General features: G+C 43.1%; 1 protein-coding gene across 1 annotated transcript; it reads right to left on the bottom strand.

Annotated features, from left to right (window-relative positions):
• Positions 1 to 23504: 23504 nt before the first annotated feature.
• RND3 (Rho family GTPase 3) lies at positions 23505 to 62148 on the bottom strand. The gene is made up of 5 exons (XM_082259981.1): positions 61836 to 62148; positions 59434 to 59521; positions 28058 to 28167; positions 26761 to 26895; positions 23505 to 24309 (listed from the first exon to the last, which is right to left on the bottom strand). Exons 1-5 carry the CDS (start codon positions 61983 to 61985, stop codon positions 24058 to 24060), a joined length of 735 nt encoding a protein of 244 aa, XP_082116107.1. The 5' UTR covers positions 61986 to 62148; the 3' UTR covers positions 23505 to 24057.
• Positions 62149 to 72089: the final 9941 nt, after the last annotated feature.

Here is a 72089-nt window from a genome sequence, read left to right as displayed (position 1 = left end):
TTAAAGCGCCCCCGTCTGCCCGTTCACAAATGTGAATGCGTGTGTTGGTCCCACATGTATATGTATACAGCGATTGCACCACACATGTGAGGTATCGCCGCGAACCTCAGAGTGAGATTAACAATTCTAGCTCCTGGCCTACTCTGTAACTCTAAACAGGTTCACCTGTTTCATTTTTTAAAGCATCACCTATGGAGGTTTTTTAGGTACCATAATTTGGCGCCATTCCACGGTTGGGCGCAATTAAAGCATGACATGTTTGGTATCTATTTACTCGGCATAACATCATCTTTTATATTTTGCCAAACAGTTGGGTATTATATTGTGGTTTTTCTGCTTTAAAATCCATTTGTGTATTTTTTCCCAAAAATATGTATTTGAAAAACCGCTGCACAAATACCGTACATAAAAATTTGCAACACCCACCATTTTATTCACTAGGGGCTCCGATTAAAAAAATATTTAATGTTGGGGGGGGTTCTAAGTAGTTTTGTAGCAGAAAATTATGTTTTACACATGTAGGAGAGGAACGTCAGAATTTAGCCCAGACTGTAAGTGGTTAAGGTGCTTCTTGGATATCGGGCGTGTGTTGCTAGGGTCTCATACATGTGGTATCCCTTTACTGGGGAGAAATAGCAGAATGTGTTTTGGGGTGTGATTCCAAGTATGCCCATGCTGTGTGTGAAAAATATCTTATTAAATTGACAACTTTGTGAATTTTTTTAATTTTCTTTCAGCATTTTCCAAAATCTTGGGACAAAAAAGAAGTCTTCAAAAGACTCCCCATTCCTCTTAAAAATACCTTGGGGAGTTCAATCTCTAAAATTTCCAGGGCCTCCAAAAAATGTGATAGGTAGTCAGGAAATGAAATGCGTAATTTATGCCTCTAGAAAGCCTGAAGGGCTTACTTGAATTTTGGGGCCCTATGTGTGCATAGGCTGTGAAAAAAAAAACCTCTCACACGTGTGGTATTGCCACACTCGGGAGAAGTAGCATAAAGTGTTTTGGGGTGTATTTCCTATATGTCTATGATGTTTGTTAGAAATGTCTTATTAACTGACAACTTTGTGTAAAAAAATAGGTTTTCATTTTCTTTCCTACATTTTCAAAAACTTGTGGCAAAAAATAAATTTTCAAAAGACTTGGTGTGTCTTTCAAAAAATACCTTTAATTGTTTGCTTTATAAAATTGAATAATTTTGTGGGTGTTTCAGCTGGCTTGGTGCTCCATGGCCTCCTAAAATGTGATAGGTAGTTAGGAAATACATGCATAATTTATGCCCATTGAATGCCTGAAGGTGCTCCTTGGATTTCGGACCCTTCTAGGCATCTAGACTGTGAAAACGTCTCACAAATGTGGTATCCTCATACTCAGGAAGGATAGCAGAATGTGTTTTTGGGTGTAATTGCAAGAATGCCTATGCTGTATATGAGAAATAGCTTGTTAAAATAACAACTTTGTGAAAACAAATGTTTTATTTAATTTATTTGTTTTTCAAAAAACAATGATGAAAAATTCCAACGTAAAAAAAAAAAAAAAAAAAACCTCACCATGCCTCTTACTAAAAACTGAAAATAGGCCTGGACTGGAAGGGGGTAAAAGTGTCTGAACTTAAAAATGGTTAAATTGTTGTTTCAGTTGCCAAGAAACCAGCGGTGGAAATCCACCAGCTCAGGCACTATCTCTATATACATCTAACATTACTGCAGAAAGTTGTATAGAAAAGCTGAGTTCTTGGGAATCTTCTAAGCTTAGAAACTGTAACTAATTAACTAATGTAGTGGCTTCAGAGCGCATTTAGTTTTACATTAAAACAAGGACATAGACTGACTCAGGAAAGACATGATATTCATCTAATCAGAGAACTGCTGAATACTCTAGCAATTTTTCTTGGCACGTGCTGCATCTGGGAAAGGACTGGTCACATCCACATAGGATTCTGGAGCCAGTTAGTCTACTTTAAAAACCAGAAGACAGAAGCCAGCAGAAATTGAACACTGGACTTCAGAGAGATGCAAAAGATACAAAAATGCAGCTTTGTATTCAATTCCAATGAATAAATATCTAAATTTGAACTAATATCAACCTTTTGTTGTCCCTGTACAGCAGAGATCAGACTGGGAAGGAGAAACAGCACAAGGTGCCAATCAGGTGTGCTAGCAATGAACATGTTAATAGTAGAAGAGAGCAGAGAGACAGATAAATAAGTTCATCGGTCTGCTGCTTTTCCTATCACTGTCCAATGACAGACTGAGGGAGGAGCAAGACTGGTAAATGTATATGTCTATTGCTTTTAAGTGAATGGTGCTTTTTTTATCAAACACATATATTTGCAAAAAAATACATTACCAATTGAAGACCAGGTCTATTCTGATACTTTGTGTTCACAAGTAAAAATCTGCATTTTGTTGCTAGAAAATTACTTAGAACCCCCATACATACATACATATACAGTGATCAGCATAAATGAGTACACCCCTTTTGAAAAGTAAGATTTTTAGAACATTTGGCTCCATTTCATGAAAGTAAGGTTAATAATATGACTTAGATTACAGAGTCTTCAGTTTTACTCAAATTAGTTGATGAAAAAAGGAATACACCCCCCACAACAAAAACTACTCCATCTAGTATTTTGTATGTCCTTCATGATTTGCAAGGACAGCACCAAGCCTTCTAGGCATGGAATAAAAAAATTGGTGACATATTGCAGCATCTATCTTTTTCCATTCTTCAAGAACAATCTCTTTTAGAGCCTGGATGCTGGATGGAGAGTGATGCTCAACTTGTCTCCTCAGAATTTCCCATAGGTGTTCGATTGGCTTCAGATCAGGAGACATACAGTACTTGGTCACTGAATCACTTACACCCTGTTGTTCTTCCGAAATGCAACAGTGGCCTTAGATGTGTGTTTTGGATCATTGTCATGTTGGAAAATGCACAACGACCAAGGGCACGGAGTGATGGTAGCATCTTCTCTTTTAATATAGAGCAGCACATCTGTGAATTCATGATACCATCAATGAAATGCAGCTTCCCGACACCAGCAGCACCCATGCAGCCCAACAGAAGGACACTGCCACCAGCCCACCACCATGTTTCACTGTAGGCACTATGCATTTTTCTTTGTACTCCTCCCCTTTGTGACGCCATACAGTTTTGAAGCCATCAGTTCCTAAAACATCTTGGTCTTATCACTCCAGAGTACTAGTCGTCTTCTTTTTGAGCATGGGCCCTGGCAAATTCAAGGTGGCCTTTTTTGTGCATGGGCTTTAGGAGAGGCTTCCTTCGTGGACAACACCCATGCATGCCATTCCTCTGCAGTGTACACCGTATTGTGTCACGGGAAACAATTACCAGTTTGGCTTTCTACTTATTTAGCTAACTGCTGTGAACTTGCATGCCAATTTTCTTCAACCCTTCTCATCAGAAGATGCTGCTGTCAAGGTATTAACTTACGTGTATGGCCTGGACATCTCTGTGAGATGGTTGCAGTTCCATCTTTGTTAAATTTTTGTATCACTTTTGCTACAGTATTCTGACTGATAAGTAAAGCTGATCTTCTTGTAGCCTTTACCTTTCTTGTGTAAAGAAATTATTTTCTTTCTCAGATCTTGTGACATTTCTCTTCCATGTGGTGCCATTGCTGACAGCATGAAATCGGAAGGGGTTTTCTTTGTTAAGGAATGCCCTTTTATAATCAACTGTCTGATGGACACTTGTAAAATGATTAATTAGACTAACCTTTAGTTGAATTCTTGTTAATTAGGATTTTGTTGTCTAAAATTTAGATTTTCCCCTAAGAGTTTCATTGGGATGTATTCATTTTTTCAACATGGTCTTGAATGAATTTGTTAGGAAAAATACTTTTTTTGTGTGTGCAAATTCACAAATCTTGGTTGCAATCAATGCATTTGTGGGAGTATTTTGTAGTATAGTGTCCCATAGAAAATGTTAATTTTGAAAGGAAAGTAAAGGTTTTCTGACAAATCTGTTGGGGTGTACTAATTTATGCGGAGCACTATATATATATATATATATATATATATATATATATAGCAGAGGCCCAAGAGAGTAAAATGGTGGTTATTGCAATTTTTTATGTCAGACGATATTTGCGCAGCAGAATTTTAAATGCAATTTTTTGGGGGAAAAAAATACATTTTAATAAAAAAATATATATATATATTTAACCCATTTTGTGGGTAAAATATAAAAATGATGTTACACTGTGTAAATAGATACCTAACATGTGATGCTTAAAAATTGAGCACACTCATAGAATGGTTATGAAATCTCCAAAGGCGACGCTTTAAATGTTTTTTTTTTATAGGTTACTAGTTTAGAGCTGCCAAGGTGGTCTAGCGCTAGAATTTTTGCTCTCGCTGTAACATTCGCAGCAATACCTCACATGTGTGGTGTGAACACCATACACATATGCATGTGCGACCTACATAGGTGCTCGATTCTGTGTGCAAGCACAAAGGGACAGGGGGCTTTAAAAAATAAATATATAATATTTAATATAAAATTTTAAAATTAATATTATTTATTTAAACATTTTTTTACACTGTTTTTTTATTTATACATTTTTTTTAATCACTTTTATTTCTATCACAAGAAATGTAAACATCCTTTGTTATATAAATAAGGCATGACAGGTCTATTTATGGAGACATCTAGCATTTATAAGAACCCAAGATCTTTCCTCTACCCTGGAAAGCATGAGTGTTTATACCTGCCCTAACTGGAAGTGAAGTAATCATGTCGTTTCTGGTCTCTTAAACCATAGAGATGGTCAGGGACCTTCTGGCCAATTCTATGATAACACGACAGCCCCGCCGGATTGGATACTAAGCTCCCGATCGCATAGGAGAGCCCGGAGAGGCGCCCGTAAAAGCAATCCAGGGTCTAATGAGGCACTAAGATTGCTTTTAGATGAAAGAGCATCACTGGCTAAAAAAAATAAAAAAATACTGGGGTTATGGCACACAGCTGCAGCCATAAACCCAGTATAACCACTTGAAGCATGTACGTGAGGTTGACAAGTAGTTAAAATAAACTATAATCCAAAAAAAATCAATAGTGTAATATGTTCTAAATAATAAAAAATTATCAAACTTGTCGTGACAAAATGCGTCAGTAAAATGACATCAGACGCACGTACGCCAAAGTGCACGTCCCGCCATTTTGGATACTGCCCGTTTGTATTTCTCTACTATTGAGAGCAATTTAATGGGAAATAAATTATTTAAAAGAGAACTCGCTGAAATGTTGCTTTTTATGTTTTACATGTGAAATTTAAATGCGGAAAATACTCTATTAGAACAAACTGGGAACATCCAGGGAGAACTTCATTGCACTGTTGTAGCCCCATGTTATATGGGTAGAAGCTTGGGTAAGGTATATTGAGCATGGATGAAGGGTCACATTGCATCGAGCATTTTTGGTTTGCATTTGTTTTGCAATTAGATGTAAGCACAATTTATTTGGAATATATTACACAATTTGTAATGTTCGGGTTATATATGGTGCACTGTGCAAGGAGCTGAAGAATGTGAGGATCTTATATTATAGAAGAAATTATAGAAGAAATTTTGAGTTGAAATGCAAATGAATTAAAGATTTAACATTTGGTAAGAGTATATGGACATTTGGGAGTGAAGAAACACAGCACGGCATTTGGTGTTGAGTGGCACATATTCATATATATATATATATATATATATATATATATATATATATATATAGGTGAGCACAAAAAGTTATTTGATTGTGGTGTTAGTTTGAAGATACTACACTATATAGTTTTCTTTTGTGTTTTGTTTTTTGGGTTTATTACGATAGAGCACATATGTCAAACACAAGGCCTGCGGGGTGAATCCGGTCCCCTAGGCTTGTCATGTGGCCCTTACACCCAGTTTTGCAGCCTGAATGTGGCAGAGCTTCATTCCCCCTCCTCCGGCTCTCACGCTCCTGCTGCCTGCTGTCACTTGTAAACATAGAAGCCTTCTGTGTTTTTCAAGGCATAGCTTTGCTCTCAATGGATCCCAGAACTAACAGATCCATGCATACACACATGGCGGGGACAGATCTCCAGAATGTGAGAGAGGAAAGAATCTCCCTGCAAGGGGAGGCAAAGCTGCATACATAGGGAGGTACTAGAGTCGTGCCAGGTAGGAAAGAGATGCAAGGAAGCTTTGGGGGGTTGGGATAGCACACTGTGTGAACTCTGCACTCTGTACATACTGCCCCCCTGAACCCTGCATTCTGTCCATAACACTCTTCTGAACACTGAACATAGCACACTCCTAAACTCTGCACATAGTGTAATCCTGAACTCCGCACTCATTCGTAGCACACTCCTAAATTCTGCACTCTGTATATAGTGTAATCCTAAACTTTGCACTCTGTACATAGCACACTCCTAAACTCTGCACTCTATACACAGTGTAATTCTGAACTCTGCACTTTGTACACTGAACAAAATTATAAACGCAACACTTTTGTTTTTGCCCCCATTTTTCATGAGCTGAACTCAAAGATCGAAGACTTTTTCTATGTACACAAAAGGCCTATTTCTCTCAAATATTGTTCACCAATCTGTCTAAATCTGTGTTAGTGAGCACTTCTCCTTTGCTGAGATAATCCATCCACCTCACAGGTGTGGCACACCAAGATGCTGATTAGACAGCATAATTATTGCACAGGTGTGCCTAATGTCCAGTTTTATCACACAGCACAATGCCACAGATGTCGCAAGTTTTGAGTGCCTATATCAGAGAGAGGGATTATACCCTAAAACACTGCTAAGGGACAACCCCCCCCCCATGCTGGCAGCACCAACCGGTCGCCAGGCACAAGCACCAAGCGATCCGCAGAAGAGAGTGAGCGAATCCTACCTGACTCACCACCCAGCAGAAAACAGGCACCTGCAGCCACCAGGATATTCTGCACTCCACGTGCGGTGATCAGGAAGTGAAAGGATCCAGGAGTCAGCACCAGGGGATGAGAAGGGTGTCTCACCACCGAAATCGCTGCCCACAGGGCTCCATTGTGATGGCCGCTGCTATTTTTAATGGCAAGCCACCCCAAAATGGCCGCCGGACTACACAAACATGGCTGCTGTGTATAGAAACACACAGGCTACAACAAAATGGCGGCCCCACGTGGCACCACAAGGTGTACAGGGACCCGGGAGGGAACCCAGGCCTCAAGGACAGATTCAGGCAGGATGGGGACCCTGGCAGGAAACCCCACAAGGTACAACCCTCTCCCACCAACCAAGGGGATCATCTGGTCGCCGGTGGCACACCCCCCTGGCCCCCATCGCCAGAATAGCGCCCTGCCCCCCCCCCCCCAGGAGGTGGATCAGACCACTTAAACAGCCCCAACATATGTGGAGGGGAGGGGGGAGTAGGATGAGGGACATATGACAAGGGGGATGCCTGACGGGAAGGAGGTGAACCCGGGGGTCCAACCATATCAGGGAGGGGCCCACGTCCACCCCAAAACCCTCCAGGGGGAGAGGAAGGACAGCTACTCACCATACCAGGAACCAGGTGGGCACCGCTCCAGTCAGAACCGCTCTCCATCGAAATGGGGGCTGTTGGCCAGGAGGAACACGGGCCGAGATCCGGCCGTATGCGACCTCGCGAGGCCTTTAACTCGCAGGCCACCAGTGGGGCTATGTGGTGGTCGACCGAGCGAGGAGCTGAGGTCTGTGCGTGCTTGCTGGCCAAACTGGGGTGACCACTGGATCTACATTATCAAACCCCTCGCCCAGTTTGGCAGTTGATTGTAGATCTCCCAGGAAAAATCCGGGAGAAAAAAAAAATTCTATCTTAAAAGAAAAAATTGCCAGGACCAGAGATCCCAGCAAGGAACTAGGTCCTCACTCCTGACTAAGCAGAAAAAACTGAGTTTCTATAGCAGAGAGAGGGTGTATATCCCCTGGGACTGTCCATGGGCATAGCCAGACTTTTTTTCTTCCTAGTGTCCTACTACTGTAGGGGGCAGTATAACCCAGCGGTTATGAAGATCTGAAGCTGTGTCTGTCAATGAACGAAAGAGAAAAAAACATTTTGGCTTTAGATATGCTTTAAGGAGCCAGGGGACACACTTCTATCAACACCGGGCTCCAGAACACATTCACTGCCAGCATTTTTAGGCACATTAGCTACCTGAATCTTGGAACCTGTCCATTCATGTTTTACCGTGTATACCAATCAAACTTTTTTTCATTTTTTTTTTGTATCTCAGCTCCGATGACTGGAACATATCCCACTGCTCCTGCCAATATTTCACATCAGAGTTCTCTGCTTCTCTTTTATTCCTAAACAAGGTTTGTCGTCCCTGTAAAACGCGATGTAGAGACGGCTCCGAATATAGTCAGGGTTACATCACACTTCCTCCACGTGCCAGAGATGACTGGATGAAGCGTTACATCACCCGGCACGGCGACTGAGACAAGACGATTTGTTCGATGAAGGGCATGCGGCATGAATATTCAATCTGATTCCTCATCGCTGACCCTGGGCTTGTGAGATGTGCGCAATGTTCTAGTACAACAAAGGCTTGTTTATTTAATATCTATAACCATAGAAAGGTTTGCTTACATTTCCTTTAACTCAGAGGTGTAGCAAGACAAGAAACTGTGAAGGGTTCCTCTGACTGCCGGAGCCCTTTCCATCAGTCCCGGGGTCTTTCCCACCTAAGCTTGGGGCCCTTTATAAGCCCAAGTTCACACCGCTGCAATTTATCATGCGACTTGTGACACATTCATTTCAATGGGTGCTGTTCTAATCAATGTGACAAGTTGCCGCAGCAAAAAAAAGGTTCCTGCACTACTTTTCTGTGATTTTGGTGTGATTTGAGTGCCATAGATTGCAATGTTAAAGCACAAAAATCACAAATAGGTTGCAAAGAAATCTCAAGCAAGTAGCACAATTTTGGGGTCGCAGCAACGCAAACCCTTTCACGTGTTCTGCAGCAGCCCCCTTCCTGCCTTCTTGGAGTTCCCCCATGGTGGTGGAACACCAAAGCCCAGTCGCTAATGCAACCTTTGTGACCCTGGTTGTTCCATTACTGCCTAAACTTATTAAAGTATAAGTTCGACTTTTCAGAAGAAATTAAGGGGTGAACACCCTATACCTCCCCGGTCCTTGTTGTACTTACCTCGATCCCGAACTGTCAGGGCCCACGCAGCCTGTGCAGCAGTATGCGGATTTGAAATCCCACTCTCCTTCCCCTTCTTTCACTGGTGCTTCAGAGAAACTCTGATTGGTCAGCACCGGCATAGATCATCGCTTCTAGAAGCGCTGCAGAAAGAGGGGGAAGAAATGCGGGGAACACAAATGAGGTCGCAGTGATCTCTGGCAGTCTCATGTAATGAGTCTCTGGACTATTACTTCCTCCTGAGATGCATCTCTAGTCTCCAACCATCTCTGGTAGCATGTCTGCGATCTCCAGCTATCTCATGCAGCATGTCTGCAGTTCCCAACCATCTCATGCAGCATGCCTGCAGTCTCCAACCATCTCATGTAGCATGCCTGCAGTCTCCAACCAACTCATGTAGCATGCCTGCAGTCTCCAACCATCTCATGTAGCACATCTGCAGTCTCCAACCATCTCATGTACCATGTATGCAGCCTCCAACTATCTCTTGTAGCACGCCTGCAGTCTCCAACCATCCCTTGTAGCACACCTGTAGTCTCCAACCATCTCTTGTACCATGTATGCAGTCTCCAACCATCTCTTGTACCATGTATGCAGTCTCCAGCCATCTCATGTAGCATGCCTGCAGTCTCCAACCATCTCATGTAGTGCGCCTGCAGTCTCCAACTATCTCATGTAGGATGCCTGCAGTCTTCAACCATCTCATGAAGCACGCCTGCAGTCTCCAACCATCTCATTTAGCACGCCTGCAGTCTCAAACCATCTCTTGTAGCATGTCTGCAGTCTCCAACCAACTCATGTAGCACGCCTGCAGTCTCCAACCATCTCATGTAGCACATCTGCAGTCTCCAACCATCTCATGTACCATGTATGCAGCCTCCAACTATCTCTTGTAGCACGCCTGCAGTCTCCAACCATCCCTTGTAGCACACCTGTAGTCTCCAACCATCTCTTGTACCATGTATGCAGTCTCCAACCATCTCTTGTACCATGTATGCAGTCTCCAACCATCTCATGTAGCATGCCTGCAGTCTCCAACTATCTCATGTAGGACGCCTGCAGTCTTCAACCATCTCATGAAGCACGCCTGCAGTCTCCAACCATCTCATTTAGCATGCCTGCAGTCTCCAACCATCTCATTTAGTACGCCTGCAGTCTCAAACCATCTCTTGTAGCATGTCTGCAGTCTCCAACTATCTCATGTAGGACGCCTGCAGTCTTCAACCATCTCATTTAGCATGCCTGCAGTCTCCAACCATCTCATTTAGTACGCCTGCAGTCTCAAACCATCTCATGTAGCTTGTCTGCAGTCTCCAACCATCTCTTGTACCATGCATAATACAGTCTAAAACCATCTCTTGTAGCACGCCTGTAGTCTCTAACCAAATCTGATAACATGCCTGTACTTTGACAATCTCTAGTTGACAGTCTCCAAGAACTTTCTGTAGCATTTCATCTACTGATTTATGAGGGTTTTTTGATGAGGGTATTGGTGCCCAGGAGGCCACCTTTATTAAGTTTACCAACACTGGAGTTGGAGATGGTTAAAAACCTTTTAGTTCTTTTTGCCGTGTCCCTTTGGCAAGAATTTTCTTTACTTTTCATCTCCAGATATAACAGAAAGGGAAATCCTTAGGTAGTTGTCACTGGAAACAAGTGTCCCTATTGGATAAGTGTCCCCTTCATTCCAGTTTCAACTCAAAATGGATTCTCTTCACTTTACATCTCTGTGACAATGGTCACCAGGACAAATAGGAAAAGTACAGCTCACCAGCAGAAATGCAGGCAGCAAAAAAACCTGAGCCCTCCCCTACTTTAATTAAAAAAAAAATGTGGTTTTAGATATGTGCCCCCATCTGGATGCACTAGGTGTAGTTCTAGTATAACGTTATTTGCCATAACAAATCCCTCGGCTCTCGTTGCTGAAAATAATCCTTTTCACATATCACAGCAATTATTCTGTATCTATTCATCATACTCCATGCTAATTATTCTTATAGGGTCCTAAATGCAACACAATTGTTCCATAGAACAACTGTTTCAACTGCACTTAATGGATGATCGATCAATGAACTTATTAACTGTTGCGTTGAACATTGTTTCTTGATTGAAGGATTGTTAGCGGAATATAAAAGTACCCCTATGGGGTATACAAAGTGATTGAGGAAAAGTGATTAAAAGACTGGATTCACAGAACTGGGAAATATACGCTAAGATCTCCAAAGATGGAATAGTCCTGCATAATCATGGTTTGGGCACACGCCTATTTTAAAAACAACATTGCTTTCATGTCTACCTTATAAGTTACAGATAATCCAGATGTGTTTGCCGCATTCTTTTCTCGCTTCCTATAGGGCAAGGTGTTGGGCCTTCCTGTGGAGGGACAAGCATCCCCAGATTAGTAGTGGACTCCCTGACTTACAGCAGTATTACTGGGCATCCCAACTCACCCAGGTGGTGGACTGAAAATTCATGGCCATTTAAGGGTTGGGTAAGCCTGGAAAATATGATTTTGTGAACCGACCTGGGCATTGCACCTAAATCCAGCTGCCTTTTCCCACTCTCTTGCTTCTACTTTGTACAAACTTTGATAGAGTCTGTTCTACCTACTTGGTTTCACCCAAACTCAGTCGTATCACAACCTGTCAGGAGTAAAGCCTCGTACACACGCAACGATTATCGGCCGACCGATCATCCGACTTTTGTCCAAGTTGTGTTTTGTTGGTTGGAATGTGCCTAGACTGCACACGAATTTTCTCGGCCAGCAAAATTCTACTTCAGAAGTGATGTCATGTGTTGGTTTGTTTTCTTTGTGTTTTTTCTTCACTGAGAATGCCCAGACTTGCTCATCAGATTTTTCCCTGTTGAAATCTGTACTGACTGCACGAAAATCGGCCGTTGTGTTGACGGCCAACAAAAATTTTATAGTCTGCACACCAGATTTTTTTCGGCCAAAAAGTCGGAGTTGGTTGTCGGAAGCATCATACTAACAAGCCGAAAATCTGCAGATCGGACGTTGGCCGGAAATTTCCTGCCAATATTCGACGCGTGTGTACGGGGCTTTACTCTGATTTTCCACCCAGAATATCTATCTTTCCTAGTCCAGAGTGGCCTTATCTGATTATGCTGGCTAAACCCTTTTTCCACAGAGGGAGTTTCTTGCACCAAGGAGAGCATTCAGAGGTTTCTAATACTGACACTTTTTGCTTCTAGCCTTATATTCAGCTGAAACACTTAGGTGGCCGGAGCCGTAAGGCGCATTTTGTGAGATCCCTGACTGTGTTCAAGTCACTGTGTATGGGGAAATCACCCCAGAACCACTTAAATATTAAAGTGTTGTTTTTTTTTTTTTTTTAATAACAAACATGTTATACTTACCTGCTCTGTGCAGTTGTTTTGCACAGAGCAGCCTGATTCTCTTCTCAGGTGCCGGCTGACATTCCTGGTCCCTCCCTCCTGCCAAGTTCCCTATAGTAAGCAGATTGCTATGGGGGCTCCCAAGTTGTGGCTCGGTGTGTCCATCCACACACACATGGGAGTGTGGCTCCGCCCCATCCCACTCTCTCATTGGCTCACTGGCTGTAATTGACAGTAGCGGGAGCTCTCGCTGCTGTCTCAGCCAATGGGGAGGAAGAGACCTGGGATAGCTGCTTCTCTTGTGCACATGGCTGGATCTAGATGGAGGGTTAGGTATTAGGGGGGCTGCTGCACACAGGCTTTTATTTACCTTCATGAATAGAATGCATTAAGAGAAAAAACTTTGAGACTTTACAACCACTTTAATCTTGACTATATATGCCTCCCAGTTCAGTGACATTTGGGCCATTTGAAATCACTGTGCCATCTGACCTTACCATGATGGAGGAAGACTGAGAAACTACAGTATAGACCAGGCCTGTCCAACCTGCGGCCCAGAGCCCCAGGCAATGTGGCCCACTGCCCCCTGACAAATTTTTTTTTTTGATGGGGGGGGGGGGGGGGGGGGGAAGAAGGAATTTGGGTCGGGGGCATGGCCACAGCGGCTTCCAACTAACTGTAGGCAGAGGCTGGGCTGCCTCGGAAGGGATCATCCTCTAGTTAGTGTTAAATTAGTGCTGGGGGGGGCGGCATCGCTGGAAGGGCGCAGCGGCGTTTTATTACTTATATACCTTAACTATAGTATACATTTTATATGCAGCCCTAGAAATTTCTCTACACTCAATTTGGCCCAGAGAAGCCAAAAGGTTGGACACCCATGGTATAGACTTAACACAAGGGCTCTCTGAATGTCTCCTGCAGGAGAATGGGTACAAGCTGAAGGCTCGTTGGTATTATACTCTATGTTCTCCATAAAAATGTTGCCTTTATTCTCTGATCGCTGCTGGTAGAGAGCAAGGTTCATCCTCCATATTTGGTGGTTCTGTTCAGGAATCCAAGGGTACTGGAAGAACGTTCACGCCACAACAGCAGTATCCATCCTCCCTTTACAATTTACACCGGCGCAATTCTTCCTTTATTTCTCCAAGATTCCAAAATGCCAATATTATAAATCTGTAGCTATGCACATAAGCGCTGCTAGACTTTGCATCCAAGGGCATAGGGGGTCCAACCACTCTCCCTCGATGCAAAAACGGACTAGATGAATTGATCACATTGCAGAGTCGGACAAGTTTATACACAAAGTAAAAGACATACAATGTATCCAAACTTACCCAAGGTTTGGTCGGGCTGGAAGCACTTTCTGGAGACTCTTCTATAGAGCATTTGCAAGGTCATTCTTGAGAAAATACCCATTTTGTTATGGAAACCAATTTGTCCTGGAAAGATGCCGTCCTCCCTCTTGGTACTCAGGCACTGTGCCTTTTTTGTGTGGACCCAAGAGGTCTGCTTGCCCTGGGAACCTACATACCCCTATTTACCCCTTCCTTAACAGTTACCTGGAATTGGTGGGGTTGACAGAGAGGACAGAGGTTGGGGGCTGTCTGTACCCCTACTCTTACCTTTTTTTTCCCTTCCCTATGCCCTTTTCTTCCCCTACTCTTTGCTCTTTTGGTTTCTGACTGGGCTCTTTACTATATCAGACTGTTTGCTTTATTATTGGCCCTACCCTGGTATGGTAAACTAATTGGGCCATGGCCTTGTCCCACCTAAAGCTGGCTATCCTGTCCCCCCCCAGGGTTTTCGGGTAGGATTTCAACCCAGAGTTGCTTAAAGCATGTGTAAACCCAACATTTCATATTCCCAATATGTGCCTGCTGTACCATGTACTTGTATGAAAAAGTATCCGGTTCTCTTTGTATTGCTTCCTTTGTGTGAAATCCCTAGTGTTCCTGCCAGTCTCTGCTTCCTATTAAAAACTGACCACACTAAGGAGGGGAAGTTATGTTTACGTTTTTTTTATTATTAGCACCCTTATGATGCGGTGGCTCCTTCTACCTTCCATCTTAATGAGTTTGTTGGGTGTCAGGGGGACTGGAGGATGGGCCTGTACTGGCCTTTACTTGGTGTGTTAGGTAAATTAGGTTAGACTCTATTACTTCTGATTATTCTGTTAATGTATAGTATAACAAACACTGTCCAGGCGGTCAAGAGAGATCTTAGGATTCTGATTGTGCTGTTCTTTGTGCCATTCTTTTTTTTATGGTCTCCTGTCAGGAACTGTAGCTGTTCTTTACTATGTACCTGGAGAAGAGTTTCAAATCAAAAGGTATTTGTGGGGAAAAAAACTATTTTGGAGCCAACACATTTGATTAATACCTACCCAAGGATTAACATTTGTCTATCCAGTTCTGATATTAACACAGCCCAGGTAGGGCAGGAGACCTGTTTTTTTTTCTCTTCTGCAATGAATTGATCTTCCCAGGTCTTGTCCCTCCCCCAGCTTGTTAATGGTCAGTAAAATGAGAAGCAGCAGACTGATGAGCTCATCTGCTTGTATCAGTTTGTTCCTTGTTAACACATGAGCACTGAAGCAAAACTGAATGGCCCCATGTGCTGCTTCTCCCATTCCCAGTCTGAGCTCTGCTGTTCAGTTGATTGCAAGAGGCTGATATAAAGTCAAATTCAGGTAAGTTACACAGCTTGCATTAAAAAAACCCACAAAAAAATTACTAAAAATGCTTGCTACAACACTAAAATAAAAAACACTAAAAACCTCACTATAAAAAAAAAAAACACATATACATAATCTCACAAAAGCGAGTACACCCCTCACATTTTTGTAAATATTTTAGGATATCTTTTCAATGTAAATTTGCTGTCCCCTCAAAATAAATCAACACACAGCCATTAATGTGTAAACCACTGGCAACAAAAGTGAGTACTCCCCTAAGTGACAATGTTCAAATTAGGCCCAATTAGCCATTTTCCCTCCCTAGTGTCATGGGACTTGTTAGTGTTACAAGGTCTCAGGTGTGAATGGGGTGCAGGTGTGTTAAATTTGGTGTGATCGCTCTCTCTCTCTCATACTGGTAAGTTCAACATGGCACCTCAAGGCAAAGAACTCTGAGGATCAGAAAAAAAAGAAAAAGAACTGTTGCTCTACATAAAGATGGCCTAGGCTATAAGAAGATTGCCAAGACCCTGAAACTGAGCTGCAGCACGGTGGCCAAGACCATACAGCGGTTTAACAGGACAAGTTCCACTCAGAACAGGCCTTGCCATGGTCGACCAAACAAGTTGAGTGCACATGCTCAGCGTCATATCCAGAGGTTGTCTTTGGGAAATAGATGTATGATTGCAGCCAGCAGGTTAAAGGGGTGTGTGTGTGTGGGGGGGGGGGGGGTCAGCCTGTCAGTGCTCAGAACATACGCCGCACACTGCATCAAGTTGGTCAGCATGGCTGTCGTCCCAGAAGGAAGCCTCTTCTAAAGATGCACAAGAAAGCCTGCAGTTTGCTGAAGGCAAGCAGACTAAAGACATGGATTACTGGAACCATGTTCTGTGGTCTGATGAGACCAAGATAAACTTATTTGGTTCAGATGGTGTCAAGTGTGTGGCAGCAACCAGGTGAGGAGTACAAAGACAAGTGTCTTGCCTACAGTCAAGCATGCTGATGGGAGTGTCATGGTCTGGGGCTGCATGAGTGCTCCTGGAAAAGAAAATTGCGATGCTTGGCACCTTGCTCCTGCGCTCAGAACCTGGTTCTCAAACCTCTGTCACGGGTCTCACATTTGGCATCCCCAAATGGCTAGACCTTGCTGCCCTCTACGACCGGGGTGGTCGACATGACACTGTAAACAAACAAAAAAAGAGGGCACACCAGCCTAGCGCATTATCCTCAGTAGGCTTTTATTAATAGATTTTAAAATGTCTACTCACAAACAAGTGATGTAAACCAGCATATCAAATCCAACTGACAATGTCCATAGTGTTGGGAGTCCACTGTCTTAGTCAAGGAAATCGTCTGACGAGTTTCAAGGTGTTACCTCTTCCTCAGAGCCTACTCCTGGCACTGGGGAGCTACAATTCATTGAGGGAACCATGAATGCCAACATGTACTGTGACATACTAAAGCAGAGCATGATTCCCCTCCCTTTGGAGACTGAGCCGCAGGGCAGTATTCCAACATAACGACCCCAAACACACCTCCAAGAAGACCACTGCCTTGCTAAAGAAGCTGAGAGAAAAGGTGATGGACTGGCCAAGCGTGTTTACAGACCTAAACCTTATTGAGCATCTGTGGGGCATCCTCAAAAACGGAAGGTTGAGAAACTCAAGGTCTCTAACATCCACCAGCTCCGTGATGTCGTCATGGAGTGGAAGAGGACTCCAGTGGCAACCTGTGACGCTCTGGTGAACTCCATGCCCAAGAGGGTTAAGGCAGCGCTGGAAAATGGTGACCACACAAAATATTGAAACATTGGGCCCAATTTGGACATTGTAACTTAGGGATGTACTCACTTTTGTTGCCAGAGGTTTAGGCATTAACGGCTGTGTGTTGAGTTATTTTGAGGGGACAGCAAATTTACACTGTTGTACAAGCTGTACACTCACTACTTTACATTGTAGCAAAGTGTCATTTCCTTAGACACATGAAGATAAAAAATATTTACAAAGTTGTGAGGGGTGTACTCACTTGTGAGAAATTATATATATATATATATATATATATATATAAATAAAAACACACACATCTACATATACAAACACACATATATACACACAAACTATTCAAAAGTTTGGGGTCACTTAGAAATGTCCTTATTTTTGAAAGAAAAGCAGTTTTTCTTTTAACATTAAATTAATCAGAAATACAGTCTAGACATTAAGGTGGTAAATGACTATTCTAGCTGGAAATGGCTGATTTTTAATGGAATATCTACATAGGTGTACAGAGGCACATTTCCAGCAACCATCACTCCTGTGTTCTAATGGTACATTGTGTTAGCTAATCGTGTTAAAAGGCTAATCGATTACAAAACCCTTGTGTAATTATGTTGGCACAGGTGAAAACTGTTGGGCCGATTAGAGAAGCTTTCAAACTGGCCTTCCTTTGAGCTAGTTGAGTATCTGGAGCATCAGCATTTTTAGGTTTGAACATACTCTCAAAATGGCCAGAAAAAAAGACAAACTTTCTTCTGAAAGTCGACAGTATTTTTGTTCTGAGAAATGAAGGCTTTTTCACACGAGAAACAGTGTACTACTCCCTTCAGATAACAGCACAACTGGGCTCTAACCTCTTGCACAACTAAGCAAGAGGACAAGTACATTAAGTAACATTTGGACAGAGGAAGATTGGAAAAAAAAAAAAGTGTTATGGACAGAGGAATCGAAATTTGAGGTGTTTGGATCACACAGAAGAACATTTGTGAGATGCAGAACAAGTGAACAGATGCTGGAGGAGTGCCTGATGCCATCTGTAAAGCATGATGGAGGTAATGTGATGGTCTGGGGCTGCTTTGGTGCTGGTAAAGTGGGAGATTGTACAAGGTAAAGGATTTTGAATAAGGAAGGCTATGACTCCATTTTGCAACGCCATGCCATACCCTGTGGACAGCGCTTAATTGGAGCCAATTTCCTCCTACAACAGAACAATGAGCCAAAGCACACCTCCAAACTATGCAAGAACTATTTAGGGATGAAGCAGTCAGCTGGTATTCTGTCTAATGGAGTGGCCAGTGCAGTCACCAGATCTCAACCCTTTTGAGCTGTTGTGGGAGCAGCTTGACTGTATGGTACGCAAGAAGGGCCCACCAAGCCAATCCAACTTGTGGGAGTTGCTTCAGGAAACATGGGGTGAAAGGTCTTCAAATTACCACAAACTGACAGCTGGAATGCCAAATTTAAAATAAAAATAATTTCCAACCTTGTCAATGTCTTTTTTTATTAATTTTGAAAGAAAAAAAAAAATAAAAACACATGCACATAAGTATTCACAGCCTTTGCTCAATACTTTGCTGGAACACCTTTTGCACCAATTACAGACTCAAGTCTTTTGAGTATGATGCTACAAGCTTGGTACACCTATTTTTGGGTAGTTTCTCCCATTCTTTGTAGGACCTCTCAAGCTTCATCAGGTTAAATAGGGAGCGTCGGTGCACAGCCATTTTCAGATCTCTAGATAGGTTCAAATATGGTTCAAGTCTGGGCCACTCAAAAGGAAATTCACATAGATGCCCAGTAGCCACTCCTTTGTTGTCTTGGCTGTGTGCCTAGGGTCGTTGACCTGTTGAAAGATAAACCTTCACCCCAGTCAGGTACAGAGTGCTCTGAAGCAGTCTGTCATCAAGGATGTCTCTGTACATTGCTACATTTATCTTTACCTCGCTCCCAACTAATCTCCCAGTTCCTGCCGCTAAAAAAACATCCCAACAGCATGATGCTGCCACCACCATGCTTCACTGTAGGGATGGTTTTGGCCAGGTGATGACCGGTGCCTGGTTTCCTACAGACATGAAGCTTGCCATTCAGGCCAAAATAGTTGAATCTTGGTTTCATCAGACCAGAGAATTGTGTTTCTCAAGGCCAGAGTCCTTCAGGTGCCTTTTGGCAAACTCCAGGCAGGCTGTCATGTGCATTTTACTGAGGAGTGGCTTCTGTCTGGCCACCCTACCATACAGGCCTGATTGGTGCTGCAGAGATGGTTGTTTTTCTGGAAGGTTCTCCTCTCTTCACAGAGAAACACTGGAGACGTCAGAGTGACCATCAGGTTCTTGGTCACCTCCCTGACTAATGGCCTTCTCCCCTGATCGCTCAGTTTGGCCAGTCGGCACACATTAGAAAGAGTCCTGGTGTTTCAAAACTTCTTCCATTTATGGATGATAAAGGCCACTGCTCACTGGGACCTTCAATGCTGCAGAAATCTTTCTGTACTCTTCCCCCAGATCTGTGCCTCCAAGCTATCCTGTCTGAGGTCTTCAGACAATTTCTTGGACTTAATGGCTTGGTTTATGCTCCGACATGCATTAACTGTGGGACCTTCTATAGACCGATGTGTGCCTTTCCAAATCATGTCCAATCAACTGCAGTCTCACGTATCACTAATTTACTATCGGATAAATCGGTCTGGATGTCTCACCACTTTCTCAAACTCAATCCATCCAAAACCGAGCTTATAATTTTTCCTCCACCACGTGCCCCTTCCCCTGATTTCTCCATCAAAAAATCGATGGCATTACTATTAGCCCATCCCCGCATGCCAAGGTCTTAGGTGTTGTCCTGGACTCTGAACTCTTTCAAACCCCACATCCAATAGCTGTCCAAATCTTGCCGCCTCAGCCTCCGCAACATCTCCAAAATACGCCCCTTTCTAACCAAAGACACAACAAAACTCCTAGTTCACTCCCTGGTCATTTCGCGCCTCGACTACTGCAATTCCCTTCTCATTGGCTAACCTCTACACGGGCTATACCCCCTTCAAGCCATCATGAATGCTGCCGCCAGACTCATCCACCTTACCAATCGCTCAGTGTCCGCTGCTCCTCTGTCAAGCCCTCCACTGGCTTCCGCTCACCCAATGAATTAAATTCAAAATACTTCCAACATCTTACAAAGCAATCCACAGCTTAGCCCCTAGCTACATCACTAGCCTCGTCTCAAAATACCAACCTAAATCGCTCTCTTCGTTCCTCTCAAAACCTCCTGCTCTCTAGCCCCCTCGTCACCTCCTCCCATGCTCGCCTCCAGGACTTTTCCAGAGCCTCTCCAATCCTATGGAACTCCTTACCCTTACCTGTCCGACTTATCTCCTACTCTATTAGCTTTTAGGCGATCTCTGAAAACCCTCCTTTTCAGAGAAGCCTATCCTACCCACACCTAACAAATGTACCTCCATTTTCTCCATCAACCCATCCCCCACGGTTCTTGCCTTTTGTTTCACTTGACCCTCCCTTCTAGATTGTAAGCTCTAACGAGCAGGGCCCTCTAGTTTTTGAACTGTATTGTAACTGTATTGTCTTCCCTCACATTGTAAAGCGCTGCGCAAACTGTTGGCGCTATATAAATCCTGTATAATAATAATAATAATAATAATAATAATTTACTACAGGTGGGCTTCAATCAAGTTGTAGAAACATTTTAAGGATGATCAGTGGAAACGGGATGAATCTGATCTCAGTTTTGAGTGTCATGGCAGAGGCTGTGAATACTTCTGTACATGTGATTGTTCTATAAATATTAAAAAAATTGAATTTAACTTTTTTCATGTCATTATGAGGCATGGTTTGTAGAATTGGGAGGAGAATAATTTAATCCATTTTGGAATAAGGCTGTAACATTACAAAAATTTGGAAAAAGTGAAGCGCTGGGAATACACATACATCTCTATAGCTATATCTATCCTTAAAAAAAAAAAAAAAAAAAAAAAAAAAACACACTTTAAAATAGTAATTTGTATCTTAGCTGCCTAGAAGAAGTCTTGAATGAAACACTCCCTTATGACCCATATATTTCCCCCGGTCATGGTACCGATATAGCAGTTGCCAAAATAAAAAAAACTCAAATTGAAACACAGGAGACAGAATAAACTTAATGAAGCCTTTATTATTCAAAAAGAAAAAACAAAAACATAATAAATATTGCAGAAACATTTACAAATCAAACGTACAAGGTGACAGACATTGAAAAAGTTATGTTGCCCAGCTGTCAGACACGTATAATTTAATTGCTTTGTTACAATATTTAAATATAACGTAAGCACTTGCTAGCTAGGTTGTTGTAATACTGCCCAAAGCACGTAGCTGCGTTATGGAGAGAGTACTGCTGTGGTTAATATCAGATCTGATAGCAGAGGACAGGGATGGGCTATATTTTTTTTTACACCCCCGACCTGTCCTCCGAGTTGGAAAGACAACTGGAAAGCCTGAGACTGCCTAATGCTCTTCTACGGATATGACACAGTGCTTGTCTACACATGAAACACAGGATTAACTGTCATAACACAGACTCGCGCTTCAAATAACGAAGCCATTAATGGAAAGAATGCTTGCATTCAACAAGCAAGAGTCAGCAAGATATGTACTAGCTGAATTTGTTCCTGTTTATATGACCAGACCTCCCAGCTACTGCTCACAAAATTTAAAAAATATTCATGCCACCATGTTTTCAACTACATTCTGCATATATAAAAAAAAAACCTATCAACTTTGGCTTAGCAGTAAACAATGCAAGAAAGAGGAGGAAAACTTTTGTATTATGAAGGTTCTAGTGTATTTTCTGAAATATAAAAACAGGTGTATGCAAGGAGAATTAAAAAGGAACAGTCCAGAATATGAAGGCTCTAGTGTATTTTTATTCCATGTAAGGCTGGGTTCACACACATCAAGCTGCAGTTTTGTTCACTGGTTCAGGTACAAATTTTTACTTGAATTTGTACCCAACCTGGACCCAAAATTGCACAGGACCCTTTTTAGAAATGGGCCGCAGCCACCCCAGACATGTGTCAACTGGCTTCATTGAAAGCCGGGCCTGATTGACATGTTATGCAAATAGGATGCAGTTAAAAAAACGCATCCAATTCGCATATATGTGAGCTGGGCCTAAAAACGCACCAAATTCGCATATATGAGCTGGGCCTAAAACTGGTATCTATAAAGCAGCTTAAACCGCGACCCTTCAGCACTATGACAGCTGCCATTGTAGCCTTGGTTTTAAAGAGGCAAACGCAAGCACATCTTTCCTGCTGGCCAAGTCACTGTGCTGGGGGAGGGGGGTAAGCTTTAATAGATCAGATGCATACTTCTAGTTCAAGGTCAGTGGCATTCTAAGTAAAAAAAGCAAAGAAACAACCCTGAATCATTCTCATTCACCTTTGGTGGGTCAGCAAGGGCGGCTCTTAATATCAACCCCAACAGGTCACTTGAACAACACAGAACTATGCAACTGGTGTAGGATATTATCCAAAGAACTATGCAACTGGTGCAGGATATTATCCAAAGTAAGGTAAAACAAACATGTTGTGTGGAACGATATTTGTAGCATACATTTCTGTCAAAAAAAAAAAAAATAAAAAAAAAAAAAACACGCCACACTTTGCTACATTGGTAACTCCTTTTGGTCAAAGCAGGCAAAAAAAGAAAAAAAATGCCAAATATTTAAATTTCAATACAAAAACGTGAATATTTTTGAATACCCATTTGTGAATTAGTAAATCTTTCTGAAAAGAAAGCATTTTCATTCTTGGTTATTTAACGTGTAATTTTATACTCCATCCAAATCCAGTTTGCATGACCACATAGCAGAACAGACGAAAGACAAGACGGGTATTAATACAAGTGTCAGCTGTACATTACGCACAAGGTAACCCAATAGGGGGACTGACCTTTAAACACACTAAAACCTTCATAAATATAGAAAAAAATATAGTAAAAAGAACAAAAACAGCAAAGTGGCTGTCCTTCCCTTGCCTCCTACTTTTAAGCATTATGACTACTAAAACGATAGGTCCTCCTCTACCCATTTTTTAAAGCAGAACGGTCACACATCATGGTTGACAAATGAAGGTTCTCATACAACTGTTAGATGAGGAGGATGTTTTTAGGCAGGAGAGGTTTAGATGAGGAGGATGTTTTCAGGCAGGAGAGGTTTGAATCATTAACTATTTTAAAAATTTGATGCAGCCAGGGAGATCTAATGCAGTTAAAATTAAACTCCAGCCCACACTGTCTCCAGACTTTGGGAACAAGTGGGGGAATGGTTAAAACCCCCGTTTTAAGTCTTGCCCACTCCAAAGTTTTGGTTGGACTTTAAATGACTAATCATTTTCCAGAGACCCTGGAGGGAGGGACATAACCCACCGACACAGATAAATGTGTAGCACCTTTTTATTTAAGTGTCATAGAATAAACTCCATCATATTTCAATAGCTGGTTCATTCCCAGTTTTAAATAACAGCTAAACATATCTTAAAAATAAACTATCACATTAAAAAGCTAGGTCATAAAAAAAAAAAAAAAAAAGTACCATGTACTATCTAGCCTACGCAGCTGTGCAAGAACGTTATACAATGGGAAAACCAAGAACTTCCCAAAATTTCCTTCTTTTGTAGAAGATCCCAACTGACCACCATGGTCGCGTTTAGAAGAGTCAAAGGATCACATTCCAGAGTGCAAACAGCATCACTAGAGTTAGCATTGAGTAAGCATGGTACTCTTATTTTGGCCAAGAATGTAAAGAGAAATAGGTGAAATTCAAGATCGATCATTTTCAAGAGATGAAGATATTTTGCCCATCCAGCTACATGTTCCAATCACATCTGGGGGTTGTTTAGCATGGCTTCCTTCCAGACAGCATCTGTGGAAATAACCCAACTTTTCCTCTCCACTATCAACATGCTGCATCCTTGAGTACCAATGGTAAAGAAAATCCTTAACAACTTGGCTTTACCCAACATCAAATTCCTCTGACCGCTCCCTTCATTGATCCTTCACTTAATCTTCATAGACACCTCCCCACAGCCAAGATGCCTCACATTATGCTGCAGCTTTTAGCTTTGTCCTTTCTCAAGTCTGTGGCCACTGCAGTCAGCTCTGGTCTGCTGGGCATGTGGGAAATTCTTTTTGTGGTTCTCTGGGTTTTATTCCGTTTGAGATTTTTGTTAGACTTGTTGACGCATGCCAGTGTGGCTACATGGAAAATGTCCCTCACACTGTTCTCCGACTGTAAGGCTGAGCATTCGATGTAAGTAGCTGCTCCAATTTGCTTGGCCATATTGGCACCCTAGAATAAAAAACGCAAAATTAGAAGAAGCACTGATGGGACATGGACATGCATCAATTAGGAGCTAAAATTCCATCTGTAGCTTAAACAAGGAAACCCGTCAAAGGAAGAAAATGTCTACTACCAATGTCTAAAGGTTCTGGGATACGTGGTCATAACATTCAACTGTATTTGTTTTGCAGAACTGAAGACGTTTTGTGGCTTATCCAAGCTACTTTATCAAGTTCTGAAGAACTGGCTTAGGGAAGCTAAAAAACAGTCACCCTTACTGAACCTGTCCAGTTAATGTGACCATCGACTACTAAAGATGAAGGCTACCAGTGGTGGCTTCTTTGACAACACTACTTGCCTGCTAGTCATGATGACCCCCTTGCTACAATAATTTGTCACTGTGCCAGACAAATTGGACTTTATATTCAAATGCATTTTCTCCCCCAGGTTAAACTCATCCATATGGCTGCAGCACCAATCCCTATTGTCCACTGCCATTTTAAGACCGAGAACCGATGTTCAAACACCATTGATTGCTCAGCTTTCAGCCTGCAGAGAGCTGAGAACTATTAAGTCAGCAGCTCTCTGCCCTTCTGATGCTCACTGGAACTCTGGGAGGGGCGAGAAGGGCTGGCTCAGGATCTCAGTGGATCACTGAGACGCTGATGTAGATGGCAGTCCAAGCATCAGGGTGGATCCCAACCATACAGCTGGAATCTTTCCAAGTCTGGACCGGCTAAGGCAGTGTTTCCCAACTCCAGTCCTCAGGGCACACCAACAGGCCAGATTTTAACTATTACCTTGGGGAGATGCAGACTAGAATACTGCAATCACTGAGCAGCAAATGATATCACCTGGGATGTATTTCAGTTTTCTTGCAAACCTGGCCTGTTAGTGTGCCCTGAGGACCGGAGTTGAAAAACACTGTGCTAAGGGATGTCAGCCAACAGAAGCCCACAGCAGAAGTACGGCTGAAGGAAATAGTCTTCGGCCGTACTTTTTTAAAGGGGGGTGGCCATACTCTCGCCACCCCCCTTTAAAAAAAGTACTAAAGCCAAGAAAGTCAGTGTATCAGCCATGCAACTAGCAAGTTCGGAGGAAAGGCAGCAAGGACAGCCCTCATTTCCCTGACCTGAGCCCTAAAGCAGATCAGCTCTGAGTGCAACTGAATCGATTGTTGCTTTACCCACTTCAGACAAAGTGACAAGGTCCCTGTCAACATCTGAGCTACAAATATTAGACTTCAAGCCATAATTTTAATATATTTGCTTGAAGTTCAACGGTGTACAAAACAGCGAAATGTGTATAGCTTCACCAAAAAAGTTAAAGTAATGATATAACACACGTTACATAACATGAACTGAGAAGCAGCGCCTGAGTCACTTGACTTGCTCGTGGCCGATTATTGAACGCAACTAAATGATAATTGCAGAGGGTAAAACCTCTCTGAAAACTACAAAAGCCTGTGATGGTAATCTAGACTTAAGCAAAATCTAGGAGGATTTCGATTCACATTGTGACAAATCCTAACCAGCGCATAAAGACCTGTAATTACTTCACATTGCATTAACTATAATTAGTTATCTTCTGGGAACACTGGAGAGCGATCACAAGGTACCCAGAGGAAAAAGCAGGAATTTTGATTTCTTGAATTTATACAGATTTGAATTCGAGCAAAATAGAGCGCCATGTGTAGACTTTAGGCAAGGCAGGAATCTTCCAGCCAGTTTCCCACTGCTAGCATATGGGGGGGGGGGGGGGGGGGAAGATACCTAGTTACACATTTACAGCCGATATCCTAGTCGACAATGTCAGAACTACCAGATAGGATGCAATCACCAGGGGCCCCGAACAGACAAACTCATCGATCCACCAAGGACTGACAATGCCCTTTTATTACAGCACCTCTATTTTTGTGCGCATCATTGTGCCAGCTCCTCTAATAGGGAGAACAAAAACCAGACTAGCAACACAGTCTTGCATATAGAAATACTCATTTTATCCCATAACCATTCACCATGAATCCCCCCCCCCCATTAGTTCAATCTGCCTTTAGCAGCATCCCCAGGGTTCCACCATCATTTCTACATTACCAGAAAAGCCTCAAGTCATGGCATCTGTATTCAGAACAGGTCCCTCTACTGACAGAGGTCGATGATCAGTAATAAAATTAAGGTCCCTGGCCATTTGGACCATGCAGTTGCCCAAATAACCGTGCCCTTTGCTCAAAAAAGTATGTTCTCTTGTAGGCCATCACTAATAGAATGTTTGCTAAAGAATTGTGACTTGTTACATTAATAACTGAAGATCATCTAATTTATGGATTTTTCAGAATGTACAGGAAGCAGTACTAGCGTCAACTGACCTCAAACATTCAAACAATGACATTGACCAGCTGTGAAGACTTAGGGGGAGGACAAAAAAAAAAAAAATGAAGTATAGTATTCCTGGCTAACATACCTGATCATAAGACACCGGCGTCTGCCTGTGGTTGGACAGTTCCACTAGGGTTGTGAGGTCCGTTCGTAAATCAGACTTGCAGCCAACCAGCAGCATTTTTGTATTGGGGCAGAACTCCTGAATTTCACCTTTCCACTGCAAAATAATGTTATGGGGTATCAGTACAATATATCAAATACAGAAAAAAATACCACACAGAACAAGAACTGGCATTGGTTGCCCTACTTCACCGAAAAAAAAAAAAAAAAAAAAAGGAAAAAGCTAGAAAATCCCTTACACAGCCCCCTCCCTCCTTGAACACTGCCAGAAGATAAGAGGGCTATTCACTGTCAGTGCTGGCCCAGCTTCCCTACCCTTCCCTTTACCAACCTACATAACCTTTTAAGCAATAGCCTGGAGAGGAAAGAAGGGGAATACTATACATCGTCACTGGTGTGCTAGTTCTGGGTCTGCTGACATCACATCCAAGACATTAGGGCCCAGCATGGTCTAAGGAATTGGAGGTCTATATAAATAAAGGAGGCAATTAACCTGTACAAAACAGCCCAATCTCATGAGACAATAGTTTTTTTTTTTTTTTAATGCTTGGCTGGTAACATGGTCTAAACCACAGGGATGTTTACACTTCTTGTCCTCAGTAAGCCATAGTGGTCAGTGCTTGAGGTGAGCACAGACACAGCATGGCTTTCACAATCTTTATACTAAAGCAGGGTGGGCAAAGACAAAAGTTTAAAAATGAGCAGCCCTCACAAATTCAAAATGTCAAGACAAAATTAAAGCCCGACTAACATTCAGTAAACTTGCTAAATTCCTTCCAAGTTGCTCTCAAGTGACCTCTGATCATCTCCTGCCTCTCAAATCTTGTATTCCATGCCAATCTAGCTGGATTGCTACACCTTCAAGAGCAAGGCCATCACTACCCATGTGCCAACTTCCAGGTTGAACGAGTCTGGGCGTCAATGAACCTGGAAGTGAGGCAGCAGCTATTGACACTGGAGACTTCTGTAGGGGACAGCGCTGGAGAGCGGAAGTATTGCAGCAAAAGTGGTTCTTTAAAATAATTAAGCGGAACCCAAATGTAAAAAACTTAGAACCAGGAGTAGGGCTTTAAAAAGATCAGCCTTGCCTTGTTTAGAGACTTCGTTTAGTTTTTTATACCAATGATATTTTCTTGTCTCAGAACATTTGAATTTCAGCTGAGTTTGGAACACAAAACCATCCTGAATGAGATGAAATAATCCGAGCGATGTACTCGGACTTGCAAACTAAGGGGATCCATTGACAGCTAGGAAGTTACCTTTTTAAGTACGCTATCCAGTGTTTCAGGACGGCTGATGTCAAAACATATCAAGACGGCATCAGAGTCCGGGTATGAGAGAGGGCGGACATTGTCATAATAAGGAGAACCTGAAAAGACAAAATATATTCATTACCACTCCTGTACATCTACATGTTAGTTGCCTTATTTCTTCTCACACACAGCTATTCTTAAAGTATTTCTAAGGCCATAACTGAGTTTTGGCTGAAGCAGGGAATGGTCCCCATTTCTCCCACCACCCCATCTGCATCTATGGAGGAGACGTTCCTTCACTTCTGGTCTCAAGACATAACAGGGCGTGAAAGATCACTCCCAAAAAAGGAAATCGCCCCCCCCCCCCCAAACCATGGTCACTAAAAATGACAAACTTCCCCTCTATCCTGGTTTCAACATTTGGATTTCCCAAGTTTGTCCTAATGACAATGGTCACCAGGGCAAAGCAATGAATTACCCCAGAAAATGGACACCGCAAGAAAAACCCATCAGAGCTTGCAACCCTTCCCTGCTATAAACAAAAAAGTAAAAAAAAAAAAAAAAGTGTAAGAAGGAATCCTGAAGGTTAATCTGACAGCCTAAAGATCAACATCCAGCAAGTAGTAACAGGAGCAATGCTGGAGGCAATGTACAGCACACACTTAGAACATTTTTTTAATCAAGTTATGGGTAAAGTTCCACTTTAAAGTAAAATCAGGACACCAAATGTACATTAACCTCCAAGACATACATCAAAAAGCTTTACCTATAAAAATCAAGACACATGATCTGGTTGCCCAATTGAAAAAGATGCAGCCTAGGTGGGATTGCTGCAAGGGATGCAAGCTGTTGAGATGGTTATGAAACTATTTTGCAAAACACCCACTAGTCGTGACATGGAGGTTCTGTGCTCCCACTAGTCGTGACATGGAGGTTCTGTGCTCCCACTAGTCGTGACATGGAGGTTCTGTGCTCCCAGACAACATCTACAAGTGGGGGTGGGCAAGTGATGTCAGTAGTGGGTTCTGCCATTTCGCTGCTCTGAGGGCACCAAAAGCGTCAGCGCTGCTACCATTTTATTGCTGTGCCACCAATACAGCCCTTAGAAAACCCTCACGTGTAGGCGGATATTAGATGGGCATTTCTACAAGCAATCCTTCCTTTGGTAACTGGTGGCAATCACCAGAGGCAGGATCATAAAGGGCCTGTCCGTTTGTCCCTACGGAATCTCTCCCTTGCCAAGTGAGGCAGCCTCTTCTGCAGCTATTCTGATACTGGTAACAGAGTCCCCTGTCATACATCAGACTGATTGCAACTAGGGATGCACCGATCCGACTTTTTTGGATCCGATACCGATATCTGGCGTTATAAAAATCGCCGATACTGGAACCAATCCGGAGCTACACACAAAGCAAGCGGCTGCAGTACAGAGCAAAGCCACTGCTTCATGTGTGTGGCTCCTCCATTCACAGGCGGAGTGCATCTGATATCACTCCGCCTGTGAGCCGGACCTATACAGGAAGTAGCGGCTCCCATCCCATACTACTACTGCACCTAGTAAGGGATGGCTGAGCCGTTACGCAGCAAAAACCGGATTGGTCAATGTTACCGATCCCCCGATCCATCAAAAATGGCCATATCGGCACCAATATCGGATCGGTGCATCTCTAATTGCAACAAGATATACTATCTTCTGATCCATAACAAATGGTGGCTGCACAGTCAAAACACCAAAAGGGTTTTCTTTTGAAAATTTAGCAAGGTTAGAAAATCTGGGGGGGAAAAAAAAAAAAAAAAATTACCTTTCCTCCAAGCCTGGAATAAAGGGGGTGATGGGATGGAACACAATGGGGGTTAGGTCTCCAGCAGAACCCCCATAGAGCGTTCCATCCCGGAGATGTGAGTTTTATGGGCAGACAAGCAACGCGATTGCCGCAGGAGAGTTTAGAGAAGATTCTGGTGATCTCACCCTGGAACATTCCACACATACTTCTCCCCTCTGTTTCAAATTACTTTAAACAAGGAGAATGTTCCAGATGATTTTAGGACCTACAACTGTTATTCTAAACTTTACACCGTGTTCCAAGCCTGGCCTTATATACACACTATATAGACTTTATATACACACAAACTTTCACAGTTGCCAAATTAATCAGAAATGACAAGCTTGCAGAGTTCAAACTTTCATAAAATGTCCAACAATATGCATCTCCTTACAGGGAAGGGCTGAACGTGCAACAATTTTTAGTTTATTACAGGTACTTCTATAGCGCTGTCAAATGACAGCGCTTTAAATCTATATTGTTCATTCACATCGGTCCCTGCCCTCAGGGAGCTTACAATCTCAAGTCCCTAAATCACATTCATACATACTAGGCAGGGCAATTTTTAAATGCAAAGCAAAAGGGGCAACTTTGGGCCCAGTCAATGTTGTGGGGCCTAAAGCAGTTGCCCCTTGAGCCTGCAAATAGTTAAGGGAATTCAGGTGGGCCCAAGCAATATTAAAGACAGCCCTGATACTAGGGCCAATGTAGACAGGAGCCAAATAACCTACCAGTCTTTGGAGTATGGGAGGAAACATGGATTTTTTGATTTACTGTAAAATACCTGATGTTCCTTTACGGACACAGCTCCTTCTCTTGACAGTTGGGGTTATACTGCCCCCTACAGGAGTAGGACACTAGGCAGGAAAAAAAAAAAAAAACATATACTTGAATACACCTATGGGAGCAGTCCCAGGTGGGGTATACTCCCACTCAGCTATAAGAATTCAGTTTTGTTACAAGCAGTGTCAGAAGAAAGCCAACTCCACAGGGGGGTGGGTGCTGTGTCCATCAATGAACATAAGAAACTGATTTTACGTCAAGTCACAAATCCCCGGAGCACCGAACACAATCTTTAGCAGGAAGGGGGGCCATGTCAGAAGCCCCCACCAGGTACAACCCCCTCCCAAATGTTGATCGTCTGGTAGTGCCCTTGGAAGTGGGTGTTTAGTAGTCCTTCTAGTGCTAGTTAACAATCCTGCTTCTCCAGATACCTTTACTCCTGACTAGGCAGATTAAAACTGACATCCTATGCAGGAAGAGAGGGTGTACCCTCCGAGACTGCCCATAGGCGTAGGAAGAAGGTTTTTCTGCCTAGTGTCCTACTCCTGTAGGGGGTAGTATAACCCTACCGATAGGAATCAGAGAACTGCGTCTGTCAAAGATTGATAGAGGGAAAAAAAAAAAAAAAAAACACCCAGTTCGATGTATACTTTGTAATTCTATATGTACAGGGGGTCCTCTATATTTTGGATGGCATACTCTGGCTCGGCTTCTGGCATTGCAGGGCTACACAAGTCTGTTTTGCTGTTGCTTCTCTCAATGCACATCTATCCATTGACCTCAGTGTACTTGTGCGGCTGATATTCTACCATGCAATTCAAATTTTTTAAGGTCATATTCCCTTTGATTAATAAGGTGTAGTAATGAAAGAATAGGATGGTGTCAAAACAGAAATACATTTTATATATATATATATATATATATATATATATATATATATATATATATATATATATACACACACATATACATAATTTTTTTTTTTATCCTCCTTATTGAAACAGTACCTATAGCCATCAAAAATGGCCGGATTCCTGTATAGAATGGACACGCAGTGATTCCACCTATCTATAGAGTTCTGCTACAATACACAATAGAGAAGCATGTGTGTCCTATAGAAGGACATTTAGTGAGCAGGCTCAGTGCAGCGACTACTCCAGCATCAGCCATACAGAAGACTCAGCCCTGACAAGCTCTAAAGTCAAACCATTTACTAGTAAATCAGGATAATTCCAGCTCCAATTTCAAACAGAGCAATGCAAACCTCCTGCCTCCGCTGTGTCAAGACACTTCTCTATTGCGCAACAGGCCCAGAAGGGAAACGTCATCTGGATCTGGATTGAGCTGTACAGAAACAATGAACCCCATGTGCCATTTTTCACAAGCCTCACCCAATAGGCAGGGACTCTTCGCTCGCATACCTGTCTGCTGAACTCACTGCAGATTCATCCTAGCTGACCATATATGTACAGGTTATACGGCTGCTCCCTGCACTCAGCCATGGCATAAGATGGTATGTGTGTCATGCTCTAATTACTGAGCGGGTCTACAGGCTCTTAAACCTGCATTTATCACTGCAGATATAGGCTGTTTATACCCATCACCTTGTTTCATGTGAAAAAACACCCAGGCTGGTCTGCGGTACATTCTAAGCACTGCTAATGTTAGGATATGGAAGTATCTAGTAAAAACCGGTTCCGTTTTTTGTTGGAGAACTACATTTTTTAACCGACTTACACAGCAAACCTCTGCTTTGTTGTTACATTTAATATAGGAGAGGGATCGTGCACATGGCCATAAAACATAATTTTGGCATATTTCCCCACCAGGGAGCCTACAGGTGCTGCATATAGCAAGCTATAGAATCAATGGCTATACATATGTATGCCTCAAGCAGCTTACAATCTAAAGTCCCCACTTGATGGGCTAAGGACCTGCTGGTAGGGTATTTTGGCTACTGAGTGCAAGGAAACCGGCGGTCCTGGAGGGAAACCCATGCAAGCTTGTTGGAACTGATGGCCCCAACATTGCAAGGCAGAAGTGTTAGCCCCCAAGCCACTGTACTCTTTCCCTTCCTTAAGCCCACAGTGACATGCAAAACACTAAACCCCTAAAGTATACAAAAAATGCACTTGGGTGTGTCCTATGGCTCCCTCCTGAAGACCCTTCCCTGACCCCAGGGGCAGGGTGCAAGACTAAATTGCCAAGGCTCACTTGGGTCCACCTAGTCGAAAGGCCTGGCAGGCCAACTAACCAGTACTAGGTGAGGGGCTCTCCTGAAGAGATTCACTGGGTGTCATTGGAGACATGCTGTAATTATGTTCAATGCCAATCACTAATTACTATGACTGATAGGGAGCAGTGGTCACAATGCTAAAATATTCTGATTCCCCTTACAGGTGGTATGCAAACCCTGAGTTAGAGCTACCTCACCCCCCCCCCCCCCACTTTATTAAATGTGCAGCCATTTTATTTGGTCATTTGACATGCAAATTCCACTTAACGCACATAAATGTAACTTATCACACTGTCATACCCACGTCCTGTACAAACATTCCCAGTTGTACCATTAGTCATCTGGCTGATGTAATGAGATCCAAATCAGCATCTGATCTGTACATAACAGGTTCCCCGGGGAGAGAGAGAGAGGACTTTCCCCACCCTCGATCTGTAGCCGCAATCACAGCCAGTGACAGGTGCTAGGACCCAGGGCAATCCTATCTACACATCATAGCCATTAGAGCCCAAGGCAACCTAAGATTTCCAACACATCAATCATGCTGTCTGCTTGATGATTTTGAAACCCTCGGCTTTGGGAAATGAGTTGGGTTGTTGATTGAAAGATGTGCAAAGTGTGCAATTTAATGAAAATGCAACAGACGGCAAAGCTAATAAAAACAGCACACGACCCCTCAAGCCAAAAACACCCTTCACTTAGGTATTCCTTCAAATGTATGCATTTTCCAATTTAACACAAGCAATGTAAAATGGGTCTTTAAACTGAACTGCCAAACTCCAGCTGGGGCTCATTCACACCAGAAGCGGAGCTAAACATGACCGCTGGCAAAACTGTGCCAATACACCAATTCCAGCACATCACTCGGGTTAATTCTTTGTTAGAACTGTATTGTAATCTCATATTTGACATTTCCTTCAGTTCCATTTGCTGCAGTGGAGTTGCAATGGTCATCACAAAACTTAAAGGACCCCCACACTTCTGTGTGCAGTGAGAAATTAAGCCATACTAAGTTTTTTGGTTTACATTCACTTCAAAATTGTATCCAATCTATATGGATGACTTTTTTTTTTTTCCAAAAACTAAGACCCCAAGTTGCCAAAATGATGGACGGCTCGCCCAAAACAAAAGAAAAAACTGAGAAAGGTTCCAGAAAGGTTTTGAGTTTACAGCATCACTTAAAACCAGACGGACACATGCGTGGATATTCTAGAACAAACTGTATATAGTGCTGGCAGGATTCCAGCAAACAATGGTTAGGTTCTCTCCATAGTTTACAAATATTGAAGTTACACGTAGATCCGGATTAAAATTCTCAAAATGTTTGATTCAAAACAATACATTTCCAGCCAACCTCAAACGCTACCAACCAGAGAAAATACTTGTCTCAGAAACTCCCAAAGATCTCCTGGGTAGAATTCTTGGAGTTTCCACCCATCTTTGGGTATTCCAGCTCCATCCGATATATTCGCCATAATATTAAAGGGTTAGCTCACCTTCATAGTAAACACTGCAGTCAAGGGGCCATAGTAGGTAAAAAAAAAAAAAAAAAATTTATATATATATATATATATATATATATATATATATATATATATATATATATATATATATATATATATATATATATATATATATAGTTTTCCTCAAAATGCATAAGCCAACCACAGCTTCTGCAATGGCAGAACAGAAAAACAAACCCCACATTGTGTAATCCATACCATCTTGGATATAGGCAAGGGAGGATTGTATGTTGGAGCTTAAACAAGCAATGTTATCAAGTAATATTGCCTGGGCCATAGACAACCAGAATGCAACATGCACCTTCTTGTTCCCAGGCGAGTGCGGACTATGCTCTTCCACTAGGTCATTGTGGACATAGATCCCCTGCCTCTGACTAGGCATACTGTCAGTTGCAATAAATTCTGAGATATGTAGCGTCATTGCTGGGCACTGAAAGTGCAAGATCATGTGTACACAGCGGGAAAGACAGTCCAGAAATGTAGGGGGTATTTTTTTTTTTTTTAAAACCTCTGCCCTTTTCTTAAAAGGACTATAAAAGCTTTAATAACCGCAGAGGTTTATTTTAAAGTAGCAACGATGAACCAATGCTTTAATCTCCCCACAGGAGAAGGGAAGACCCAAAAACCAAAGTTAAGATATCTCACCTCAAGTCCCTGAGAGATATGAGAGGTTGTGTCTGGTGGGTTAGCTTTCTACCATAGAAAGAAAAAAAAAAAAAAAAAAAAAAGAAGGTTTTAGGTGGATTGAACCTAAATATTAACTCCCAACTACCACTCCCATTCAATGTCCATAGCCAGTATATAACAAAAAAAGTATAAGACCAGTATAGTCTAGAATAGATTATGGCGGTGTGAATCTTTGGCGGATGATCAATTATGCTTTGTAAGCCCTTAAAAATGGGCTACACAAAATAGTGTTGGGTAGTCGTGGTCTTGACACCAGCCTGTCTCAACCTTCTTACCCTAGGAGCATTGGTCTCCAAACTGTGGCCCTTTGCTTGCCTTTATTCCATCCCGAGGGAGGCCATTTTTCCTTCCACTGATACAAGATACCATTTCTCCAGCTAACAATGGGGCATAATTCCTGCTACTAACAAGGTTGCACTATTTCTGTCATTGACCCCACTGATACAAGGATGGGGCGCTATCCTTCCCACTGACACCAAAGATGTATTGTTTACTCCACTGCAGTGTTAATTTCGTCGACTAAAACGTTTGTCGACTAAATTAACACAATTTTAGTCAATTAAAATACGACAAACTAAAATGGCATTTTAGTCAAAAGACTAACTAAAACAATCAAAATTTGCTGCCAAAATTAACACTGGTGCATGCTCAAAGCTTAATACCATAAATAATAACATATTAGACTTTTCACTCCAGGACCAGCAGTAGTATATAATGAGTTTGGAAATTGTAGAGAAATGCTTAAATAATGCATTACAAATTACAATTGAGCTACACCCATTCGATTATAGATGACTAAAATGTACTGGAGTTTTAGTCAACTAAATACGACTAAAACTAAAAAACACTTGCAGAAGACTAAAATGGGAGTAAAACTAAAATGCCATTTTAGTCCTAAGACTAAAACTAAATTGAAATTTGCTGCCAAAATTAACACTGCTCCACTGGACAATTTCTATTCCCAAGGGCCACAGTCCAAGCCCCCCCCCCCCCCCCCCCAAGTCTGAAGGACAGTAAATTTGCCCTTTGGTTATATATGCAAGCAACACGTTCTTTTTTAATAGGCTTGCATAAAGTAGTATTGCCCAGCACAATGTATGAGAATGGCAGAAAAGGGCTCCCCAATCCCTTCTTGCATTAGAATAACTGGTTCCTTTAGCCAACAGCTCTAGTTTTTCTCCAACCAAGAGAAGTCCTATGTGTTTTTCTTCTGCAGTCTAACCAACCCACAAGCCATTTTTCTTTTAGTTTAAAACCCACCACTGACTGGCCAAGCTTTGCTTTTTTTAGCCAAATGAAATGTTTACACAGCTGGGTTATACAGGAAAATGATAATAGTGCTACACAGCAGAGCAAGGAGCAAGTTAGAGTAACCCATCCGAACCAATCAAAATTCACGTTAAGTCAGACCAGCCCAAGATGGATTCTGATAGACATCTCTGGTTCTGCGCTTTGCATCTCATGACATTTTATTGAATGAAGACTGAATGCCTTAAAAACTACTACAATAAAGCATGTTAAACAAACGACACCACACAATACACAAGTCAATAGTTGGTCTGCATGCTGTAAGCCCGCTTCCTAATGCTCATTAAAAATGCATGCGTTTAGATTTCCCTTTGAACATGTTATTAATTAAGAAGACATCTAGTTAAAAGACCAGCTCAAACGTTTCGGTTACCAAAGCCCCGCTCTAAATTAAGAAGCTGGTTTACCTCCTCTGCCCCCCCCCCCCCATCCTCCCAGAACCCTCATTGAGAGCCAATCAGATAGCCAACAGAGCTGAACGGACACAAGGAAAGTAAACATATTGCTGTAGACATGAGCCTTTTATAATAAACCACAAGGAATCACAAACAGCCTGCTAGTAAACACCATATCTGAGTTCAGCCAAAGGGCAGCAAATGGAATGCATTTTGGGAAAAACAGCCCATTGTGGAGGAATCTCTTCTCCAAACACAGATTACCAAAAATGTATCAAAACAGGACACTACACAGAACAGGCTTCGCACATGGCTTCTTCCTGCATCATGAACAGATTTTCAACCTCCGACACCAGTCCTAGGATCACCAGATTTCTCCTAAAGTACCACCTACTGGTGAAACTCTGCACTGCAGTGTGACCTTTTACAAATGTTCTGTAATCTAGAAAAAAACATGGTTGGGACTTTAAATGAGCGACATGATGCAGCTTGCAGGAAAAAATATTTATTGAAGGATACATATAAATGACAATAATGACATGTTAAAGATGTTGTAACACAGACAAAGCAATTGGCTGATGTATAGCCCAATTCCAGTGTACCTAAAATAGCCACATAGCAATTAACCAGGGAGACTACAGTAATATAGTAGCAACATCAATAAACTGGGTCTACAGTATATGAGTAATTGATAACATATTAGACTTGATGCGTTTCGTGGACTAAACGTGTCCACTTCAGAAGTCGATGTATGATCTATAAAAAATAAGTATGTATGAGAGAATGGCTGATGAGGATAATTGGAGACTGGAAAGGGAAGGTAAGGCTCCATTCACACTACGGCGACTTGTCATCCTGACAAGTCGCAGTCCCTCGCGACTTTATATGAAGTCCATGCAAGTCGCACCGAAGTCGCAGTGCACGGGACTTCACAGGTCGCCCCCGAAGTCGTGCAGAAGTCATGCCGCTTCAGTGTGAATGCGGACTAAAAAGGAGGTAATAACCGCAAATCCCTAAAACTTACATTGTAGAATAAGTGGTTGCTGGTATGGGGAACAGGGCATGGTCTCGGGTGTCTCCCATGGGAGCTGAGGGCGCCCAGAGTCAGCAAACATGGCTGAACACGCCACACATATGGAGAATGTGGGCTAGAATTTTTTAAATGTTCTATGACAGTGATGGCGAACCTTGGCACCCCAGATTTTCTAGAACCAAGTTTCCCATGATGCGCAACTGCAGAGTGCATGAGCACCTTAGGAAATTTAGCTGCAAAACATCTAATGTGACAAGGTTTCCCATCACTGCCCTATCAGAACCATTATAAAATTAAGGTCAGACTCCGGTCTGAGAAAGACAGCAGGGAGATGGGTTTAGTACTGTCACTCAAGAGGGTGTTATGGAAATGTGTGGGGTCTATCATGTTAGACTGCAAAGGGGTTAAAAACTGTAACCCAATTTTATATTTAACCTGAAATGCCCATTTAAGCTATAGAAAGAAAAAACTGGTCACAAGTGCACAGTCTTAAACTGAAGCAACATAACTAATTCATGCCATTGGTTCCATATTTTACAGTCCGGACTGAGAATGGAGATGGCGGCTTCCATCAAAGTTTGAAACCTGAAATCTCAAACTGGAGCCAGAACGCTTTTTACAGTGCAGAAGGCATAGAACCTCTGTCAAATTCTTGTAGCAGGATAAGTCACCATTGATATATCCCACCACTTCCTATCAAGACAGGCAATGGTGGGTAATCTCTCTGTACGGGAAACAGACTGCAACAAAAACCCTTAAAGTGGAAGGGTTGTAACTTACGGTTTTCGACATTTGGCCCAAGTGACTACCACTCCGCTCCCATCTTGTCCAGCTGTCAGAACAGGAAATGAGCTCTCAACAACAAGTTCAGAGACAACACTATTTTAAACAGACTTTTGGATGGCATTGGTCCATAAATTGATGCAAATTTCACCTTACAGCCACATAAAACATTCAGAACCATGGAAATAACTGCAGATTGGTTGCTACAGGTTTACACATGGCCAAGCTCCAACAGTACACAAAAATTAGCTTCCAAAGCTTAGTGCCTGTGTAATTCAACACATGTGTTCCATAGGACACTTATTGGTTCCATCAAAGTGGCTCTGGGAACGACGCCATCGTCAGAGGGAAATGGAATCTAAAAGTGGAATTTTCTGGTAACGATCCCCAGCTTTGGTTAGCATCACTGTCATGTAGCAACAGAATGCTTTGATGTGAGTGCAGATAGGGCTGATCAAGGAGTGAATTGTCCAGTTAGCAGTGGCTGGTTGACAATAAAAGCTGATGCTGCTGAACAATTTCCAACCAGTTTCCATGGAAGACAGACAGCAAATTCTGGCCATAACTCCAATATTCAGCCATTTTGCATTCCTAAATTGGATCAGTTTGGAGTTTTTTTGCAACTGAGACTTCAAAACCATTCAAGCTAGTAGGCATAAAGACAGCATAACACCAATCACAGACATTAAAATATTGGTCAGAAGAAACATTTTTTTCAAGGTTTGTCTAAAGAAAAAAAATTACTTAAAAAGATCCTTTTTAGACAGAAAGGCCGATTTCTGGAAATGTAAGGTTTTGTCCAATATTTGTTCTTCACACACTAGCTCTTATGTCAAACACAAGGCCCGTGGACCGAATGCGGCCAACCAGGCCTAGTCATGTGGCCCTCACCCAGTTTTGTAGCCAGAATGTGGTGGAACTTCAGTTTGCCCCCTCCAATTCTCACCCTCCGCTCCTCGCTGTCACTTGCAAACACAGAAGGCTTCTGCGTTTTACAAGGGACAGCTTTGGTCTCAGCAGCTCCCGGATCTAACAGTTCCCTGCACAAACTTAGTGGGGCCAGATGTCTAAAATCAGAGAGAAAAACAAAGCTTTGTAGCGGGAGATGGGGTGGTTCACTGCATAGCAAACTGCTAAACCCTGCACTCGGTACGCAGCGCAACCTGAACTCAGCACTCTGTATGTAGCGCACGATACAACTGCAACTGGCCCTTTGAGGGCATCCGTATGGTTGATGCGGCCCACAATGAAATGAGTTTGGACCCCCCGGCACTAGCTCGCTCTACCATGTTCAGATAAAGGAGTGATGCACATAAAATTCCCGTACACAGCATGTTAGGCAAACCTATCCATGTTGGGCGATGAGATCATTCTAGAACCCACAAGATCTTAACCAGTTTGGCACGTACACAGTCTTAGGTCTATAGGTAGCCCAACTTATTCAGGGTGAAAGGGCTCTGAGAGGAGGTACCACAATATGTTCACACCAAGCGTTTCATATTGCTCAGAAAGTAGTCAAATGGCCCCCTGGAGATTAATCTACGGAATTTGTAAAGTCTTGGGGCAACTTTGCACTCTATAAATTAAAAAGGGAGACAAGTTTCAATACCAGAGCATCAGGTGGCCCCAACTGCGAGCTTAAAAAAAAAAAAAAAAAAAGGGGGGGTAACAAGGGCTGGAGCTTAGTAGGATATTCTCCTGAGCGCACCCACCATGTGCCCCAACAGCACGTTAACCTCTAGTTTTAGAGTTACCTGGCTGTAAGGAAGGATCACTACACAAGGGGATTCCCCCCCCCCCCCCTCATGCAACCATCAGGTGCCTTTATATTCTGACAGTGGGAGATGACCCCACTGTCAGAATACACTGATCAGTGCTGCCAGCTATAACCAGATGTGCCAAGAACTACAAAAAAAAAAAAAAAAAAAAAAAAAAAAAAAAAAAACGGAAAAGGGGGTGATCAAACCCTTAGTATTGTTCCCATCTCTCCAGATAGACTACACAATGCCTATCTGAATGTTATGGAAAGGTTCTGAAGTCCAGTTCTAGGATGACCGTGCTGGTTTAAACACACTAAACCGCTGAAGGGTGGTAAATAGAAAAGGTTTGTTGATTACATTCTAGAGAGCAGGGGTGTCAAACTCAATTGCATCAAAGGGCTGCATAAGCAGTACGATTGCCCTCAAAGGGCCAGATAGATCTGGGGTGCGCTATGTACATAGTGCAGAGTTCATTATTTACAGAGTGCAGGATTTAGAGGTGCGCATTTCTCTCTCCTACCTGGCCTGGCTCTAGTACCTGTGTAGGCGGCTCTGCCTCACCTTGCAAATAGAGATTGTCCCTGCCATGAGTGTGTGCAGGGATCTGTAACTTTCGGGAGCCGCTGTGCTTGAAAGTGACAGCAGGGACGAAGGGCCAGAGCTGGAGGTGGTGAAATGGAGTTCTGGCTGCAAAATAGGGTGCGAGGGCCACTTGGCAAGGCCTGGAGGGCCATATTCGGCCCACGGCCTTGTGTGCTGTAGAGGATAAAGCAGCAACTTGTAAATAAGAGGAGAGGAAAATTTGTACGTGAATCCTCTGACCTCATGGGCCCAGGCCAGTTGCCCACTCTGCAGTTGCTCCCTAGGTCACGTAACCAATATTTCTCATCACCATTAAGAAATGAACTGCATGTGATGCAGCTCAATCTTCCTTCCAAAAGATTTCATAAGACTGGCTAGGACCACACAAACACCACAGTTTACACAGGGACCAGGAAATGGTTTCTGTGGAATGTCACACAGAATATACATCATATAAACTGCCGAACAATGCAAGCCTCTTTGTCGCTAGACAGAGGGCCCCCTACATGTCCTAGCAGGGAAGGCTTGCGCAACCCCATCCCTGGAAGCTGGCCAGGTATTCTGGAAGCCCAACATATTTGGCAGATCTTTTTAATCATTTCCATGCTTTGCTAGAAGCTTCCATCCCCAGCACAAAGGAGCTGGAGGAGATAGCAAACATTTTTAATTAAAACGTAATATCCTTCTACATATAAACCGTGTTAGAGTTTTTTTTTTTTAACACAAAAAAAAAAAAAAAAAAAAAAAAAAAAAAAATTGTGAAGCATAAAGCCGCCCTAATTCTCTGCACACAAATTGGACGAAGAATAATCAAATGTTTACAGAGCCTTTGAAGGCAAATGGTTCAAAAAGCGGTTTCTCAAACGACGGGAAGAGCTTGCGTCTGGAATCCACCATCTGACAAGGATTTTGTCTCATTGGGTCTGGGCGATGGTAATTGCAAACAGTTCACACAAAGTTGGGAAACGCTAATAAGAGCCTAGCCGATATTGCTTTTTAAAAATATAAAAAAAGACGCCCTGCCACTTGAGAGGAGGACTTAAGCCAGAGAGATTTGCTGGATTAAAGTGTACCTGTAACAGCAGTGGCCTTTTTGGCAGCCCAACAGTATGCAATATGACCTGGTTACTTGGTCCAGCAGAGTCACGTAGCAAGTAGTGATGTCAAGACTTTACTTTCTGCACATGGTCAACTCAAAATGGCCGATCACACATTTTTCACCCAGGTGTATGTCTGGGTAATACAAGAAAAGTATGCATGTAGTGTATTTCTATGAAATATGCACATTTTGCATATTCTTTTGCTTTAAAATAAGCTGCAAGTATGGTGATCCTATTAGAAATTAAGTGAGCTCCCAACTTCCTGTTGGCCAACATTGCCACTGCCGCACAGAAATCCCAAGCTGCATCAGCCCTATCAAGAGGTTGTAAACTCGCCATAAAAACTTCTGCTCATTGCAATCCTAATTTGTAAAGCCATTGATCGCTGCCTGTCATAATCTCCTTACTTGCTTAATTACGTCAGTGGCGAATCTGCTTTCCGTCCTTAGATTCACGGCACGCTCTGTGTGACGTCTCCCACTTGACATCATGCCGTGTATGCGAGTTCCGCTCTCAGCGGCACGGCTTAGAACTCTCGCAATACTGGCAGTCATTCCCCGATCCCTGTTGCTCCCCAAGTGACTGTGCGACGAGATTTCGGCAGGGGAAACAAGGAAGGGCGGAAGTTACGTCCACAGGGGAGGCAGACAACATTACTCAAGATGGCGCAGCCTAATCCCGGAAGACAAGTTTTTTTCAAACTACTAAAAAATAGCAAATACGAGGCCTTTTTACATCCATTATATGGTGCAATGATATAAAACATATTTTCAAAGGACAGTACATGAAAAACGTGAAACGGAATGCAGGAGTTTACTTCCTCTTTCAGACCACAGAACTCCACCCCTCCCATCATGCATAAACCCATATAAATTCTCATCAAGCAATGCCGCTTCCTATTACATAGGATTTAAAGTGGTTCTAAAGCCTAAACCTTTACCTTAAAATGTATTCCTTGCATAAAAAAAAAAAAAAAAAAAAAAAGTAAAAAGGTTTAGGCATCAGTTTTGGCCCCACACCCCTTTTACTTATCTTAGCCATTCATTTGATCTCCAGTGCTGTGCACATCTGTAGCTTTTCTCTTCCCCAACTTCCAGGTCTCAGATTTTGCTGGGGCACCAGGAGATATTGGCGCCTGCTGCTGTCAAAGTTAGTGATGAGGGAGTGGGGAGCAGAGTCCCGCTGTTCTCAATGGACAGCAGCAGGGCTCAGGAGCGAGCATGCACAAGTGCCACTATGGGAGGCAGCTCCCCATTGGGGCACTGGACAGAGGAGGAGCCAGAACCATCAGCTGGGGACCCAAGAGCACAGAGCAGTTAAAGTACAAAAACAAAAAACCTCTCAGTTTTGGATTGAGTGGAGAAGGATTAGAATACCTGTCAGTTTAACTGCTCACTGTCCTCCCGTTGGGGAGATCTACCCTCTCAAAATTGTCCATTACCATTATTAAAACTGAAAGTAAAGGAAAATCCAAAATGTTGGGTTGTCCCCAGAAGTAATAAAAGAAGAAATCTTCCAATGGGTACACTAAGAATTTCTTGGGGACCCCCAAGTCACTAGAACTATTTTGCAGGGATTTCATCTCACTTCCTGTTTGGATATGGGACAGGAAGTGAAGGGAAATCTGCCATAAAACCGATGGCAAAAAAAAAGTTTTGCCCATAGTTTACTTACAAGTATATATTTTTTTACATTTTCCTTTACAATCACTTTGAAATTAGGGTAAATATGAAATCTACATAAGACCTTATATATTATTGTGTTGTAGCCAGGAACTGTAGCTACTTCCCAGCCCTGACTCCTGACCTGCAGTGAAAGTATGAATCAGATTGGCAACACCAGCTCTTAAGAACCCGTTGACACACACGTCCTTTTTACTTAACATAAAAAACGTATGTCACACACATTTTGATGAACTGATTCATACCGTATATTGCTTTTGGCTTTAGTCAGCTGTAGCAAACCATAAAATCCCTTGATCCTCATCCACTTGTATGCACATCTGTAGCAGGGGCAAGGGAACCAAAGCACGGATCCAGGCAGAAGACACAGATATAAAACTTCAAAAATGTCACCTCTGACCAGAAAGTGATGCGCATGGCTCATTTAATGAGGTATGAAGCCATCTGCAGAGTTAACACATTGAAGCTCCTCAGAATTCATCTTTCAAGGCTCAAGTTCTGAAAGATGAAATTGGATTACTTGCTGTGAGTTGCTGCACTTCACACATAATCACTGCACTGTGCATTACGGTCTTCTGAAGAGGCGCAACAGGCCACGCGTTTCCAGCCCAATGCTTCTCCATAGGTGGTGCTAGCTTTGGAGGTGCTTCACACCATTACCCAAGCAGCCGATTGCAGGGGGCACTGAACTGGGACAACTCAACACTATTTTAAAGCGAAAAAAAAAAAAAAAACCTACTTACTCGAGGCTATAGTGAGAGCCGCCTTTCAGGCATTAATGTTACTGCATTGGAAATATGAAGATCCACTCTCCCTTAACGAATTAATATGTTTGGGGATACTTTGAGGCTGGAACACTATCTACTTGCATAGAGGGTGTCCAGGCAAATTCGGGAAGGTATGGGCCAAATGGTTGGATGTTAAAGGTCTTGCCCTGATGGAATTAACCATGGACAGGCTTTAATACATGATGCTGGGTGAGAGGGATAAGCATGCAGTTTATGCTCTTCAATATAGGTTTGTACCACATTTTCTTAAAATGGGACTCAATACGTCTTGTGGCGCTTTTCCACTGCATGGAACCAAATGGTTCGGCTCGCTTTTGTGCTTTTCCACTGCTGGTACCGCATGGTACGGTGTAGGAAAGGTTCGGTATGGTGGCGCTTTTCCACTGCATGGAACCGAACGGTACGGCTTTCAAAAACAGTACCACCTCGATTGTGGTTCCAAGAGGTACCATATCCCACAATCCTTTGCATGCAGTCACTACTAGCCACTGATTGGTCAGAGAATCCCACCCACCCCGTTGTTATCCCACCCACTTAACTTTAGTACTACTTTAGTGGAAAAGCAAACCATAACGTACCGTACCGAGCAGTCCTACACCGTACCATGCGGTATCAGCGGTGGAAAAGCAAACCTGGCCAAGCAGGGCCGAGTAGAGCCGAGCCGGTACTTGCAGTGGAAAAGTGCCATTGGTCTCAAAGATTTGATGTGGTAAAAGCCTTGCTTTAACTAAGTGGATTTCTGACTGTATATTGTTTTGCAATAAAGCTTTTTTTTTTTTTTTTTTTAATAAAAAAAAAAAAAAAGCTGAAAAATCCTTTAAATAGGTCAGTATGTAGATTTTAGGTGCCTTTATTGCTGAAAACATACCAAAATCTCACTCCTCTCTCAAATACGTCTCATTTAACCAAATACTAACACAAACCCTGAAAATTAAATCTGAAGCTACCCTTAGAGACTTTGTGCAAAACCCCTAACTTAAATACAATTTTCCACTTCTTAAATTTAAAAAAAAAAATGCATCCTTAAAGTTAACCCAGGGTGGAAAAAAAAATCTGATTTAAATAAAAAAACTCCAAGATAGATTTATTATATCCTAAATAGAAAACTAGTTTATTCAGCATGAAATGGAGCTTAGTTTGTAGCAGGAGGCTGTATATTCTGCAATATTTACATTTTAGGTAAACTTACTTAATGAATTCAAGCTAAGAGAACATGGACTGCATTCACACAAATTTCACACTAACTACCAGCAAGAAAGTCATTTCAGATGCATCATGGGAGCACCCGTTAGCGGGCATCCACTCATCTACTGCCGCCATGTTCCTCACCTTGTTGTGTCACTGCCGCATCACCAGCCGTTCCATTAAAGTGAATGGAACAGTTGGTGAGCCAACAGCGGGTCAGAGGAGCTGCTGCTCGACAAAAGATGACAGTTGCTCTTTAAAAGCATTTAAATCAAGTGGATTTAAACAGCAAGCCTTCACTAATGATTTAAATGAAAAACCCTGCCTTAGCCTATTCCTTAAACATGACCTAACCTCTCCCTCTAAGAGGGTGCTGATAGTTCAGCTCCAATTTTCATTTCAGTAGAGCATTGGTCCTGGACTGACTGCACAAAAAAAAGATTAGTAAATTACAGCACTTGCATCAAAAAAAAAAAAAAAGCGCGTTTGAAATACTTGTCGCACTGTATTGCGCCATAAAATATTGCAACAGTCACTATTTTATTCTATAGGGTCTCTGCACAAAATATATATATTTATGTTTGGGGGTTCTTTTTTGACAGCTGTGAATGAGCAGAGAACAGCTCTAGGAATCAAGGACATGCTGTTTTAAGATCGTGAGGGGGGGGGAGGGGGGGGGGGGTGAACCGAGATTGCGATTTAACGATTAATATTGCAGCTCTACTGGGTGTTGAAGGTCATTTTGCAGGTGATCTCTGTCCTGGAGACAAAAGATAGTCTGAAACCAGCCACCGGACAGCTGTTGCCAACAATCGGTTTGCATAACCAAAGAATTTCTGCAGAAACTGTCTCAGGAAAGCTCATATGCATGCTCATCCGGGTCTCAACCTGACTGCAGTCCGTCGTCCAGCCGACTAGACTGGACAAACGCTCACATTCGATGACGTCAGGTACTTGGTGTTCTCTTCACAGATGAATCCCGGTTTTCACTGTACAGGGCAGATGGCAGACCGCGTGTATGGCGTTGTGTGGGTGAACGGTTTGCTGATGTCAACTTCGTGGACCGAGTGATCCATGGTGGCGGTGGGGTTATGTATGGGCAGGTGCATGTTACGGACAACGAACACAGGTGCATTTTTTGATGGCATTTTGAATGCCCAGAGATACCGTGATGAGATCCTGAGGCCCATTGTTGTGCCACTTATCCAAGACCATGATATCGCCTCATGTTGCAGCATGATAATGCACGGCCCCATGGTGCAAGGATCTGTACACATTTTCTGGAAGCTGAAAATATCCCAGTTCTTGCATGGCCAGCATACTCAGACATGCCACCCATTGAGCATGTTTGGGATGCTCTGGATGGGCATATGTGACATTATGTTCCAGGTCCTGCCAATATCCAGCAACTTCGCACAGCCATTGAAGAGGAGTGGACCAACATTCCACAACCTGATCAACTATGCGAAGGAGAGGTGTTGCACTGCCTGAGGCAGATACTGACTGGTTTTTGGACCCCCCCCCATACAGTAAAGTGGCCAGCCTTAGGCACACCTGTGCAGTAATCACGCTGGCCAATCAGCATCCTGATATACCACACCTGTGAGGTGGATGGATTATTTTAGCAAAGGAGAAGTGCTCACTAACAGTCAGCCAGATTTGTGAATATTTGAGAGAAATAAGCCTTTTGTGTACAGAGAAAAGTCTTTGATCGTTGAGTTAAGCTCATGAAAAACGGGGGCAAAAACAAAAGCGTTGCATTTATAACTTTATTCAGTGTGGTTTTAGACAATGACAATACATGCAGGCTGAAAGTTCCTAAAAGGTTTCAATGTGAGGTTCCCATCCCCACCCTATCTTTACTTCTTTAGGGCTCCCTGGGTCCCACTCTGTAGTAATGCCTAACTGCTTGCTAATCTCCAGTGCTAAAATATCACCAGCATCCAATCAGGAGCTCCTTTTTGCTTGTCTGAAATACAAGATATATGCAGGTAGCCATCTACTACAGGGCATTCCGGCTATTTGCAGTCGTTAAACAAGATATAGACCACTAATAGAATTCCACTTTTTATATAAAAGAAATTACATACATACATACCTCCATCTTGTATACCGACAAGAGCAAAATATCCAACAGCAATCAAACATACAGATCTTACTGCTATAGACTACTGCACTTTCAGTACTACCATTGCTCCTTATCCAATACCGGGCACCTTCACCCCCTTCCTGCCCAGGCCAATTTCCAGCTTTCAGCGCTCTCACATTTGAGTGACAATTGCAGTCATGCAACACTGTACCCATATGAAACAGTATCTTTTTTTTCCCCCTACAAATAGCTTTTGGTGTTCTGATCACCACTGGATTTTTTTGCAAAAACACCCCACCCCTAAATTAAATTTTTTCCCTCTCCCAAAAAAGTTAGTTAGGCTCCTTTCACACGGCCACTCCGCTGCTTTCCGTGTGTCCGCAAATCATCCTATTTTTTTGCGGATGATTTGCGGACATTAATGTAAGTGAATGGCACTGCGGATGTCAGCGGAATACCATCCGCTGACATCCGATTTTCCTCCTTCAGTTCTGTTCCGTTTTTACGAATGGAACAGAACCCCATTTTTCCATCCATGTAAAAAACGGAAAGGAAGGAAAAATCGGATGTCAGCGGTGTCATCCGCTGACATCCGCAATGCCATATACTTACATTATGTCCGCATATCATCCGCAAACGGATGGGATGATATGCGGGCACACGGAGCGGATGACAGAAAGGTCATCCGCTCCGTGGAAAAAAAAAAAAAAAGTCCCGCAGCGGACTTAAGCAGTGGAGCGGCCGTCTGAAAGGAGCATAAGTCGGTTATAACATTTTGTAAATACGTTTTTGGCTGTACTAACAGGCACTGATGGGCATTACTGGTGGGCATTGATGGGCAGCCCTGGTGGATCTGCACCGATAATGTGCCGACTATCAGCGCAGAATCAGTCATGAGAGCCGCTGATCGGCTCTCCTCTACTCGCGCCTTAGAAGTGCGAATATATAAAAAGGCGATAAAGGCACAGCTGATCACAAAGAGCCTACGTCATAGGCTCTGTACAGATTGGTGAGGCGGTGTGACTGCGACACTGCACTACCAGTCGCCGTGCTGCGTGCCCGGCTTATCCTGCTGGACGCCAGACAACGCCCAGTCAGGGTAACGGATCCCCCGCTTGGCCTATAGCAGAACGACGGCCAGGGATCAGGTCTTATATCCTTGAACATTGTAGAAATGCTACACTAATAGCACACAATTTGCAATAGTTTGCGACTCATATGAAAGGACTATACTGGCATTTCATCCTAGGCCTTGAACAGAATTCAATCAGGAAAATAACCAGTATATTGCCGGACAAACATGAAAACTTTATACACCAAGGTGACCTGTCTGGCCTAGTTTAAATACAATCCTTGAATTCTAAACTTAAAATAGAATCTAAAGCGAAAAAGGAAACCTCCATCAGTACAACTGATTTATGAATAGCTAAGCCCCAAAATAACAGCAAGAATCAGCAGAAGAATGCATCCGAACACACTGCAATAATATCCTTGTTTCCCACTTCTCTTCCTTCCCCCACACCCCATGGCTAAGATTGGCTTTCACTAGCCTGAAGAGGGAACTGGGATCTCCCCCCACCCCTCCATCCCCTGAGATCAGCTTACAAGGCCCTGGACCATCAACCAGGATGTCCTTGAAGCTGCAGAAGTACAGGCCCCCTCCTCTATTAATCTAGGAGGTCATCAGAGGTCATCTCCCATTTGTCAACATCTCTTCTCAAACCAGCTAGCCGGGAAGTTATGCAACAGAAATCCAGGCAGGGCTCTCTCGCTATTGTCCAAAGACTATAGAAGACAATGCAGGAACAGGCCCAGCCTCTAAATATTCCCATGTGCTTTCCCGACTGTCATAATCCAGACCTAGTGTTCATTTTTTTTTTTCGTAAAGGGCCAGAAAAGGTCCAATTCTGGCCATGGTGATCAATGCTGCATGTATCTGTTACTCAAAACCATGTTTTAGTTGCTAGCTTCTAACCAAGCCTTCAAAATGTTATAGTAAAGCACGTGCTTTTAGGCTCCATTCACACCTGGGCGTTTGAGCATTTTTCAGCTACAAAAACGCTAAAAAAAAAAAAAAAAAAAACGTTCCAAAATGCCCAACAAGTAAAACCCCATTCATTTAAATGGCCCCTGTTCACATCTGAGCATTTTAACGCCTGAAGCAAAACGCCTGTAGCTGAAAAAAGTACATGAGCTTCTTTTTGGGCTGATTACCAGCGTTTGATAGAGGTCAATGCCTGCCTCCAAAAACGCCTGAAATAAACGCCTGAAAATTGCAGTAAAAAATCAAGCGAAAACGAAATGCTCAAGTGTGAATGCAGCCTTAGAGACAGAGGTCCCAACCTGTCTCAGGAGGTTTTTTTAGAACATTGAGAAAAAAAAAAAAAACACTGGTAAGTGTATGGAGTACATACAGATCACCCAACACATCAAATACCCTTGAGTAAGTATTAGACAGGTGGAATGAAGAGACCTCGGCATGTCATTAGAACATCCAATACCGTATTTGACATACATGGTTTAAAGTAGTCAGTCATTCGTGAGTGCAAAAAGAAAGCTTTGCAATTCAGATTAACTAGAAAACTCTTACTGAATCAGAGGAAATATTTTGCTGAGCAAACAAACAGCGTTTAGAGCTCGTATAACCGGTTTCAACACGTGATCGCAGCGGGAATGTTCTGAATGATTTCCCTTTGGTAGCAAGTGGGCTTATTGATTTATTTTGCAATGAAGTAAAAGACAAGGCGTTTGTGCTGCAATGAATGAGAAAATGGTCAAAATATTTAATTTTTTTTTTTTGTGTGAATAAAAAACACCCCACACCCACGGATGTGGGAGGCTATTAAAGTTCAGCTTTTTTTAAACAAAAAAATACTTCTGTGTAGTGGTTTTGCACAAAGCATCCCTGATCTTCCGCTCCTGGCTCCTCCCCCTTGACCAGTGCCCCAATTAGCAAGCTGCTATGGGGCACTGGTGCATTCTCACTCTAGAGACCTGCTCTATGCACCCATAGTCACTGTTCTGCCCTGCCCTCATTGGCTCACTGGCTGATTGACAGCAGGAGGACAAATTAGAGGGAGTCCCAGGACAGCAGAGGTTCTGGTACACATTGCTATATTGGGCGGGGGCTCATGTGAGTATTGGGGAGCAGCTCTCGTTTCAGCCTTTACAACCACTTTTAACTCTTGTGTCTTAGAACTAGCACATTTTTTTTTAGGGCTCATTCACATCACTCCTTGTGTGTTAATTGGCGTCTATGGATGGGCACAAAAAGACATTGAATTTATTTTGACTGGTAAACTATTCAATTAAATTGAGCACATCACAAATCTCAGCACGCCCATATCTGTGCATTATGTAGATGCCTTTTTTGCACAATTAGTAGGCTGGAATGCCATTAAAAACTCATACTGGAGTTGACTTAAAGCCTAGTACACATGCAACGATCATCGGCCGACCGGTCGTCCGTCTTTTGTTGGTTGGAATGTGCCTAGACTGCACACAAATTTTCTCGCCCGACAAAAATTCTACTTCAGAAGTGATGTCATGTGCTGGTTTGCTTTGTGTTCCTTCTCTGAGCATGCCCAGACTTGCTCATAAGATTTTTCCCTGTCGAAATCTGTACTGACTGCACGAAAATCGGCCGTGTTTTGAAATTTTATAGCCTGCACACCAGATTTTTTTCGGCCGAAAAGTCGGAGTCGGTTGTCGGAAGCATCATACTAACAAGCCAAAAATTAGCCGGACGAAAATTCCCTGCTGATTTGACGCGTGTGTACGAGGCTTAAAACTGGAGTGCAAAATCTGGTGTAGCTCTCCATAGAAAGCAATCCGCTTTTTTTGTATTCGCGTAATAGGACCAGCTAAATTAGAAGCCGAGGCTACCATGCACAGCTGTCCCAGAGTTAGCACTCTAGTTTTAGTAAATCAACCCCACTGTGTCCTTGAATGAAGGACACGAGCCTCAATATCCTTGAGGTTCATAAAGCCCGTTCTATCCATCTGTATAATGTTTCCAGCATCTCAAACTTCCACCCGTCACCAGACACTGCGATACATATCTGAGGTCACATTCCCTAATGGTTAAAAGTAGCTGTGGACCAGCGGCTCACCCCTAAAAACTGACCGACTTACACATCAGGTCACTCTCCACCAGCATAGCCCGGCTCCACAGTCAGCAAACAGGCTGCCAGAAATCTGAGGAATTCCAACTATTTCCTTAAGAGCCTGCAGATCTCATCTACATTAAACAGTCACTATGGAACAAATGACCGAAGCAGACTGGGGGCATCAACCACAATTCACACTGGAAGAAAAAAAAAAAAAAAAACCATGTAGATCCTAGGGCCAGGGCTCATTCTTAAAAGTCCACCAAAAAGTCATAATTATATGAAAAAGTTAAGTGAGGCGTCTGTTGTCTTATACCTCTTGGCAACTCCTCTGTTTCCCCAACCCAAATATCAGATTCTGTTCCTTCCTTCCTACCCTGAGGGGAATGCTATTCTGCCTGTAGAAGCATAACTTCACCCTCTCAATCAACTTTGACTATTTTTAATCCTTATCCTGCTAGCATGTGTAAATAGGTAGGAAAGTAGATTAGATTACATTTGTTTTACATTTCTACTGTTACTTCTAGGCTTCCAGGCCTAGGCAAAGGATGCCATACATCCCAGGAGTCTTCAGGAGGGGTTTCCTCTGCTAAGCACACCCTCCTGTCTGCCTAAGCCAAGGGGAGACGATTCCAGGACTTCAATGCTACACCACATGTCAAACACAAGGCCAGGGGGTTGAATCTGGCCCACCAGGCCTGGTCATGTGGCCCTTGCACCCATTTTTTTGCAGTTGGAATGCTGGACCCCTTTTCTCTGGCTCTCACCCTCCACTCCCTGTCACTTGTAAACACAGAAGCCTTGGAATGGTTGGGATTGGGGTTGCACATCTTGCACTCTGTACACAGCACACCCTCAAACCTTACACTCTGCATGCAACGCACCCCTAAACCAAAAGGCCCTTTAAGGGCAACCATACTAGTGATACAGTCCGTGATGAAAATTGAGTGGACACCCTTGTGCTACATGAATCTTGCCTTACTCAAGATGAAGTACAAACTAATTTTGCATTATATGACCGAAGGAGCCCGTGTGCATGAGGCCTTATAAAAATAGTTTAGAGGTTTACCAATACAGAATCAACCAAAACGTCAAGGGGTGGAGTAACCCTTCAAATTTTACTCACCCTATGTTGTTACACACATTTCAAAATGCATTTAATCAATCAATGAACCTGCAAGCATCAAAGTGAAGCACCCATAGTAACCAAACACACTCTTGTAGCCATCTGGCTTCAGTGAAGTGAATTGCAATTGGTTGCTCCAGGTTACTACACATCCCACATCCCGCTCTCTGAACGGTTTACTGAATAGCTTAATATCTCGAAGGAGCAAAATGATTAAATCTATTTTAAAGGCTGCCAGACCCTCTGGAGTTGCACGTTCTGATGCTAATCTGAGCACAGACTTCTCCGCTACAGTAATAGCAGCAATCAATGACAAAACATCTAGTAAACAGCTCGTTATGCAATGTGCATAGTAATGTCAGTTTTGTACGGCTTGTTAGCTAAAACCGTTTTGAAGGACACGAGAAATAAATAAAAAGGTTCGCGAAATCAGTCAATGGAATAAGTATGTATGAGAAACCGCAAGCCAAATCTAGAATGGACTACATTTACAACAACATTGGCCATTACAGGTCCCTGTAGCTTTTACCTCCAGCATACTTACTGTTCCTGTGACTGCATGCTTGCCCTGGGTATGTGCTATAAACACTTTAGGGGCCCATTCACACAAAACATCCAATTAGCATATCAAGTAAAAATACCATTCTCCAAATGGAGATGTTCTCATCTACACACTGCAGTTATTGTAGGAAGGAAACTATGAGCCCATTCATACCTTTGCGTGTGCATTACCTGACAACCCCCGGTATGCATACTGAACAATGCAATATAGGTTTTTATTTAGCTGAATCCAATAAAATTTAGACCCAGCAGTGCATGCTTCACCTGAACTTACATGCAGAGATTAACTGGGACCAAACACCACATCTACAAATAAAAATAACTCTAGATCTAAATGAGCCCTTAAATTTGCAGGAACCCACAATGCTTTAGATTGTTCCATCGGTTTAGTGAATAATCTTTACTTCTGACCAATTCCCGTTTTAGTAGCATGACAGCTACTAGAAACCAAATAGTTCAGCTAAAGCCCAACTACGGGTTAATACAGCCAATTACAGGCCTGACTGGGCCTTTTTGGGTCCCATTTGCTGATCAGACTAAGGCACAAAGCCATCTACTCGGAGCAAACAAAAAAGGCCTGGATAGGCAATGGATGTGATGCAAAAAGTCAGGCTACAATAGCTGCATCCCAAAATCAGCCACCCATACAGTAGTTGTACAATCACTATTAGATCTAGATGGGACCCAAAAAAATCAGATATCCTGCCATACATCTGTGAGAGTCAAAGAGCCCAATCTTTTTGGCTGGTTGACTTCCATGCCACCTTTTCTCTTTGCACTCACTAATAAGGCAGAGGAATTAAAGATATTAATCTGAAGCCATTATGTGAGGCAACTTAGTGTCTGCTCCCCTAGCATTACTCAAGCTTAAATATAAACGTTCCCCTCTTCTAGTCAAAACTACTGAATATGTAGCCTTGATTGCAATAAATCATACAGAATTGTAAAATGCTTGGTAAATAATGAGGCAGCACAGTGGCTCAGTGATTAGCACTTCCACCCAGCAGAACTAAGGTCCTTGGCTTGAAGCTCAACCAAGGCACTACATGCCTGGAGTTTGCATGTTCGCCCTATGACTGCATGGGTTTCCTCCAGGTAGTCTGGATTCCTCCCACACTCCAGAGACACGCTGGAAGGTTCATTGGATACTGTCTAAATTGGCTCTAGCATGTATGAATGTGAGTTAGCGACCTTAGATTGTAAGCTCCATGAGGGCAGAGACTGATGTGAATGTACTATACAATTGCTGCATGAGTTGATGGCACTATATAGGTACCTGTAAAATAAAAATTGGGCATGCAAATACAAATAGAAAGAAAGAGCCAATACACGTGGTCACAGTAGTCCTACACATCACATTTGGGCTACAGCGTAGCCGCAATGCACTGCACAGGGTGGGAGGGGGTTGGGGCAACAAATCCAGCAGCGCCGACAGTCCTGCAGAAATAAAAAACTTTATTAAGAGATTTCCTCTGCCTTGTGTGAAAGTGATGGATTGCTACAACAATGGTCATTAATCTGATGCGTCCAGAGGCACACAGCAGGATTTCTCGCCATCCTAAAGACCAACTCTGCCTTTCTGAAATATTAGATATTGTAAACCAGAATGCCAAAATAATCTACTAAGCAAGAACTGTAAAATTTTTTACATAAGAATGAAATTGGTATACTCATTTTCACTTTTCAGCAGGGCACTAAATACTTTGAGTCACACATCTTCCCCCAGTGCTGTACAGTGAGGACACAGGTTCTTAATTACACATTACTAAAAAAAGGGAAAGCCTGCTACCAATCGAGACTAATTACACACGCAATGGTCCTCCGTAAGAGAATATGGCATATACAGTGAAACCCCAAAAATATAGGTTTCCCCACACTGCCTATTTGCACTGTATTAAATAGAATCAGGCACCGGAATCCACTTCAGAAACGGACTTCCTGCAGTGTCAAATTTTCGGTCCTCCCCCAACACACTGTGGTTCCTTCCACCTGCCACGAGGTCGCAGCAGTGATATAGAACTCAGTGGATCAAACCACCGAGCACAGCAGTGGAAAGGGGGGGGGGCGTAAAAACTGACACTCCTGAAGTGTCAGTTTCTGAATAGTCTTCTGGAAGTGGATTCTTTCAAACCAGTGCATATGGGCGGCAGGGGAGGTAATTACTTAGGATTCTCTTTGCACGGAAACAAAGTTTTAGAGTTTAAAATTTAGCAACAGTCACTTTAAAAGTACAACTAAAAAAAGCAAAACTTGTTACGAGTAAGGAAGGGTGTCAATTGTGTGGGGGGATGGGGTTGGTGGGAAAATTTATCTTCACTTCCTGTCTCCTAGCCAAAAACAGGAAGGGAGGTGAAATCCCCACAATTTAAGGGAATCCTTTGGAGCTTTCCAGGTTACCAGAACTCATTCCTCATTGGAAGATTAAGATTTCCCCTCTAATACTGTTCTGACGTCAGCCCAAAATTTTTGATTTTTCAAATTTCAGGATAAACATTAACAGGGGCGCGGACATCAATAAATTTAAGGTGTGCTATCACTCTGCCCTCAACACAGAGCAAAAAATATACCTGAAGGCCACCCTTTTTAATGCGTTTTGGATAAAGTAAAGTGAGATTAGGATCCCCAGTCATGTTTTTCATTGCTGCCTGTGCCCGTCAGGGAGATTCGGGGGGGGGGGGGGGGGTAAGTTGCATGTAATTTGGACAGGAATAGCACTGCACTCCTGTTCAAATTGCATGCAATTAATTTTGTATAGATGCAAATGCACTGCAAAGTATTGGTACTTAGATAAAAATCCGTGCATCCCTAAACAAAGCCATCTACATTTGGTCCAAACCAGGAGACAACGCTGCTCCTCCAAAAAAGGTACAGTGCACCATTTGTTGTCACCCCAGACAGGAAGTTACTGGCAGGACCACCAAAGAAAAAGAAAAAGACAGAAAACTAATGCAGCAACCACATCTAAGGACCTGTAAGCTGCAGCATATTACACTTTAAGAGATCTCCCTTCACCTGCCGCAGCAATGAAGAGTCCTTTGTATGTAGCTTCACCGTTGAGACGCCGCCTATGAAATACTTCCATCCACACGTAATCGCATACCGCAGTCATCCTCCTACACGTCCCCCAGAGATCACACGAATATGGAATGTAGATCACTTACATATGTCCTACAACACATTACATCATAATCAGCCACACATGCAGGAGCAGAATGAGCGAATGATTCTCAGAACTCCTCGGAATTCTACACTCGATGTCACAATCGCAGCGCCATGAACTATTACTTCCACTAGCCAATCAAATGCCTTCTACCCTGCACAGCACTGGGAGGAGGAAACACCAATCTTACTGGCTGCTTTGCTCAACGCACATTGATAAATGAGGCCGCGCGTCCTCCATGTCCTTACATTTCATACTGGAGAAATTTCCAACGAGATGAAGATTGAGCGCTCTGCCTCCGAGAGGCAATTGGACCCAGAGGAGCTGTGAGTCTAACAATCAGAGCCCGCCATAGAAAGCTGTATGTCAACAGGGAGGAGGGGAGGATTACCGGGAAGCCGGAATGTGCTAAAAGGAATAACAATGAGCAACTCCTAGCTCACAAAGAGGTTCTGCAGCAGCTGTCAGTTCTTTACATTACAACACAGATGGTTACATGTAATACAACAGGACCATAAATCTTCTGGTCTACCAATAATTGTGGTATGGTGGCCCACCTGATTGGCTATAAACAGAATGCATTGTTTAGGGCAGCCTACTTACAAAGTATGGGTGTCCTCAAATGTGGCCCCTGACATCCCCAAGGGGGCCACATAATACTCAGTATGTGTATGCTACAGAAGACCAGTTACTATGAAGTCTACCTGATTGGATAGTTAAGTTTAGCTCACTAAGGCTCTGTTCACACTTGTGTGACTCAGTGCGACTTTACACACTGCCACTCAGTAACATAGGTGCCATTGAAACCAAAGGGCTGCGACTTGTCATGTGACTTTATGGGGTCAATTTACTAATAATGTAGGGTGCAAAATCTGGTGCATCTGTGCAAAGAAACCAATCAACTTCCAGGTTTTTAAGATTTAGGAGGTGAAGTTAGAAGCTGATTGGCTAGCGTGCACAGCTGCACCAGATTTTGCACTCTCCAGCGTTAGTAAACAAATCCCATTTTGTCCAAAGTCGCATGACAAGTGCAAATGGAGCACAAGCGCAAATGGAGCATAAACGCAAATGGAGCTTTAGGCTTTAACAAGGGTGCCCAGGGGGGGTGATAAAAACAAGGCAACTGCTCTGTTTTTACCACCTACCTACAAGCAGTACCACACAAGGTGCCCACTCAGATGAGTACACATTGGCACAGAGCTTTGCCATGCAGCAATTGTAAAATGACAAGCCGAGTATGACAGTTGGCACCGCCTGCCAAACTCTCCCATGTACATGAATGGGACTATGGTGCAACAGTGGGTTAAACACTTGGCTTGCTGTTACAGCATGGTCCCGTGATGCATATCAACTGTTTGCCAGCTCAATGAACAAAATACACACACACACACACACACACACACACACACACACACACACACACACACACACACACACACACACACACACACACACACACACACACACCTGAATGCCTGTAAAACCTCCTCACTGTCCTCTGAACAGTAATCCACTGCTGATCACTTTTCAGCAGGGCACTAAACACGCCTGCTAGACTTTTCACACTAAAAGTACAGGGGGCCTCAGCTGTGGACCTGGACATCAGGGGGCCACATACAATATTCAGTATTTATATGCTACAGAACCCTGGCAGACTGCAGATACAGGCCATCATTGGGGACTGTGGACACGCTACAACAGTGCTGGGAGATATAGGGCAGTGACATATTTCAGGAGACGTTACTGCCATTGCATCCCCTTTACTAATCAATTTTCCCACTACAGATATCTGGGATTCAGATTCAAGACGTCCTGAGGGCCACAGCATGCACGAGAAATCACTCCCACTACACAACTTTTGCTTTTAGGGCCTCAGAATGCACCAAAATGCATCCATCCAAGGCAAGGTCATAGACAGCCTGTCCACATCAGTGTGCATTTTTGGTTCCATTGTTCCGATTGCATACATTTTAAAGCCAACAGAAGCCAGTGGCAACATGACAATGCGTTTTGCATTTTTAGTCCTTGTAACCAATCTAAATAGTGACCCCACCTCTGGCGCCAGGAAGAAATCCCCCCCCCCCCCCCGACCCCACCTGTGGTGCCAGGAAGAAATCCCCACACCTCTGGCGCCAGAAAGAAATCCCCCCCTGACCCCACCACTGGCGCCAGGAAGAATGCCCACCCATCACTGGCGACCAGAGGCAGGAAGAATGCCCACCCATCACTGGCGACCAGAGGCAGGAAGAATGCCCACCCATCACTGGCGACCAGAGGCAGGAAGAATGCCCACCCATCACTGGCGACCAGAGGCAGGAAGAATGCCCACCCATCACTGGCGACCAGAGGCAGGAAGAATGCCCACCCATCACTGGCGACCAGAGGCAGGAAGAATGCCCACCCATCACTGGTGACCAGTGGCAGGAGGAATGCCCACCCATCACTGGCGCCAGTGGCAGGAAGAATGCCCACAGGCCCGGATAAAGGGCCACATTCAGCCCATGGGTCTCAGTTTGGAGACCATTGCCCTAGTGTCTTAGAGCGTCCTTGCACGAATGCAGGCAAGAACAGATTATGACCCCTTTAAATGCACCCCTTCCTCCCCCAAAAACAACCCAACATCACAATGACAATGCACATTCCTAAGATGTTACAAAGAGTTTCCTTACCGGACGTATCCCATAGACTCAGCTCTATTCTCTGTGTGTCGATTTCAAAGCTGGCTGTGTAATTCTCAAATACAGTGGGCACGTAATTCTAAATGGAGAGAAAGAGAAGAGGGATTATGTCACTTGTCATAACCTTACCCAACACAACACTCAGCCCAGCCAGCCAGCCGAAAATGAACGCCAACATTGCTAAAGAGATCAGATGAAATGCCATCGTTAATCGCACCGGTGATATAATATGCAATTATGCCGCCGGGAGAAAAGCATTATAAATTATTTATTGACTAACTCAGCGGAGCGTGATACTCAGAATTTTGCCTTCCCAGCTGTCGGTGTGCCATTGTTCCGGAAGCCCAACCCCCCCCCTTATATGCAAGATGGTTTTCACTGGCAACTTTTAAGAAAATGAATGTATTAAAAAGTGAAAAAAAAAAAAAAAGGGGGGGGGCGCTTAAGAGACCTTATAGTGTCTAAGGTTAAATGACCCCAAAGGGTCTAGGTTGTGGGGGGGGGGGGGTGGGCGCCAGCAGGCAAAGGTTGCGCAGCGGATGTATCCTTGTTTTGGAGAACATTATGTGGGTCTATATCAAATAATGATTCAAAATATCCAATTCTATTACTAATCAATACTGCTACAAGTCTGGACTGCAGAACTTGCAATCTACCAACATCTCAGCTGACAAACCAGTACACAGCGGATAGCCTGAACCCAGTGGGATGAGAAGTGATATACCCCTGCAAGGAAAGTAATAAGTACTGTAAATTTTGCCTGCAGAGCTTGCAATCTAACCATCACAGCTAAATAAAAATGACTGCAGTGGAGCTGAACCTAGGAGGGCCGAGAAATAATGATAACCTTTAAGGGATGTGCAGGGGGAGGGAAATCTTCTAGAGCAGATACTACTGTAAATTTACCCCCCAGAGCTGGCAATCACCATCACAGCTAAGAAAAAAAAAAAAAAAAAACACTGCAAATGACAGTGTGAACCAAGGGGGCTGGGAAGTAATGATATACCCCTGCAATGAAAAAAAAAAAAAAAAATTATAATATATATATATATATATATATATATATTTATATTAATAACCCATAGAGCTTGCAATCACAATTGCAGCTAACAAAACCTAAAAACTGAAAATGACTGGGAGTTGACAGACTGAACCCAAGTAGTAATAGAATACCCCTGAGAAGAGAGGAGGAGGGGGGGGGGGGAAGCAAATTTGGCTACCACTGCTCTAATTCTTGCCCACAGAGCTTGTGATCACCTTCATAACTAACAAAACCGGTTCCCAAAAACAAAAAAAAAGACTGCAGTTGACAGAACTCAGCGGGTATGGAATTGTAATATAACCCTGAGTATAGAGGGAAGGGAGAATGGAATATTAGGAACATAACCAACACCAGTGTAGATCTCGCTCACAGAGCTTGCAATTGATCACAGTTAACAAAACCTGTCCCCAAAAACAAACAGACCTCAGTTGACAGCTGGAATCCAGAAGGGCTGAGAAATAAACAGACCCCTGTAAGCAGCAATGTATTAGGACATGGCCACCAAGGCTGTGAATCATGCCTGCAGAGCTTGCAATCTATTATCACAGAGAACAAAACAGGTTCCCAAAAACAGAAAAAAAAAAAAAAAAAAAAAAAAAAGGGGACCGGTTGATAGATGGAACCCAGGAGGGCTGAGAAAGAATGCCAAAATAGTAATAACATGGGCACGAATGCTGTAAATCTCACCTGCAGAGCTTGCAATTTATAACCATCACATAACAAAACCGGTTACCAAAAACAACTGGTTGACAGATGGAACCCAGGAGGTGAATAAGAATATATTAAAGGACAAGGTCACTAAGGTTGTAAATCTTGCCTGCAGAGCTTGCAATCCATTTCCATCACAAGACCTGTTCCCAAAAAAAGCAAAACCAACCCAGACGGAACCCAGGAGGGCTGAGAAATAAATGCCCCTGCAAGGGGCAAAATAGTAATAACATGGGCATCAATGCTGTAAAGCTCGCCTCCAGAGCTTGCAATTTATAAACAATCACATAACAAGACCAGTTACCAAAAACAACTGGTTGACAGATGGAACCCAAGAGGGCTGATAAATAATGCCTGCAGAGCTTGCAATCTATTACAGAATTTTTTTCTTCTGAATACATACATACAGTGGAGAGGGGGGGGGGGGGAGTAATGATATACCCCAGAAAAGAAGAGGGGGGGGAACAAGATGAATTGGGGGGGGGGATTAGGATTTATTAAATCCTGGGAATTCTAGAAGGGGCAGCAAATTGGGACCTCAGTCAGGGGAGGGCAACTTATCACCACCCAGGCAGGGAAGGGTCACCTAGCACCCCATTTCTGCCCCTGGCACCCCATCCCCAGGCAGGCAGGCAGTACTGACCTCTGGGAAGGAATCCTTGGCGAACACATGTAGTAGCGCAGTCTTCCCGCACTGGCTGTCCCCCACCACCACGATCTTACATTTGACATTCTGGTTGGGATCCATGATGGATTTGCTGGCCAGTTTCTGGCTGCTCCTTCTCTCCTTCATTGAGGTGAACTTCTCCCACCCTCTCCGGGGATCACACAACTTCTATATAGAGAAGAGGGGGGATGGGGAGCGGAGGGTGTGCACAGCTCCCTACTATTCCCCGTCTGCAGCACTCGCTGCTATATCCACAGCTCCTAGGCTCCGCTCTGCTCTGCCATCCGGTACAGAGAGGTGACTGAGCTTTGTCTACAACTCCGCACTGCTTTTATGTCTCCCCAGACCCGCCCTCCTCACTCTGCCTACTACTGCCTTGTGTGCACGGTGCCATCTACAGGCCGCTCGGCAAACTGCAGCGTGTCTTCCTATAAACTGGAGAGGAGATACATTGTATCCAGAGAAATTCCATGTATGGAATCGATCCTTTCCTTCCACCCAAACTGGACCTACAGGCTTCAATCTGATTGTACAACCTTATTTAGCTCCCATACACACTAAAGCCCCGTACACACGTACCGATTGTCGGCCGTAAATATTCGGCCGACGACCTATCGGCCGATTGATGCTTCCGACAGCCGACAGTGCATTTTCGGCCGAACAGAATCTGTCGTGCAGACTTTAAAATTTTTGTTGTCTGTCACCAGAACGGCCGATTGTTCGCCAGTCAGTACAGATTTCGGCCGACAGACAGCAGACTAGCAAGACTGGGCATGCTCAGAAATGAAAAAAGACAAGGAAAGTGAACCATCACATGACATCACTTCTGCAGTCGGCTGTTGTTGGCCGACAAAATTCGTGTGCAGTCTTTTGCAGTTTTCAACAGACACGACAGCCCTGGACAAAAGACGGACGATCGTTCGGCCGATGATCAGTACGTGTGTACGGGGCTTTAGTGACACAATTTGGCTTTCTTTTTTTTTTGTGAGCATTTTTTTCCAGCAACACCCATTGGTTATAGGTTGGCCTAATGCTGCCATACACTATGCGAAAAATCATTCAAACTCATTTTCAAAGAACAAACACTTTGTCCTTAGAGCAAATGATAGTGCCGTCATTTAATGATGACAACATTTCGAACAATTAATAGTTTAATGGACGTAAATGAATCAGTTTTTCATCCATTTTGTCACATAAGGGCAGTGCAAACAATTCAATTTTTAATCGGTGAGAAACATAGCCACTTGCCTAATGGGCACTGATTGGTGGCACTCATAGGGGGCACTTGCCTAATGGGCACTGATTGGTGGCACTCATAGGGGGCACTGATAGGCAGCACTAATGGCCACTGATAGGCGGCACCCATGGGGGGGCACTGATAGGCGGCACTCATGGGAGGCACTGATGGGAGGCCCTGATAGGCGGCACTGATGGGAGGCCCTGATAGGCAGCACTAATGGCCACTGATAGACAGCACTGATGGGAGGCATTGATAGGTGGCCCTGATGGGAGGCACTGATAGGCAGCACTAATGGCCACTGATAGACAGCACTGATGGGAGGCATTGATAGGTTGCCCTGATGGGAGGCACTGATAGGCGGCACTCATGGGAAGCACTGATAGGCGGCACTAATGGGTACTAGTAAGCGGCACTCAAGGGGGGCAATGATAGACGGCACTCCTGGAGGGCACTAATAGGCAGCACTAATTGCCCCTGATGGGTACCGATAGGCAGGGCTGGCTAAAGATATTGTGCTGTCGTGGTCCAAGAATGAAATGCTGCTCCCCCCCCCCAAAATAAAAATCCAGCCCACCAAAAGCCCCCACATTTATTATTTTAGATCATGATAATTAAAACTAAAGATACATTTATCAGGAAGTCAGATTTACATGCAACAGCACCTTTTCTGTATGCAAAATGATATGACAGATCATTATGTTCAATTCCAAACCACAAACTCCCCTCATTATAGACCAGGGGTGGGCAAACTTTTTGACTCGAGGGCCGCAATGGGTTCATATATTGGACCCGGGGGCCGGACCAAAAGTAGATGGCAAAAAACGCTGTAAAAAAGTGCGTGACTTTGAGGTCACAAAAGTGTGAAAGGGGCCTTCGGTAATTAAGGTATAGTGTGCCCCCTTTCAATGCAGAGTGACCAGCGTGCCCCCTTTCAATGCAGTGACCAGCGTGCCCCCTTTCAATGCAAAGTGACCAGCGTGCCCCCTTTCAATGCAGAGTGAACAGCATGCCCCCTTTCAATGCAGTGACCAGCGTGCCCCCTTTCAATGCAGAGAGACCAGCGTGCCCCCTTTCAATGAACAGTGACCAGCGTGCCCCCTTTCAATGCACAGTGACCATCGTGCCCCCATCAATGCAGTGACCAGAGTACCCCCTTTCAATGCACAGTGACCAGCGTGCCCCCTTTCAATGCACAGGGACCAGTGTGCCCCCTTCAAAACAGTGACCAGCGTGCTCCCTTCAATGCAGTGACCAGCGTGCCCCCTTCAATGCAGTGACCAGCGAGCCCCCTTTCAATGCACAGTGACCAGCGTGCCCCCTTTCAATGCACAGTGACCAGCGTGCCCCCTTTCAATGCACAGTGACCAGTGTGCCCCCTTCAAAACAGTGACCAGCGTGCCCCCTTCAATGCAGTGACCAGCGTGCCCCCTTTCAATGCAGTGACCAGCGTGCCCCCTTCAATGCAGAGACCAGAGTGCCCCCTTCAACGCAGAAAGAAGAGGGGAGAAGCGCTCTAAGTGCAGACAATTTATTGCAGATAACAAGGCAGGTGATATACACTCACTAGACATGAAGACTGAAAAGCTGTATGTGTCAAAGCAATCCTGCAGCCATCCTCTGGAGGGTGTCCTCTGGTCACAGGAAGCCGTATGCAGTACTGTCACTGGCGGTGGGAGGGAAGAAAGCCGGCTGTCTCCCACAACATCAGCGGTGAGCGGTCAAGCGGCTCGGATCTGCGGTTCCGTGTTGCGAGTGATGGATGGAGGCACTCTCACCCACAGGGATGGTGGGATCTGTCCGATGTGTTACGGCATGCACGACGCGTTTCTGAGCATGCGCGGGGTCCTCTGCACCCGGCGCGCTCTTTCATCAGGTGCTAGAGTGCCGTAGTCTCTGTGGGGCTTTATGTAGTGCTGAACAAGAGGATAATTAGACACAGCTGAAGTAAGGGGATGGCAACCGCCCACAGCACTGAGCAATAACCTAACCAATCAAACATTTTTGTAGCAATGGGAGAGATTAAAAACAACTTAGAAGTGGAGTGTGATCGGTCGGCTGCCCTTAAATACACATGTATGTGGGCTAGACAACCGCTTATCACAGTGATAGCAAACAATTAGGCAATACAAAACATATAATAAATGTAAAATAGGGGTAAGCCTGGGTTCATCAAGGCTTATGAAGAACATGTAAAAACGTTCCAGGTTTAAAATGATACAATTATAAAAATAAAAAAGTTGATAAAAAGCATCTTTAAAAGGTATATTATAAGAGCTAATGCATAATACCTATACAGGCTGTGGTATGGAGAAACATATAAGCAAATGAAACAATAAAAGGAGGAAGGGGAAGGGGGGGGGGGAGTAAAAAAGCCTTATATATTGGATAAGAAAATGGAGGATGGATATAACCCATATATAGGTGTACATATGTATATCCTAATAATTATATTTTCTGTATAAAGGATTTTTATATGGATTACCAACTACGGTACCACATGTATGATATATAGGGGAATAAGCCTTCTGATTGCTCAGTAGGTAAACCTTATAAAGTTTGTATAAAAGATTTATATACCAGAACCAGGGCCAAAGTGTATATATTAAAAAATCATCTGATATGATGTGGTGAAAAAATAATAAATAAAGACCAACAGAAAACCCTGATAATAATTATAAGATAGTGTGCACGTCTAATTCTTCATTTAACCCTCGAGGAGCGAGAACATCTAACGTATAGATCCAGAAAGTCTCTCGCATACATAATTTGGAAAATCGTTCTCCCTCCGGCAAGTCTTTGGGAATCGATTCGATAACCCAAATTTTTAGTCCCTCGGTGGATTTTCCGTGGACTTCTGAAAAATGTCGAGGGACACTATGAAGGTCACATCCACCTTCAATAAGACGGCGATGTTTGCCGAATCGTTGTCTGACTGGTCTGATGGTTCGACCTACATAGAGCAACTGGCAGGGGCATATCAGACAATACACCACATAGTCTGTGGAACAGTTGAAAAAATTGTCCAAGACATAGGTTTTGTCATTATGTGTAAAGTTCTTTTGGCCATGTTGCACAAAACTACACATTTTGCATAACTTTTTACGGCAGGCATACATGCCTTTCAGGGGGATCATCCATGACGGATGATTAGTGGCCTTGATGTTCTTTAATTTGCTGGGTGCTATTTTGTTTTTCAAGGTGGTAGCCCTCCTATAAGTCACTTTTGGCTTGTCCAAAATGACCGAGTTCAAGTGGGGGTCTTGTTTTAGGATATCCCAGTGTTTTGATAGAATTTTTTCCATTTTTCTATACTGACAATGGAACTTAGTGACAAAACGAACAGGATGATATTCGCTCTTGGCCCTAGAACTAGGATGTTTCCCTGGAAGATAGGCCTCATAGGCTGAGTTTACCAAATCATCAGGGTAGCCCTTCTCTGAGAATTTTTTCTTTAAGTGTTTACTTTGAGTTAGATAATCTCCATCTCTGGTACAGTTCTGTCGAAGTCGACAGAACTGGCCTTTTGGTATATTTTTCGTCCATTGGGGGTGATGGCAACTCTTATAATGGAGATATGAATTACCTCCCGTGGGTTTGATATAATTTTTGGCATGTATCTGATGTAGCTCATGTCCCAATTCCAGATCTAAAAAAGGCATAGAATCTGGATGTGAGACTGACGTGAACGATAGACCCAAAGAGTTGTTATTGCAGTGGCTGACAAAACCGTCAATCTGGGATGCGGAACCATCCCAGATGACGATAATGTCGTCAATATACCGCCCAAAAAAAACGATGTGTTGAGCAAATGGATTATTCTGCCAAATGTATCTAAGTTCCCAATAGCCCATGGTCAGATTCGCATATGAAGGAGCAAAGTTAGCTCCCATGGCTGTGCCATTTATCTGCAGATAAAACGTGTCCTCAAACTGAAAATAGTTGTGGGTTAGGCAGAAATGTGTCGCTTCCAAAATAAAGGAAACTTGGTCATGATGTAGGGAAGAATCTAGTAGGAGAAAATGTTGTAATGCTTGTAAGCCTATACTATGGGGGATAGATGTATACAAGGAGCTAACATCTAAAGATAGCCACGAGTAACTATCTTCCCATCTATATGGCGTAATCTGCTCCAATAGGTGGCCCGAGTCTCGTATGTACGATTGCAGACTTTGGGCCAAGGGCTGTAAAAAGACATCAATATACTGTGAGAGGCCACTAGTGACGCTATTCATTGCTGCAACGATAGGTCTCCCTGGGGGATGAAGGGGGTCTTTATGGACCTTTGGCAGGTGGTAGAAATATGGAGTATTATAATACTCCTTTTTCAAAAAGGCCGCCTCATCCTTATTAATCACTTTTTTGGATAGTGCAGAACCTACCAGTTGTTCGACCTCAATTTTATATATGGGCAATGGGTCTTTTGAGAGCCTCAAGTATGTTTTTTGGTCACTTAATAGTCGAAGGGCTTCGTTCACATAATCAGTTTTATTCTGTAGGACAATGCCCCCACCTTTGTCTGCAGATTTAATAATAAGATCAGGGTTATCAGAGAATCTCTTAAGGGCCTGGGATTCGCCATGATGGAGATTAAGGTGGGAGTATTTGCTCTGTTTTGATGTATCTGAACACATGGCTTGCAGGTCAGCAAAGACTGTCCTATAATAAGTTTCTAGGTACGGGCCTTTTGAGCGTGTGGGGTAAAACACGGATTTAGGCCGTAAGTCCGTATGGGTATAGTGTGGCGACTCCGGGAGATGCTGAGTATATAACAGTATATCAGGGTCCAGATCGTCATCCTCACAGGGATCATAAGTGCTAAAGGGACTGCCAGGAAAAATCTCATCAGTTGGGGTAGGGGCATTGGTGTCTACATTGTCAGCGAGGGAGCTGGTATCAGCCTGTTTGGCCTTTATATTGAAATAACGCTTCAATGTAAGGTTGCGTATAAACTTATTTAAATCACGAAATAGTAAAAAGGAGTTAGGGAAGGAGGTAGGGGCAAAACTTAGGCCTTTATGTAATAAGGACATATCATCCTGATTTAACTGGACGGAGGAAAGATTAAAAATCTTTATAGTCTCCGTTGTTTGGAGTTTATTTTTGGTAATTCGTTTACCTCCTCTACATCCTCGTCTATAATTTTTCTTTTTTTCTTTCTGGTATTGGTCAGTGGGCCCTCCTCTAAAAAAGACACCGGAGGAGGGACCATTGTAGAGGGAACCGTGTCAAGTTCATTGATCATGACAGGAAAAGATATATTTTGGCTCAAGCCAAGTGACTTTGGTGTTACTGGTATCTGACTGGCTATAGGGGGACTAATGTACTCTTCCCGGTTGGCGGGTAAGTTTGGGAGGGTCTGAACCGACGTGGGGACAGATGACTTACCAGCGGTAACTCGGGCGTTGGTGGTACTGGAAAGTCTATTTTTAGTAATATTATTATAGGTGGCAGAAATGCTCTCAATCTTACTAACTTTACCTATATCTGTCTTGGTTTTGTTTTTATTTTTATTTTTATTTTTATTATTACACTTATTAGAATGGTTAGGTGGAATTCTGGTTGGACAACTAGAGGGAATATTACTCTTATTATGTTGGTCAAAGAGTCTATCTACATTAGTGGTCTGATTCTTGGCTATGGGTATGAGTCTATGGTTGTACATGGGCCGTGTATAACTGCCACCACTATGTGGCGCGGTCCTAAGGGGTTGGACTGGGTGAATCTCCAGGGACATTAGTGGAGGTATGTGGTGATTTTGTTTCCACAGGAAAACCTTATCGTTGCTGTAATCATCTAGGTCTCTCCTAAATTTATCCAATTTAGTATGTATGAGTTGGTCCTCCTTTCTTTTTGTATTCCTTTTTAGAGTGTCAAACCACTCAAGAGGGATATGCGTATGAAAACTCTCAATGTCCTGAATCAATATTTGGATGTTGTGTACTAATGAATCGTATTTAATGTGTCGCTGAGTGGCGAGAAGCCCTAGCCACTTAGTGGTGCAGAACTCTGCAATACCGCGCCACTCTTTCAGGTGGGCGGGATCTAAAAAGGAGCAGGTCTGCGTAATCCTAAGGCCCCTGGGGGAAATTTTGGCAGATAAATATTTATTGAGAAAAAATTCATCCCACCACTGAGTGTTGGCGGAGTGCATTAGTCTCTCTAGTTTTTTGAACATACCACATAAGACATGGCGGTCTGTACGTTTTCTGATAGGCTCATCAGAAAACAAATCATTAGAAAAGATGGAATATAAGGTATCTAAAATGTCATATTTGTGTAATTCCACATCACTGATTAGATCCATGATCACGCAGGTCAGAGTGGAATGTACAAATATGCAGAAAATTGTATAAAATGTAAACAATTATTGTTATAAAATGGTGAATATCAGTGTATATGCGTGTATATACACCCAACCAAGGACCAAATTCCAAGGTACACTGGCTGGTATACTGACAACTAGATGAGTGGTGTCAAGTAACCCAGGGGACAACTCCACATCTATAGTTAATAAGTAAAAAACAATTATCAATAACTGTAACGGAAAAAAAAAACAACTACCAATATGAGTGATGATACATATATCTGTGTTGTGTATAAACCTTTGTAGGAGATAGGTGCATCTAAACCCATAGATATTAGGCTTGTATCAAAGACAGGGTCATCAAAAATAGAATCATCTACAATCATCTAGGCACACATGCTGGGTCAATCAAGCTGCTCTAGAGGAACCTCTCAAAAAGCACATAAAAAACAAAACACAGAGCGCTACGAAGACCTCCAGCATATGAAGGGTGGATGAACAGAACTAATAAGCAGCTGAATCCAGGGAGGGGGGGGGGGGGAGGGGAGGGAAGGGAAAAGAAAAAAAAAAAAAAAAAAAAAAAAAAAAAACACAGGCAATAAAAAAGGTTGTAGTTGCAAATAGACATAGGCATAAAATGGTACAATACAATAGGGGACAATGGGATAGCATAAATAGGTTGATGATCCTAAAGGGGATAGAGTCCGTGGGCACTGAGCTGCTCTTCCACAGATGAGGAGGAAGAATCTGTATAGACAAAAAGAAGAGGGGAGAAGCGCTCTAAGTGCAGACAATTTATTGCAGATAACAAGGCAGGTGATATACACTCACTAGACATGAAGACTGAAAAGCTGTATGTGTCAAAGCAATCCTGCAGCCATCCTCTGGAGGGTGTCCTCTGGTCACAGGAAGCCGTATGCAGTACTGTCACTGGCGGTGGGAGGGAAGAAAGCCGGCTGTCTCCCACAACATCAGCGGTGAGCGGTCAAGCGGCTCGGATCTGCGGTTCCGTGTTGCGAGTGATGGATGGAGGCACTCTCACCCACAGGGATGGTGGGATCTGTCCGATGTGTTACGGCATGCACGACGCGTTTCTGAGCATGCGCGGGGTCCTCTGCACCCGGCGCGCTCTTTCATCAGGTGCTAGAGTGCCGTAGTCTCTGTGGGGCTTTATGTAGTGCTGAACAAGAGGATAATTAGACACAGCTGAAGTAAGGGGATGGCAACCGCCCACAGCACTGAGCAATAACCTAACCAATCAAACATTTTTGTAGCAATGGGAGAGATTAAAAACAACTTAGAAGTGGAGTGTGATCGGTCGGCTGCCCTTAAATACACATGTATGTGGGCTAGACAACCGCTTATCACAGTGATAGCAAACAATTAGGCAATACAAAACATATAATAAATGTAAAATAGGGGTAAGCCTGGGTTCATCAAGGCTTATGAAGAACATGTAAAAACGTTCCAGGTTTAAAATGATACAATTATAAAAATAAAAAAGTTGATAAAAAGCATCTTTAAAAGGTATATTATAAGAGCTAATGCATAATACCTATACAGGCTGTGGTATGGAGAAACATATAAGCAAATGAAACAATAAAAGGAGGAAGGGGAAGGGGGGGGGGAGTAAAAAAGCCTTATATATTGGATAAGAAAATGGAGGATGGATATAACCCATATATAGGTGTACATATGTATATCCTAATAATTATATTTTCTGTATAAAGGATTTTTATATGGATTACCAACTACGGTACCACATGTATGATATATAGGGGAATAAGCCTTCTGATTGCTCAGTAGGTAAACCTTATAAAGTTTGTATAAAAGATTTATATACCAGAACCAGGGCCAAAGTGTATATATTAAAAAATCATCTGATATGATGTGGTGAAAAAATAATAAATAAAGACCAACAGAAAACCCTGATAATAATTATAAGATAGTGTGCACGTCTAATTCTTCATTTAACCCTCGAGGAGCGAGAACATCTAACGTATAGATCCAGAAAGTCTCTCGCATACATAATTTGGAAAATCGTTCTCCCTCCGGCAAGTCTTTGGGAATCGATTCGATAACCCAAATTTTTAGTCCCTCGGTGGATTTTCCGTGGACTTCTGAAAAATGTCGAGGGACACTATGAAGGTCACATCCACCTTCAATAAGACGGCGATGTTTGCCGAATCGTTGTCTGACTGGTCTGATGGTTCGACCTACATAGAGCAACTGGCAGGGGCATATCAGACAATACACCACATAGTCTGTGGAACAGTTGAAAAAATTGTCCAAGACATAGGTTTTGTCATTATGTGTAAAGTTCTTTTGGCCATGTTGCACAAAACTACACATTTTGCATAACTTTTTACGGCAGGCATACATGCCTTTCAGGGGGATCATCCATGACGGATGATTAGTGGCCTTGATGTTCTTTAATTTGCTGGGTGCTATTTTGTTTTTCAAGGTGGTAGCCCTCCTATAAGTCACTTTTGGCTTGTCCAAAATGACCGAGTTCAAGTGGGGGTCTTGTTTTAGGATATCCCAGTGTTTTGATAGAATTTTTTCCATTTTTCTATACTGACAATGGAACTTAGTGACAAAACGAACAGGATGATATTCGCTCTTGGCCCTAGAACTAGGATGTTTCCCTGGAAGATAGGCCTCATAGGCTGAGTTTACCAAATCA

Source organism: Pelophylax lessonae, assembly GCF_965119305.1.
Source record: "Pelophylax lessonae genome assembly, chromosome: 6".
Classification (NCBI taxonomy): Eukaryota; Metazoa; Chordata; class Amphibia; order Anura; family Ranidae; genus Pelophylax; species Pelophylax lessonae.
The sequence above is the reverse complement of the archived record's forward strand: the minus strand, read 5'-3'. Positions and strand labels throughout refer to the sequence as shown.

Coding starts and splice junctions, on each gene's coding strand:
- RND3 (XM_082259981.1), bottom strand. CDS start 61,985: ATGAAGGAGAGAAGGAGCAGCCAGAAACTGGCCAGCAAATCCATCATG. Junction 26,896..28,057: donor TGGATAGCGTACTTAAAAAG/GTAACTTCCTAG, acceptor ATTATTTTGCAG/TGGAAAGGTGAAATTCAGGA. Junction 24,310..26,760: donor CGCCGGTGTCTTATGATCAG/GTATGTTAGCCA, acceptor TTTTTATTCTAG/GGTGCCAATATGGCCAAGCA.